The 64,351-nt window shown below is 34.8% G+C and overlaps 5 protein-coding genes across 5 annotated transcripts; 2 read left to right on the top strand and 3 right to left on the bottom strand.

The window, feature by feature from the left end:
* Positions 1-3,698: 3,698 nt before the first annotated feature.
* Positions 3,699-6,011, bottom strand: LOC128208464 (uncharacterized). Its single transcript, XM_052912028.1, has 4 exons — positions 5,924-6,011; positions 5,431-5,829; positions 5,180-5,329; positions 3,699-3,865 (listed from the first exon to the last, which is right to left on the bottom strand). Exons 1-4 carry the CDS (start codon positions 6,009-6,011, stop codon positions 3,699-3,701), a joined length of 804 nt encoding a protein of 267 aa, XP_052767988.1.
* A 4,148-nt stretch (positions 6,012-10,159) lies between these two features.
* On the top strand, positions 10,160-19,001 carry LOC128209597 (calmodulin-like). The gene is made up of 6 exons (XM_052913694.1): positions 10,160-10,503; positions 10,990-11,020; positions 16,250-16,393; positions 16,593-16,751; positions 17,792-17,881; positions 18,732-19,001. Exons 1-6 carry the CDS (start codon positions 10,501-10,503, stop codon positions 18,776-18,778), a joined length of 474 nt encoding a protein of 157 aa, XP_052769654.1. The 5' UTR covers positions 10,160-10,500; the 3' UTR covers positions 18,779-19,001.
* Positions 19,002-21,663: 2,662 nt separating this feature from the next.
* On the bottom strand, positions 21,664-23,701 carry LOC128208463 (uncharacterized). Its single transcript, XM_052912027.1, has 3 exons — positions 22,756-23,701; positions 22,235-22,358; positions 21,664-21,961 (listed from the first exon to the last, which is right to left on the bottom strand). Exons 1-3 carry the CDS (start codon positions 23,699-23,701, stop codon positions 21,814-21,816), a joined length of 1,218 nt encoding a protein of 405 aa, XP_052767987.1. The 3' UTR covers positions 21,664-21,813.
* A 6,370-nt stretch (positions 23,702-30,071) lies between these two features.
* LOC128209828 (uncharacterized) lies at positions 30,072-33,178 on the bottom strand. The gene is made up of 3 exons (XM_052914068.1): positions 32,001-33,178; positions 31,485-31,608; positions 30,072-30,775 (listed from the first exon to the last, which is right to left on the bottom strand). The coding sequence occupies exons 1-3, from the start codon at positions 32,989-32,991 to the stop codon at positions 30,550-30,552; spliced, it is 1,341 nt and encodes a 446-aa protein (XP_052770028.1). The 5' UTR covers positions 32,992-33,178; the 3' UTR covers positions 30,072-30,549.
* A 2,374-nt stretch (positions 33,179-35,552) lies between these two features.
* On the top strand, positions 35,553-41,918 carry LOC128209916 (uncharacterized). The gene is made up of 4 exons (XM_052914185.1): positions 35,553-35,589; positions 35,839-37,038; positions 39,813-39,936; positions 41,471-41,918. The coding sequence occupies exons 2-4, from the start codon at positions 36,057-36,059 to the stop codon at positions 41,595-41,597; spliced, it is 1,233 nt and encodes a 410-aa protein (XP_052770145.1). The 5' UTR covers positions 35,553-35,589; positions 35,839-36,056; the 3' UTR covers positions 41,598-41,918.
* The last annotated feature ends 22,433 nt before the right edge of the window (positions 41,919-64,351 follow it).

Genomic DNA, 64,351 nt, shown 5'->3' with positions numbered 1-64,351 from the left:
TAATTATCTTTCTATAGATCGTGTTTTTTTTCTTATTTCGGGAATGTAACGTATACCAGTGACATTTGGAATTTGGAATTATACAGCTATTTGGTTGAAATTTGGCCAGTTGACAGTGCTTAACCAAAGAATATTGATGGTTTGAGTATGAAATTGTAAATATAATAACACATAATATAAATTAAAATACATTATTTTCTTATATAGTTTTGACATTTTAACATTTACACTCGAGGCAAAAGAAATAAAAAGTGAGTCGATTTCATTAAAGGGACTGTACACAGGATTGGCACTAAAGAATTTTTTTTTCTGTAACGAATCTCCGGTCAATTATTTGGTTTGCAATAATTGATAGGACCAGCTCATTTGAATGAACTCAAAGGGTATTGCACATATTAATTGCTAGAGTCACTGATGGAATATCACTTTATTTATTTAAGGGGCTGCTGATCTTTTGGTTAATTCTCATCTTGGAGGACTCCTTTGAGAGCTTGTGGATGCAGTTATCTGCACAGCCGAGTTATCATTTTAGGAGCCTTCCTCTGATGTTTGAAACATAATTATCTTTCTATAGATCGCGTTTTTTTTTCTTATTTCGGGAATGTAACGTATACCAGTGACATTTGGAATTTGGAATTATACCGTTATCTGGTTGAAATTTGGCCAGTTGACAGTGCTTAACCAAAGAATATTGATGTTTGAGTATGAAATTGTAAATATAATAACACATAATATAAATTAAAATACATTATTTTCTTATATAGTTTTGACATTTTAACATTTACACTCGAGGCAAAAGAAATAAAAAGTGAGTCGATTTCATTAAAGGGACTGTACACAGGATTGGCACTAAAGAATTTTTTTCTGTAACGAATCTCCGGTCAATTATTTGGTTTGCAATAATTGATAGGACCAGCTCATTTGAATGAACTCAAAGGGTATTGCACATATTAATTGCTAGAGTCACTGATGGAATATCACTTTATTTATTTAAGGGGCTGCTGATCTTTTGGTTAATTCTCATCTTGGAGGACTCCTTTGAGAGCTTGTGGATGCAGTTATCTGCACAGCCGAGTTATCTTTTTAGGAGCCTTCCTCTGATGTTTGAAACATAATTATCTTTCTATAGATCGTGTTTTTTTTCTTATTTCGGGAATGTAACGTATACCAGTGACATTTGGAATTTGGAATTATACCGTTATCTGGTTGAAATTTGGCCAGTTGACAGTGCTTAACCAAAGAATATTGATGGTTTGAGTATGAAATTGTAAATATAATAACACATAATATAAATTAAAATACATTATTTTCTTATATAGTTTTGACATTTTAACATTTACACTCGAGGCAAAAGAAATAAAAAGTGAGTCGATTTCATTAAAGGGACTGTACACAGGATTGGCACTAAAGAATTTTTTTCTGTAACGAATCTCCGGTCAATTATTTGGTTTGCAATAATTGATAGGACCATCTCATTTGAATGAACTCAAAGGGTATTGCACATATTAATTGCTAGAGTCACTGATGGAATATCACTTTATTTATTTAAGGGGCTGCTGATCTTTTGGTTAATTCTCATCTTGGAGGACTCCTTTGAGAGCTTGTGGATGCAGTTATCTGCACAGCCGAGTTATCTTTTTAGGAGCCTTCCTCTGATGTTTGAAACATAATTATCTTTCTATAGATCGCGGTTTTTTTTTCTTATTTCGGGAATGTAACGTATACCAGTGACATTTGGAATTTGGAATTATACAGCTATTTGGTTGAAATTTGGCCAGTTGACAGTGCTTAACCAAAGAATATTGATGTTTGAGTATGAAATTGTAAATATAATAACACATAATATAAATTAAAATACATTATTTTCTTATATAGTTTTGACATTTTAACATTTACACACGAGGAAAAGAAATAAAAAGTGAGTCGATTTCATTAAAGGGACTGTACACAGGATTGGCACTAAAGATTTTTTTTCCGTAACGAATCTCCGGTCAATTATTTGGTTTGCAATAATTGATAGGACCATCTCATTTGAATGAACTCAAAGGGTATTGCACATATTAATTGCTAGAGTCACTGATGGAATATCACTTTATTTATTTAAGGGGCTGCTGATCTTTTGGTTAATTCTCATCTTGGAGGACTCCTTTGAGAGCTTGTGGATGCAGTTATCTGCACAGCCGAGTTATCATTTTAGGAGCCTTCCTCTGATGTTTGAAACATAATTATCTTTCTATAGATCGTGTTTTTTTTCTTATTTCGGGAATGTAACGTATACCAGTGACATTTGGAATTTGGAATTATACAGGTATCTGGTTGAAATTTGGCCAGTTGACAGTGCTTAACCAAAGAATATTGATGGTTTGAGTATGAAATTGTAAATATAATAACACATAATATAAATTAAAAGTACATTATTTTCTTATATAGTTTTGACATTTTAACATTTACACTCGAGGCAAAAGAAATAAAAGTGAGTCGATTTCATTAAAGGGACTGTACACAGGATTGACACTAAAGAATTTTTTTCTGTAACGAATCTCGGGGCAATTATTTGGTTTGCAATAATTGATAGGACCAGCTCATTTGAATGAACTCAAAGGGTATTGCACATATTAATTGCTAGAGTCACTGATGGAATATCACTTTATTTATTGAAGGGGCTGCTGATGTTTTGGTTAATTCTCATCTTGGAGGACTCCTTTGAGAGCTTGTGGATGCAGTTATCTGCACAGCCGAGTTATCTTTTTAGGAGCCTTCCTCTGATGTTTGAAACATAATTATCTTTCTATAGATCGCGTTTTTTTTCTTATTTCGGGAATGTAACGTATACCAGTGACATTTGGAATTTTGAATTATACAGGTATCTGGTTGAAATTTGGCCAGTTGACAGTGCTTAACCAAAGAATATTGATATTTGAGTATGAAATTGTAAATATAATAATACATAATATAAATTAAAATACATTATTTTCTTATATAGTTTTGACATTTTAACATTTACACTCGGCAAAAGAAATAAAAAGTGAGTCGATTTCATTAAAGGGACTGTACACAAGATTGGCACTAAAGAATTTTTCTGTAACGAATCTCGGGCAATTATTTGGTTTGGAATAATTGATAGGACCAGCTCATTTAATGAACTCAAAGGGTATTGCACATATTAATTGCTAGAGTCACTGATGGAATATCACTTTATTTATTTAAGGGGCTGCTGATGTTTTGGTTAATTCTCATCTTGGAGGACTCCTTTGAGAGCTTGTGGATGCAGTTATCTGCACAGCCGAGTTATCATTTTAGGAGCCTTCCTCTGATGTTTGAAACATAATTATCTTTCTATAGATCGCATTTTTTTTTCTTATTTCGGGAATGTAACGTATACCAGTGACATTTGGAATTTAGGATAAAAATGGCCGAGGAGTTCCGATTGCTAGCGTTACATCCGTTTCTTTATTTTTATTTATATTGAAGGTCAGTGTACCAAAATGACATAGCAGAATCCCTGACAAGTATCAAGACATAGATATATATAAATCCGTGAAATAAAATATTTATGTAAAAAAATAAATGAGCTTCTTGAACAGCCCTCGTAAAATATTGAACTGAATAATTTCAACTATGTTCGGAACACGTGACATCTGGCGTCCGCCTCTATTTAAACAATATGAAAATGTATTTAACCTAAAAATCAAATCAAATCAACTGAACACCATATCAACAACGTCCAACACTTGACCTTTGGAATCCGCATCATGCACCATTGTTTTGACCTCAGGTTCTGACGGATTTTGACAAATAGCTCGCACCGCCGTGCCCACATCAGACGCCGGGGTCTTGCAAGCATGACTGATGTCAAACATTTCTTCTGGTAAAAAAAATATGTTTCAGTTTTAGATGGAACATGATTCAACCCCATTTTAAAGAGTTAGAGAGCACCAAACTGGTCTATGTCTGCAAACACTAATTTGCATATACATGTACCACAGTTTTCGCAAGGGTCTGTAATTTTTCGAATGGCAAATCATTTGGTTTTATGCCGATGCAAAGCTATGAAATCAAAGATGGCGTCCAAGATGGCGTATAATTTAGAATTTACTAAAGGCGTTATTATCACGAGGTAACTATCAATTTACTTGTCGCGTTCACTGTTTGCTCACATTAGACGGCTCGGCAGTTTTGATTGCTGTGTTCAGGGGCGTAGCTAGCCCTCTAATCATGTGGATTCATAATTGTGCTAGGTGGGTTCGAGGGAATGCCCCCACCCATCGGACAATTTGAAAACAATAGTGCAATCTGGTCCATTCTGGGCGTTCTGATGTGTTTTATTTAGTACTGGAAAATGGACAGTTTTAGGATTATGCAGTTAAGTACGCATACCGCAACTCTTGCTGATTTATTTTAAAAAAAATGTCACAATCATACGGATTCAGCCGCGTACTCGCGTAAAGGCTGCTACGCGCCTGGTGTTTTAGGCTACCTCTCTGGTCTGTATGTGAGCATAGACCGTTACATTAATAGATACTTTCTTGGTTTAGTACTCTTAGCAAAATCATTGGCATAATTATTGTACTTAGCTAACAAGTGTGTATTGTTATCACGTTGCGTATCACGTGGTTGGTCAAGTTCAGATCAAATATAATTAAATCGATAACACATTTCCTCATTTAAGGAAGATATGCATTTAACATTATACAGAACACGAATTCTAAATAATTTTAAGAGAAACAACGACCTCGTCTTGTTAACATTGTTTGAAATCACGGTTACCCGGTTAGCGCACTTGCTTCTCACCAAGGCCACTCGGGTTCGAATCCCGGCCTGGGCGATGCCTAAGAGACTACACACTTTCTGTTAGTATCGTTACTAAATTTTACTAACCCTAACTCATAACGCATAAGGTTTCCAGGTCTGGAGGAGAAATCTAGCTGTTTCTATCCTGAAAAAGTGTGTGTACTGATAAGTGTTTATTTTACAGAAGTAGAGAAAAAAACAACTATAAAATCATATACTTTCGTTGAGTTGAATACATATTTCTGACTTATTATTTTCTGAGTATATATATTCTCCACCCCTCTGCCCAGTCTCTCTCCTCTACACCTCTCTTCTCTATCTCGTCTCTATCCCCTCTCTTCTCTTTCCCATCTCCCATCTTCCCCTTTTTTATCCCTCTCTTATCTACCCCCTCTCTTTTCCCTCTCTCCTCTGCCCATCTCTTTTCTATCTCGTCTCTTCTCCCGCTCTCTTCTACCCCTCTCTTCTCTATCTCGTCTCTTCTCCCTGTCACCTCTACCCCTCTCTTCTCTATCTCGTTTCTTCTCCCTCACACTCTACCCCTCTCTTCTCTATCTCGTCTCTTCTCCCTTTCTCCTCTATCCCTCTCTTCTCTACCCACTCCCTTCTTCCTTTATCCTCTACTCCTCTCGTATCTACCCCTCTCTTCTTTATCTCGTCTCTTCTCCCGCTCTCTTCTACCTCTCTCTTCTCTATCTCGTCTCTTCTCCCGCTCTCTTCTACCCCTCTCTTGTCTATCTCGTCTCTTCTCCCGCTCTCTTCTACCTCTCTCTTCTCTATATCGTCTCTTCTCCCTCTCACCTCTACCCCTCTCTTCTCTATCTCGCCTCTTCTCCCTTTCTCCTCTACCCCTCTCTTCTCTGCCCCATTTCTCCTCCCTCTCTCCTCTACCCCTCTCTTCTCTATCGCGTCTCTTCTCCCTCTCTCCTCCATCCTTCTCTTCTCTACCCCCTTTCTTCTCCCCCTCTCCTCTAAAACTCTCTTCACTTCCCCCCTCTCCTCTTTCCCATCTCTCCTCTACCCCTTTCTTCTCCCTCTCTTCTCTACCTCAACTTGTCTCTACCCCTTCTCTTCTTTATCCCCTCTCTTCTCCCTCTCTCCTCTACACATCTCTTCTCCAGCTCGTCTCTACCTTCTCTTTTCTTAATCCCCTGTTCTCTACCCCCTCTCTTCTCCCTCTTCACTCTACCCCCTCTCTTCCCCCTCTCTCCTCCACCCATCTCTACTCTATCTCATCTCCATCCCCTCTTCTGTACACCTCTACCTATTCACTCTTCTCTATCAGCTCTCTCTTTTCTACCCCTCTCTTTTCTCCCTCTCTTCTCTGACCTTCTTATTCCCCCCTCTCTCTGTACCGCTATATCCCTCTCTCCTCTCTACCCCTTCTCTGCCCCCTCATCTTATCTACCCCCCTCTTTCACCCTCTATTGTCTACATCTACTCTTCTCGCTCTCTTCTCTACCCCCTCTCTTTTTTCTCCGCCACTTTTCTCTACCTCCTTCCTTCACCCTCTCTTCTCCACCCTCTCACTTCTCTACCTAATTTTGCTCTCCTCCCCTCTCTTCTCTACCCCTCTTACCCAATATCTACTGTTCTACCAACTTTCTTCTCCTTCGCTACTATACCCCTCTCTCTTCTCTCTCTCCCCCCCCCCCCCCTCGTCTCTACTCTCTTTCATCTCCAGCTTCTTTGCTCTTCCCCCTCTCTTCCCCACCCCTATGCCCCTCTACGCCCTCATTCTCCTCTACCCACTCTCTACCGTATCGATGTAATAATTTAATATATAAATAAGATAAAGTTAATATAAGCTTTAATTTATCACATCGATCATTTTTCCAGTATATATTTTAAGACTTGGGTTCTATAATATATAATGGCATGCTCTGTTAATTAAGTCTTAGGTATTGCCACAGGAACAACCTTTCCAATCGAATTAAAAATATTTATGTTATGCGTACGAATTATACTGACCACGAACTATATACTGTATCAGCCTGTTTATGCACTTCTTATTTATCTCCCTATACATTTCGATACAAAAAGGCAAAACTTCAAAACTTATATGACAACAATTCATTTCCTTTAAATTCAATTCAAACCCAATTGATTTAAACAATAAAAACTCTATCTCATCTCCATCCCCTCTTCTGTACACCTCTACCTATTCACTCTTCTCTATCCGCTCTCTCTTTTCTACCCCTCTCTTTTCACCCCTCTTCTCTGACCCTCTTATTCCCCCCTCTCTCTCTGTACCGCTATATCCCTCTCTCTTCTCTACCCCTTCTCTGCCCCCTCATCTTATCTATCCCCCTCTTTCACCCTCTATTGTCTACATTTACCCTTCTCGCTCTCTTCTCTACCCCCTCTCTTTTTTCTCCCCCACTTTTCTCTACCTCCTTCCTTCACCCTCTCTTCTCCACCCTCTCACTTCTCTACCTAATTTTGCTCTCCTCCCCTCTCTTCTCTACCCATCTTACCCAATTTCTACTGTTCTACCAACTTTCTTCTCCTTCGCTACTATACCCCTCTCTCTTCTCTCCCCCCCCCCCCCCTCGTCTCTTCTCTCTTTCATCTCCAGCTTCTTTGCTCTTCCCCCTCTCTACTCTACACCCTCTCTTCTCTACCCCTCTACCCCCTTTCTCCTGTTCTACCCTTTTTCTTCTCCTTCGCTACTATACCCATCCCTCTTCTCTACCCTCTCTTCCCCACCCCTATGCCCCTCTACGCCCTCATTCTCCTCTACCCACTCTCTACCGTATCGATGTAATAATTTAATATATAAATAAGATAAAGTTAATATAAGCTTTAATTTATCACATCGATCCTTTTTCCAGTATATATTTTAAAACTTGGGTTCTATAAGATATAATGGCATGCTCTGTTAATTAAGTCTTAGGTATTGCTACAGGAACAACCTTTCCAATCGAATTAAAGATATTTATGTTATGCGTACGAATTATACTGACCACGAACTATATACTGTATCAGCCTGTTTATACACTTCTGATTAATCTCCCTATACATTTCGATGCAAAAAGGCAAAACTTAAAAACTTATATGACAACAATTCATTTCCTTTAAATTCAATTCAAACCCAATTGATTTAAACAATAAAAAAATATTTGTCGCGTTTCTTCTCAGAAAATTCAGCTCAGAGTATAGCACCGTTATTTTTCAAGGAATCCCGGAAGAAAACAAAGTCTAGTCCAGGAGAAAAAAATCTTGGAGATATTTATGATTTTTTGTTACATTATGTACTATTAAAAAAACAACATTTCATAAGTTAGAAGAAATATTTTTGGAATTTTATTAGAAAAAGGGTAATCCTATTTTTCAAACGTTTGCTAGAACATTTGTTTTCGTACATGGCATAAGACGAAAACAAATGTTTGGACATACATTCGAGGTTACATCACCCTCACTCTATATTGGAAACGACCCGTCTTACAAGCGAATCAAAATGATCGTCACAAGTAAGGATGAATTAATATCCATGTACCATGAAACAAACTCTAAAACTTTGGAAAGAGAGTTTAATCTATTGTTTATCCGAATTTATTTTTCTTACACCGTTCTAATGTTCATTCAGTGTTATTTGGCCAGTGTATTGAGTCTCTGTTAAATTTCAAAATAGTTTGTACACTTATTGTTTAGAGTTTATTAGGAACATAAATGCATTAACAGAAGTTTATTGATGAATGTTTATAAAATGTTTGCACTAAAACACGACGAAATAATGAGCGATTTAACACTGATATCAACAAATATCCTCTTTTATTTACTTAAGGTCCCCGTGACCTTGAACTTTTGACAATGCTCATCATCTGTTTGAATGTCATGACTAACCTCCTCGATGATTTTGAGGACCAAAGGATCAGTTGTATTTGAGTCCATTTTATGACCACAGAGCATAAATGGTCATCTACATGTAATGACAACCTCATCGTGAAATTTCTGGTTTCCTGTTTGTGTTACTAATTGAAAAATAACGGACAGATACAGAGTATGCATACCACGTGATAAATTACGTCACAAATGCTACGTCAGAAGGCAACATTTAACTTCAAATGATGACTTAATACAAAGATAACTTTTCTTTTTCTTCAGTATTTTAAATGAAACAAAGGACAGTCTATGCCGTTTTAAAAGCCCCTGCTTCCTTTTATTACCGGAGTTTGATTTGGTGGTTAGTTTCCTCAAACACTTTAACAAACCTGTTCCCAAAATAATGTTAAAATAATGCTCCATCAGGCGGCTGTTTTGTGAAAAGGTTTGTCAACGTGTTTTAAGAAACTAAACTCTCAATCAAACTTTAGTAAAGGACCGGAGGCAGGGCTATGTGAACGGCGTAGACTGCGCCATGTTCCATATAATATAATTAATAAATAGTAACGTGATCTTTTTCAAGTCTTATCTTCAATCGCAATATTCCGACGTAGCATTATTGACGTAATTTATCACGTGGTATACACACACATACGGACATACATCATGATCAGCACAATAACATGTGCTCCGTTCTATGAACGAGTGATAACACATTGAAAAATAGCTGCCGCATTCTATTAATTCCATATAAAGGGCATGCCCCATTGTGTAAATTTTATTTGAATATAGGACAAGCGTGACTGTTGCAGGGGCGGATCCAGGATCTGACGTTAGAGGAGGCGTAACGTAGGGGCACCCGTCCCTAAGAACCAGGCAGGGGTTTTGAATGTACCCCCCATGATTTTTTTTAACAAAAATGGTGCTCTTTGGGCGTATTTTATAACATTTTTTCTCCGCCATCAAAAGAAAAAAAACGTGAAGATTTTTATTTTATTATTTTTATATTTTGGGGTGGGGGGGGGGGGGGGTCACTAATACGTTGCATTCGAGTTCGAGTTTCAACATACACATAAAGTCGTTCAGCTGGCGGACCATCTTGATCACCGGTTCGTGTGATAGTGCCCCTGGGTACGTCAATTATTATTACTACAACATTGCCTATCTTTAAAAATTTATTATGATAAGAGAATAATTATAATTCTTATAAATAATCATATTAATGTGTAACTATATTTATTATAAATAAAGGTACAATCATACAATTTATTAAAAACTAAAAAATATGGGGGGGGGGGGTTCGAATTAAACAACGATATATGTTTACCTCCTATTGCAAACACCATTTGATTGATAGCGTAAGCCGTTACTTGCACAACTTTCACTTTAAAAATAAGATAGGTACAATGACGTGTTGCGAGACTTACTGATGACCTGTTCAAGGTAAGTAACTTTAGTTTGCGTATATCTTAAAACCCCAGGACTCTCTCCCATCTTTCCTTAAATAGACTTATTACGTTATACATCAATAAACGGGCGAGCTGTTTGTGTTAACTGAAAGCGATATTTAAAGTATTTTTTTTAGATTTTTGAGTATTGGGGGGTTATTATATTATAGGCGCATATAGACTAGTTATATTTACATACACGATTTTCAACAAGGGCGGTCACGCTAGATTTCAACTCGGATGTGCTGTCTGACCGTATCATGGTTTATTGCCTTAAAGATACGGTGTGGTGACAAGCTTGTGTGGACTGTAAATATTTTGTAAAAACGAAAGGAAGTTATATAGAGCATCACACACCGACGCATAGCTTTACGCATACCTTTATCATTTACTGTGATTTTACCTGTGTTCTGTTGATATTCTCTCTTGATAAACAATGGTGAGTGTACGACTAAATCTTATTAACATATCTTATCAATTATTGTTTAAGTATTGATTTAAGGTTGCAGCTGTTATAAATATATTATTAATGCTATTAATAAGTTGGATTTCATTCATTTTATAGTTTAGCATGATTCTGAAAATAATTTATACCAGACACGTAGCTAGGGCCAGTTCGGGATTACGCAGATCGATGCCTAACCCCTTCACCCCCATGCGCCTCTTCGGTTTTTATTTTAAATTCAGGGTTTGTGGTACGATGAATGACAAAAGAACGAACTGTCCAAATTTTATCATACAACTGTGTATTAACGTACAGTCAGCTACGCGCCTGATATTAAACATGGGTAGATTTGAAACTTTTAGTAACGTGGACTCTTCGATCATGAATGCAGATAAAATGACTCAGTTGTCTTATTTATTTGTTTAAAGTTTAACATTTGAGACGTATAATTTAACTCAAATTCCACTTTGATTCCTACAGGCCACTCCGTTGACTGAACAGCAAATCATCGGTAAGCTTTGCATTCCTGTATACCGTCTTTATCTATTTGGCTAACGAATTTTTGTTGTTTTGAAAACAACCGTATGCAATAGTTGAACAAATTAGAAATTGAGATTTCTAATGCTTAATTTAACAGTCTTATACAATGATTCCTATGCCATGTTATTGTCATTTTTTGTCTAAGGCCCCCAAAGGATATTACAAATAGGGAGGGATAACTGCTATATATTTTTTTTTTTGAGAAACGGGATTCAGTACCAAAATTATTATTTAAAATAAGAAGCGACCTATATCATGATATATCACTATTGTGGGATTTTTTCATATAAAATGGTCAAATTTTAACATGTTTATTTAAAAAATACCTTTTTAGGAAGTTGCGAAAACAAATCCACACTACGGCAAAAATGTAGGGTCGGGGGGGGGGGGGTAGGGTCGGGTTAGTGGAAACCAAAAACAACTACAACGCCTAAATGGCACAATCACTATTTCTCTGAAGAATACATTAATAATACCGTTTGATATACAGTGTCGAAACGAACTGCTATGTTCATATGTTAGTGAAGCTGCACTTTCACAGATTTACCATTTTTACCATTTTTTTTTATTTGTTGTCTTGGAAACAGCATTTTTTTTGCGTTAATATCTGCAAACCAATGATATAAGACTGCTGACAGAAGATTAGATAGCAGATTTTCATATTTCCGTTCGAAAATTAATGTTTTATGGCTTAAACCGATTCTAACGGTTTCGAACATAAATATAAAAATCTGCGACCTTAGTTTTTGTCAGCAGTCTAAAATAACTGGTTTCCACGGATTTTCACAAATATTCGCTCGTTCCAGGACAAAAAATAAAACAAAATGTCAAAACGTTCAATCTGTGAGAGTGCAGCTTTAATTAAGGCAAATATGATTGCGATATGACAATGATTCAACTGTATCCCTTCACTGTGGGGGTTGTTTTTAAATCTGCCAGATATAACAATACTAGTAATTCAATCATCACCATTGACATAAGCAGTTGCATTTAATAATTCAGTCATATCCATTAATATAGGCAGTTGAATTCGATTTTTAGTCATCCTCTTTGACATAGGCAGATGTATTTAATATTTCAGTCATCTCCCTTGGCATAGACAGCTGTAATAAAGCAATAATTCAGTCATCTTCCTTGACATAGACAGCTGTAATAAAGCAATAATTCAGTCATCTCCCTTGACATAGACAGTTATAATAAAGCAATAATTCAGTCATCTCCCTTGACATAGACAGCTATAATAAAGCAATAATTCAGTCATCTCCCTTGACATAGACAGCTATAATAAAGCAATAATTCAGTCATCTCCCTTGACATAGACAGCTATAATAAAGCAATAATTCAGTCATCTCCCTTGACATAGACAGCTATAATAAAGCAATAATTCAGTCATCTCCCTTGACATAGACAGCTATAATAAAGCAATAATTCAGTCATCTCCCTTGACATAGACAGCTATAATAAAGCAATAATTCAGTCATCTCCCTTGACATAGACAGCTATAATAAAGCAATAATTCAGTCATCTCCCTTGACATAGACAGCTATAACAAAGCAATAATTCAGTCATCTCCCTTGACATAGACAGTTATAATAAAGCAATAATTCAGTCATCTCCCTTGACATAGACAGCTGTAATAAAGCAATAATTCAGTCATCTCCCTTGACATAGACAGCTGTAATAAAGCAATAATTCAGTCATCTCCCTTGACATAGACAGCTGTAATAAAGCAATAATTCAGTCATCTCCCTTGACATAGACAGCTATAACAAAGCAATAATTCAATCATCTCCCTTGACATAGACAGCTGTAATAAAGCAATAATTCAGTCATCTCCCTTGACATAGACAGCTGTAATAAAGCAATAATTCAGTCATCTCCCTTGACATAGACAGCTGTAATAAAGCAATAATTCAGTCATCTCCCTTGACATAGACAGCTGTAATAAAGCAATAATTCAATCATCTCCCTTGACATAGACAGCTGTAATAAAGCAATAATTCAGTCATCTCCCTTGACATAGACAGTTGTAATAAAGCAATAATTCAGTCATCTCCCTTGACATAGACAGCTGTAATAAAGCAATAATTCAGTCATCTCCCTTGACATAGACAGCTGTAATAAAGCAATAATTCAGTCATCTCCCTTGACACAAACAGTTGTAATATAGCAATAATTCAGTCATCTCCCTTGACACAAACAGTTCTTAAATAGCAAGATTTTAACCATCTTCTTTGACATAGACAGATGTATATAAAATTTCAGTCATCTTCCTTTACATAGACAGCTGTAATTCAGTCATATCCCTTGACATATGTAGTTGTATTTAATAATTCAGTCAAGACCCTTGACTTGGACAGTTGTAATATAGCAATAATTCAGTGATCTCCCTTGACACAAACAGTTGTAATATAGCAATAATTCAGTCTTCTCCCTTGACATATGTAGTTGTATTTAATAATTCAGTCAAGACCCTTGACTTGGACAGTTGTAATATAGCAATAATTCAGTCATCTCCCTTGACACAAACAGTTGTAATATAGCAATATTTCAGTCATCTCCCTTGACACAAACAGTTGTAATATAACAATAATTCAGTCATCTCCCTTGACACAAACAGTTGTAATATAACAATAATTCAGTCATATCCCTTGACACAAACAGTTGTAATATAGCAATATTTCAGTCATCTCCCTTGACACAAACAGTTGTAATATAGCAATAATTCAGTCATATCCCTTGACACAAACAGTTGTAATATAGCAATATTTTAGTCATATCCCTTGACACAAACAGTTGTAATATAGCAATATTTCAGTCATCTCCCTTGACACAAACAGTTGTAATATAACAATAATTCAGTCATATCCCTTGACCTATGAAGTTGTATTTAATAATTCAGTCAAGACCCTTGACTTGGACGGTTGTAATATAGCAATAATTCAGTCATCTCCCTTGACACAAACAGTTGTAATATAGCAATAATTCAGTCATCTCCCTTGACACAAACAGTTGTAATATAGCAATAATTCAGTCATCTCCCTTGACACAAACAGTTGTAATATAGCAATAATTCAGTCATCTCCCTTGACACAAACAGTTGTAATATAGCAATAATTCAGTCATCTCCCTTGACACAAACAGTTGTAATATAGCAATAATTCAGTCTTCTCCCTTGACACAGACAGTTGTAATATAGCAATAATTCAGTCATCTCCCTTGACACAGACAGTTGTAATATAGCAATAATTCAGTCTTCTCCCTTGACACAGACAGTTGTAATATAGCAATAATTCAGTCTTCTCCCTTGACACAGACAGTTGTAATATAGCAATAATTCAGTCTTCTCCCTTGACACAGACAGTTGTAATATAGCAATAATTCAGTCTTCTCCCTTGACACAGACAGTTGTAATATAGCAATAATTCAGTCTTCTCCCTTGACACAGACAGTTGTAATATAGCAATAATTCAGTCATCTCCCTTTACACAGACAGTTGTAATATAGCAATAATTCAGTCATCTCCCTTGACATATAAAGTTGTATTTAATAATTCAGTCAAGACCCTTGACTTGGACAGTTGTAATATAGCAATAATTCAGTCATCTCCCTTGACGTAGGCAGTTGTAATATAGCAATATTTCAGTCATTTCCCGTGACATAGACAGTTGTATTTAATAATTCAGTCAAGACCCTTGACTTGGACAGTTGTAATAAAGCAATAATTCAGTCATCCCCCTTGACATAGGCAGTTGCAATATAGCAATAATTCAGTCATTTCCCTTGACATAGGCAGTTGTAATATAGCAATAAATCAGTCATCTCCCTTGACATTGGCACTTATGATTTAGCAATAATTCAGTCATCTCCCTTGACATAGACTGTTGTAATATAGCAACAATTCAGTCATTTCCCTTGACATAGGCAGTTGTATTTAACCCTTGCAGATATGACAATACTTGACTTATTACCCTTGACAAATGAAATTGTTTTTATTCCTTGCAGAGATGACTTTAATTGAGTTGCCGCCCTTGTCATATGTAGTTGTATTTAATCCTTGCGGATATTACTTTAATTGCGTTATCTCCCTTGCCATATGCAGTTGTATTTATTCCTTGTTGATATAACTTTAATTGAGTTATCACCCTTACCATATTCAGTTGTTTTAAATCTTTGCGGATATTACTTTAATTGTGTTATCACTCTGAAATCATTGCGGATATTACTTGAAATGATTATCACCCTGTCATATGCAGTTGTATTTAATCCTTGCGGATATAACTTTAATTGAGTTATCACCCTTACCATATTCAGTTGTTTTAAATCTTTGCGGATATTACTTTAATTGTGTTATCACTCTGAAATCATTGCGGATATTACTTGAAATGATTATCACCCTGTCATATGCAGTTGTATTTAATCCTTGCGGATATAACTTTAATTGAGTTATCACCCTTACCATATTCAGTTGTTTTTAATCCTTGCGGATATGACTTTAGTTGAGTTATCACCCTTACCATATTCAGTTGTATTTAATCCTTGCGGATAGAACTTTAATTGAGTTATCACCCTTACCATATTCAGTTGTTTTTAATCCATGCGGATATGACTTTAATTGAGTTATCACCCTTACCATATTCAGTTGTTTTTAATCCTTGCGGATATGACTTTAATTGAGTTATCACCCTTACCATATTCAGTTGTTTTTAATCCATGCGGATATGACTTTAATTGAGTTATCACCCTTACCATATTCAGTTGTATTTAATCCTCGCGGATATAACTTTAATTGAGTTATCACCCTTACCATATTCAGTTGTATTTAATCCTCGCGGATATAACTTTAATTGAGTTATCACCCTTACCATATTCAGTTGTTTTTAATCATTGCGGATTTGACTTTATTTGAGTTATCACCCTTGACATATGAAGTTGTATTCAATAATTCAGTTATCTCCTTGTGCAGTTACATTTAATACTGGCATATGACTCTCTCTCTTTCTCAATAATTTGGGAACTATAGTCAGTTTTTCCCTTAAAAGGGAATATTCGCCCAAGACTGTTACCCAAAGTTACTCTTCTTTAAGGGAATAAGGTAATCAATCCACATTTTCTTTTGGTCTGTTCAGAAGTCATCTGGGGCAAACCTTAAAATGTATCTCGTTTAAGATACGTTTTTGGATCTATCTCTATATTTTAGACTTGAAGGACGCATTTGCGGCCTTTGACAAGAACAATGACGGGTTACTTAACTTCCCTGAGGTCAAGGATATGCTTGTTTCAATCGGACGGGACCCGCGTAGCTGCCGCGTCAACGAAGTACTAAAGGAAGTTGACACAGATGGTGAGGAAAAACTTACAAAATTTGTTTATGAGTTATGAACAACATACCTCACTATATTTCTTGAATTTTTAAGTGCTCCAACTAGGGTCATGCAGAGTTTGACAAGAAACCACACTTGAATCAATATATTCTTTTGTGTAGACACTTTACTCACCTTCTACCTCTAGACAATGAAGTGATTTTCCTCCCGTCATTTCAGGAGACGGAGCTATCAACTTTGCAGAGTTCTTGAACTTTATTGCACGTGAACAGTTGGCAGAGGGTCCGGAGGAACAGAGCGAGCTCCAACAAATGTTTGCAATGTTTGACAGGAATCGTGACGGACGTATCACCCACGCTGAGATGAAACGGGCATTAGGTAGGCTTTCGATATGTATAGTTCATCTTCGGAAGTCAAACATACTACTCACCCGGTCATACAATTCACTTGTAACCACTCGGTCATAATACACACTTGGTCATATTATACATTTGGTGGTCATATTATATATTCGGTCATAGTACATACCATGTCATATAACATACTCGGTCATATTACACACTCGGGTCATATTACACACTCGGTCATATTACACACCCTGTCATATTACACACTCGGTCATATTACACACCCAGTCATATCTCACACCCGGTAATATCACACAACCGGTCATATAACATACTCTGTCATATTACATACTCGGTCATATTACACACCCGGTCGTTTTACACACTCTGTCATATTACAACCCGGTCCTATTACACACCCGGTCATATTACACACTCTGTCACATCACACACCCGGTCATATCACACACCCGGTTACATCACACACCCGGTCATATCACACACCCGGTTACATCACCAACCCGGTCATATTTCACACTCTGTCATATTACACACCCTGTTATATTACACACCTTGTCATCCGGTCATATTCCAGACCTGGTCATAAAACACACTTGACATATTGCACACCTGGTCATATAACATACCTATCATATTACACACCTGGTCATATTACATACCTGGACATATTGCACACCTGTCATATTACACACCTGGTCATATAACACACCTGGTCAATTTACACACCTGTCACTTAACACACTTTGTCATATCACACGCCCGTCAAATTATACCCCCGTCATATTACACTCCGTCATATTACACCCCCGTCATATTTACACACTTTAATTTACAAAGGAATGCCATTAACCCACTATGTCCAGTGATTGCTTAACCATATTTTGTGACGAGCATATTGCACCATCCCATTATACAGAGACTATTAGACAGATTTATTGCCATATTAGTGGAGAGATGCTTTCCATATTTGACAGGAACAGGGCAAATGTGCATACTCGATTTTTCTGGGTTACATATTTTTTATACATGTAACACCTGCTTGTTTTCAAGCTGAGACCGGACAGAACGTTCCCGACTCGGAAATTGAGAGCATGATTCGGGAGGCGGATGACAATTGCGATGGCAAAGTTAGCTATAAAGGTAAAGTGCCGTTAACAGAATATAAAGTCATCGACAAACATAAATAAAAGCTATGATGCACACTTTCTAGTTTTATCAATATACATATTTAAGTTTTGAAAGTTCTTAATTTACTCTAATTCTTGGATCATGGTCACGTGTTTACGGAACGTGAATGTTTGGTGTAGACAATGACTCATGACAAATATAAACTCGAGCCCCGTTGACTCGAACTCGCTTCCCTCGAATCCATCGTTGGCTCGAGCTAGATGTAAAGGACCGTTTTCTTTATACTGATGATAAACAATCCTGCTTGGCTCGAATTTTCCGAGGCTCGATGTTTTTTCGCAGATCCCTTGGAGTTCGAGCCAAAGGGGTTCGACTGTACTAGTATGACTGATAACTGCTGGTATATGAATATGTCGTTGAATATGACTTAACGATAAACGGAAGTATACTACTGCTTAAGCCGTGTGCTTTCATAACTGTATACAAACAGTTTCAGTCCATCCGAAATGGCTATGAAGCGTATGTGCTTCCGGAGCATCTCCATTGCGGAATGTGTATCCTCGAACAGGAGAAGCCTACCATAACTGTTAAAGGGACTTGCAGTCGAGTCCCGTTGGCTCGAACTCGCCGGGATCGACCACAAAACTTGAGCCATGAACAGTTCGAGCCAAAGAGAATAGTTTAGTAAAATGTTCTTATTTAATACACGGAGTAGGCAAAAATCGGTCCATTTTTCAAAAAATCTAACCAACAATACAATCGAATCGAGCGAGTTTATCCTACGGGATTCGACTGTTGGTCAAGTTGTGTTTGATATGTTTAAAAACTCCCGTTGAACTGATTTTTGTTTCTTCTTTTACAGAATTCGTAGCAACGATGAAAAAGAAATATCCAGGAGTATATGACTAGGTCAACTTTACCCTAAATCGTGGAACTTTTTCTGAAATACTTTCATGAAAGCATTACATGTATTCCGGTGATGAGCAGTGTCTCATATTGAGACTCACAGCAAACCTTCGATATCACGTAGATAGATCTCTCTAACGGGTAAAATGGTCATCGTCTTTGCCATTGCATCTTTATTTATTATCTAAGCTTTTGACTGTTCTGTACTAATAAATTGAAATTTGTTTGTTTGAGTTAAGTATTTTATAGTGAACAGGTCACCATTGTTACACAGACGTAACGCCCTGCAAGCATCTTAGTGAATATTTTCAACTTAGTGAGAATGTCGTAATTTTTGACATCGAATATTTTAAATACCTGGTACTTTTCATCAGATTTATTCATATGCATATATTGTTAAGACCATTTTCTTGCTTATTATTATAGTTTTGGTGTACAAACATTATTCGTTTTCTTAAAATTAGAAAAAAGACAACTTTTCACTATATTAAAGTTGAAAATTGTTACTAAGATGCTTATTGAATACGGCCCCAGCAAACTGATATTCAAAATAATTCTCACTGCTGTAGATTCCAAAGTTTCAAAGTTTATTCATAAACTCAATGCAAACAGAGTTTACAAACATGAGGATATTATCAGTGCTTAGTATAACGAGGCATTATGCAGGCACATAGTAAATACATAATTATGTGAAAACAAAGAGTACAATGAGGTTAAAGTTGTCTGAAAGGAATGATATATGAAAGGAATGATACATTCATTGAGTTTCAAATTGCAAATAGGATTACAATTATCAATAATCAGAATCAAAATCAGAATCAAAGGTTCCCAATGACGTCTTGTCAGCTTAGAACGGGAGAAAACACTCAGTAGCACTTTCTTGCTTAAAGCTGCCCTCTTACAGATTTACCGTTTTGACAACTTTTTTTATTTTTTGTCATACACATAAATGTTCGCAATTTTAAATTGGGAAACCTTTGGTCTTAGTACTCCTAGTAATGTTGGCAATGGTTTAGTTTTATATTGATATAAATGTCATGGTTTCTATGTCACAACTAGACAACTGCTTTAACTTAATTTCTCAAGGCGTTAGTAACGCCATGTAAACATCAATATATGTAATTATTTAAGGAATGAATTGCGGGCTTGATGTCATTATCGGGGTATGAACGCAATTGGGTTGGTCAATGTGTGTGGAGTCCGAAGGACTCCACGCGTACTTTGACCAACCCAATTGCGTTCATATCCCCGATAATGACATCAACCCCGCAATTCATTCCTTATATTTACACCAATAGTTCATTATTTCATTCAAGAATTGTTAAAAACTACTTCATTTCATTTAAGAAAACCTTTCAGTAACCCGTTCTTACCCATTCGGTAAATAGAACGACCCGACTACAACCGGAAACATTTTTTTTTCAAATGACGTCACAATAACGCGGGAAAAGATCAACCACTTGAAATCACTTTAAAACGTAAAATTGAAACACTTGTGGTACCAATATATTTAAAATATAATAAACTAACACTTTTAAAAATGTTGATCTATATTTTACGGGACCTGCAGACACAATACAACCAATAGCAAGATCAATAGCTTTCATGTATATTGTTATGCAATGAATAACGATCCGAACATATGCGAAGATGTTGCGTTCATCGATTGGTGAACGCAATTGCCGAAAAGCAGTTCATTTAAGGAATGGAAGTTGAGGTGTAAATATGTATATATAATCCATATAGCTGCGGCTATAATTCTTTGCATCAACATTTGTCGTGTACTTACAATCTTAATTTTGATGAAGATAAACAAAGCATAACCTATCCTGACATCCATCCTGGAGATGATCTCGGAACCTTTTGTTCAAATGTTAAAGCCCATGCTAAAAGTGTCATGGTCCTATACCAAACCAAACCGTACCGTTGTCATAGTCCTATACCAAACCAAACTGTACCGTTGTCATGGTCATATACCAAACCAAACCGTACAGATGTCATGGTCCTATACCAAACCAAACCGTACAGATGTCATGGTCCTATACCAAACCAAACCGTACCGTTGTCATGGTCATATACAAAACCAAGCCGTACCGTTGTCATGGTCATATACCAAACCAAACCGTACCGTTGTCATGGTCCTATACCAAACCAAACCGTACCGTTGTCATGTCCTATACCAAACCAAACCGTACCGTTGTCAAGCTCCTATACCAAACCAAGCCGTACCGTTGTCATGGTCCTATACCAAACCAAACCGTACCGTTGTCATGATCCTATACCAAACAAAACCGTACCGTTGTCATGGTCCTATATCAAACCAAACCAAACCGTACCGTTGTCACGGTCCTATACCAAACCAAACCGTACCGTTGTCATGGTCCTATACCAAACCAAACCGTACCGTCCTCATGGTTCTATACCAAACCAAACCTGATCGTTGTCATGATCCTATACCAAACCAAACCGTACCCTTGTCATGCTCCTATACCAAACCAAACCGTACCGTTGTCATGGTCCTATACCAAACCAAACCGTACCGTTGTCATGGTCCTATACCAAACCAAACCGTACCGATGTCATGATCCTATACCAAACCAAACCGTACCCTTGGCATGGTCCTATACCAAACCAAACCGTACCGTTGTCATGGTCCTATACCAAACCAAACCGTACCGATGTCATGATCCTATACCAAACCAAACCGTACCCTTGTCATGGTCCTATACCAAACCAAACCGTACCGATGTCATGATCCTATACCAAACCAAACCGTACCCTTATCATGATCCTATACCAAACCAAACCTTACTGCGTGTTTGTCTTTTATACAATTTACTGCGATTATAAAGGACTATGTTATCACATACACGATTAAACCACTTATGTCCGTCCGTCTGCTTCATGTAGATGAATTCACACGTTTGAGTTTATTTAAAAGATGAACAGCACAAAGTGTTACTTATTCAATTTGTTACATTATTTGAGCTAATTCGTTTATTGAAACATGTTCAATTTTCGTCCATATTCTATATTCACTATGGCCGTCTATAACGCCATTTATTTCTACGACAACACCAACAAAGAACGGCAACCAGAGCAATAAATCCAGTAACTGAACCAATAGCGATACCAACAATGGCTCCCGTGCCCAATCCATCAATTGCCCCAATTTCGACCTGATCTCTGAAAGAAAATGGATAATGGAATGTGAGAAAATATTTCGTGATTCGCTACTTTTGGGGAACTTTGTTTAAAATATCACAAATAAAAAAAAGTTTTATTAACATGAAAAGTGTTAAGCCTATCGAATCAAAAGAAGAAACTGAAGCTAATTTTCATGATCTGACAGAGCTGTCTAATCGTCAACTACCAAAGTTTACTCTGTAAGCTAAACTAAAGACAAAAAAAAGTTTTGTTATGTTTTAACCAGCTGTAGATTTGCATCGAACAACTTACATTATCACGATATCTGGGATCGTAGTTGGATGACATGACTTTGACGAATCAGTTTCATCATAGAAGAATGTGGTCTTTTTGGAACTTCCTTCAATTGTGGAAACATAACCCGGTACAGGGGTGTCTTAAAAGGGAAAAAGGTTGTTATAGTTGATCTACTAGCTTTTGACTCAATTTAACGCTTTGTAAATTGGCAATTAATGTGACATCGGATAAAAATGGAAATCCGTATATCAATATTGACAATTTTCGAACGGAAATCAGAATTCTTCATCTCTGCCTCTAAAGAGGGCTTGTATTTGACATTTTGAATTTTCGACTTACGGGCTTGTCTCTGAATTTTTTATTGTGTTATTCAAATACAATGTATAAGGAAAATTCTCTAGAATCAAATTTCTCATCTTTTCTTATCAACTAAACAAATAAAAACATTCTTTTGTTATTTATTCGATACATTGATTTTGATTCTACAAGGATCAATATAACAACAGTTTTGTTAAATACATTTTTGTATTTCTTACCAATATCAAGAATGAAAGCGTCAACTGAAGGCGATCGGGCGTTTGTCTTCAATAATAGGCACTTGATTGTGTTGAATCTCGTTTGTTTATCTATATACAGGGCATATTTGCGAAGACCGTTCACGCCTAAAGTCAGCATTGTTGAGGCGTTGCCGTCGATGTAGATTTCTTCGCCATCACCATTTTGTTGTAGGATGAATATATCAATAATATACCAAATATACTTCTGATGTACATTAGTTGATAGCTCTTCGGCACCATCAATTGTCTTTAAATCGCTTTCCAACAGTGAGAGGAATTTGCTTTTACATGCTTTATCTTCGTTTTCAAAACTTTTGGTCATTTGTAGAAGTTGACCATTCCACCATTCTGATTCCGTTTTGAGAGAACTGTTTTGTTTAAGCTTTTTGTAGGAAAGGTCGACTATTATAGCCGTTTCTGTAAGATTGAGATAAAAGTTTTTAAATTCGTTTATTCCAGACATGTTGCATTTCGAATTAGCAGCCATCAGTTCCAGCAGTGATTTGTCAGCGGTCGTAAGGGACTTTTCTAATCGCGATGGAAGACTTCGAATATCTGCGATTCTAAGCGCAGCTTGGCTTTCAAATTCGTCCTTTTTGGTGATCCTTTCACTGCCATTCACTAAAAGATAATCTCTCAAATCGAGCAAAACACTTTGTACTCTATAGTTGATCTCGTCGATTTTAGATAGTGACAGAGTCTCCCTAATTGTTCCGTACAGCTGTGCTTGGACAACATCAAGTTTGTCAGAAAACGATGATATTATTTCCCTTTTTGTTATCCTTAAATCTTTGGGAGAAACGACGCGGGGCTCAGGCGAAAAGATATCATAAATCGCATCCACAATTTCAACGGCAGTCGAAATAATTGGAAGCAATTTGACCGCTCTATGTTCTCTGTTCTTTCCTTGGACATGTGTTAACATTAAAGATAACAGGCAAACACATTTCAAATCCATTTTCTGAATAAATGTTCCTAATTTTGAATGCTAATACAAGCAAGATAAGCTACTTCTAGTATTGAAATGGATGATAGTATCTAATGTAATAACACAAACAAGAATGGCCTTGATTTAGTTGACTATTAAGGCAAAGCCCAAATATAGTAATTTCTAAAACTCTTGTTTCCCGTCTATTTTCGGTTTGAATGTCTCACATGAATATGCTGTTCCATGCTCAAGAAGTCGGAGATAATAAGGTTATCCGTAAAATTGATGGAACTTTAGCATATTTTCGAATAACTAACAAGCTGTTTCTAAATTTCCAGAGGAAAGCCGTTTTTGGAGCAGGTATTTTGTTAAAATACTGTTCGACATAATAATGTTTTGTGATAACAGACTTCAGTTGATTTTTAATTCGGATATTCACCACATACTTATTATTTTCAGTAATACTATATTACTGTACACTATTTCGGTCGGTGTAGATATTTTTGGCACTACCAAATCAGGTTGAGTTGGTTTTGAATTTTGATTCTAACTATTTACACACATTTGTCCTGAACTAAGTCACACTAGAGGGGTGCCAGTCGGTAGTTGTTGGGTCTTTTCGGCAGTACCAAAACATGGTATTGGCTGGAGGAACATAATGCCGCTGCCCTCGAATCAACCAGGCTAACTGTGATGCTATCGGTGTGACATGTAAACTTATTTAAACTCGTAATGATATCGCTCACCATGTGTTAAATATGTAGTTCGGTGTTTTGTTGATAGCATCCCTTCACGGGCCAAGACTTGGCATGTTAACACCGCCTTTCTTGAATTTGCCAGACAGTCCTCTTCGTCCATCGGCGGGATAACGCCGCGGAGCAAGCACGGACCTCATTTGAATAAACATAATTACAATAAACTTAGGTAAAGCTCTAAAAAGACGAGGTTAAGTTCTATAAAGCTATATATTGATACACTATTTACCATTTCATTTGCATACTTTTCGCGAAATTACGGGGAATGCAATTCGAATACTGACTGGTAAAAGTAACTGTCTGTTAGTGTTGCATTTCTCTTGATCAAAACATATACACTAGAAATACCCCAAAACTAGAATAACTGGAACCAAATAAATAGTGATAAAACTGAAATTGCAAAAGTAAAGCTAGTATTAGACAAGCACATTATTAAGGAATAAGAAGCCAATTTAATGAAGTTTTTTTTAAATGCACTAAGGGCTGACTTCTTAGCCTATTACACAAAAAGGAGTTCCATTGAAACAAGGAAAATCATTTATAGGCCCTTATATATTATAAATACAAAAACAAGGATTGACCATGACACAGAATAGGTATTAAGTAACACTTTAAGTAGAAATTCGATAATTAAATTTTTCGTATTTACTTAACATGTTTGAAAGGATTTGTTACTGTACAAAAGAAATCACCAAAAGATCTATTATCGTCTTGAAGGGTTTCTGGCACGATTGCTTTAGATGATGTGTCTAAATTGATAGGTGACGTATGTCTATTTTTGAATAAGCGGAAAAACCCACTGACTTTAATACTTCTTCAATGACATAATTATGAATCATTGCTTTATACATTTTGCTAAATTCGGCACGTTACGTCAGTTTCTGGTATTAATCTCCAGGACATATTGATCCAATGCTTTTTTACAGATGTATGAAGAATTATCTGAAATATATGGCACGTTGTATTTATCTCAAACAATTATCTAACAAATTTCTGTCATACCAAGACTCAAAATATCAAGATATTGCAGACTTGTTAGTGTACTATTGGTACTTTTCAGACTGACAAGTGAACTATTGGTACTATTTCAGACTGACCAATGAAGTATTTGTTCTACTTCAGACTGACCAGTGAACCACTGGTATTATAGTAGACTGATCAGTAAAATATTGATACTATTTCAGAATGATGAGTAAACTATTTGAACAATTGTATACTGATTTTGGTACTTGGTTAAACTTATAAGTGAATTATTGGTACTATTTTAGACTGATCAGTCAGCTATTGTTACTATTTCAGACTGATCAGTGAGCTATTGGTACAATTCTATACTGATTTTGGTTCCTGGTTACATTTATCAGCGAATTATTGGTACTATTTCAGACTTATCAGTGAGCTATTGGTACTATTTTAGAATGATCAGTGAGTTATTGGTACTATTTCAGACTTATCAGTGAGTTATTGGTACTATTTCAGACTTATCAGTGAGCTATTGTTACTATTTTAGAATGATTAGTGAGTTATTGGTACTATTTCAGACTGATCAGTGAGTTATTGGTACTATTTCAGACTTATCAGTGAGTTATTGGTACTATTTCAGACTTATCAGTGAGCTATTGTTACTATTTTAGAATGATTAGTGAGCTATTGGTACTATTTCAGTCTGATCAGTGAACTATTGATACAATTCTATACGGATTTTGGTACTTGGTTACATTTATCAGCGAATTATTGGTACTATTCCATACTGATTAGTGAGCTATTGGTACTATTTTAGAATAATCAGTAAGTTATTGGTACTATTTCAGACTGATCAGTGAGCTATTGGTACTATTTCAGACTGATCAGTGAGCGATTGGTACTATTTCAGACTGATCAGTGAGCGATTGGTACTATTTCAGACTGATCAGTGAGCTATTGGTACTATTTCAGACTGATCAGTGAGCTATTGGTACTATTTCAGACTGATCAGTGAGCTATTGGTACTATTTCAGACTGATCAGTGAGCTATTGATACAATTCTATACTGATTTTGGTTCCTGGTTACATTTATCAGCGAATTATTGGTACTATTTCAGACTTATCAGTGAGCTATTGATACAATTCTATACTGATTTTGGTTCCTGGTTACATTTATCAGCGAATTATTGGTACTATTTCAGACTTATCAGTGAGTTATTGGTACTTTTTCAGACTGATCAGTGAACTATTGATACAATTCTATACTGATTTTGGTACTTGGTTAGACTTATCAGCGTATTATTTGTGCTATTTTAAACTGATCAATGAGCTGGTACTTTTTTAGAATGATCAGGGAGCTATTGGTACTATTTCAGATTGATCAGTGAGGTATTGGTTCTATTTCAGACTGATCAGTGAACTATTGATTCAATTCTATACTGATTTTGGTACTTGGTTTGACTTATAAATGAATTATTGGTACTATTTTAGACTGACCAGTGAACTATTGGTACTATTTCAGACTGAACAGTGAGCTATTGGTACCTTTTTAAACAGATCAAAGTGCCATCGGTACTATTTCAGACTGATCAGTGAGCTATTGGTACCATTTAAGACTGACCAGTGAGCTTTTGGTTCTATTTCAGACAGATCAGTGAGCTATTGATACAATTCTATACTGATTTTGGTATTTGGTTGGACTCATCAGTGAATTATTGGTACTATTTCAGTCTGATCAGTGAGCTATTGGTACAATTTCAGACTGACCAGTACCCTATTGCTACTATTTCAGACTGATCAGGGAGCTATTGGTACAATTCTATACTGATTTTGGTACTTGGTTAGAATTATCAGTTAGGTATTGGTACTATTTCAGACTGATCAGCGAGCTATTTGTACTATTTTAAACTGATCAGTGAGCTATCGTTACCATTTCAGACTAATCAGTGAGCTATTGATACAATTATATACTGATTTTGGTACTTAGTTAGACTAATCAGTGAACTATTGGTAATATTTCAGACTGATCAGTCAGCTATTGTTACTATTTCAGACTGATCAGTGATCTATTGTTACTATTTCAGACTGATCAGTGAGCGATTGGTACTATTTCAGACTGATCAGTGAGCTATTGTTACTTTTTTAGACTGATCATTGAGCTATTATTACTATATCAGACTGATCAGTGAGCTATTGTTACTTTTTAAGACTAATCAGTGAGCTATTATTACTATTTCAGACTGATCAGTGAACTATTGATACAATTTCAGACTGATCAGTGAGCTATTGTTACTATTTTCGACTGATCAGTGAGCTATCGGTTCTATTTAAGATTGATCAGTGAACTATTGATACAATTTTATACTGAATTTAGTACTTGGTGAGACTTATAAGTGAATTATTTGTACTATTTTAGACTGACCAGTGAACTATTGGTACTATTTCAGAGTGATCAGTCAGCTTTTGGTACTCTTTTAGACTGATCAGCGAGTTATTGGTACTATTTCAGACTGATTAGTAAGCTATTGGTTCTATTTCAGACTGATCAGTGAGCCATTATTACAATTCTATTCCGATTTTGGTACTTCGTTTGACTTATCAGCGAATTATTGGTACTATTTTAGACTGATCAGTGTGCTATTGGTACTATTTGAGACTGATCAGTGAGCTATTGGTACTATTTCAGACTGATCAGTGAGCTATAGGCTCTATTTCAGATTGATCAGTGAACTATTGATACAATTATATACTGATTGTGGTACTTGATTAGACTGATCAGTGAGCTATCGTTACCATTTCAGACTAATCAGTGAGCTATTGATACAATTATATACTGATTTTGGTACTTAGTTAGACTAATCAGTGAACTATTGGTAATATTTCAGACTGATCAGTCAGCTATTGTTACTATTTCAGACTGATCAGTGATCTATTGTTACTATTTCAGACTGATCAGTGAGCGATTGGTACTATTTCAGACTGATCAGTGAGCTATTGTTACTTTTTTAGACTGATCATTGAGCTATTATTACTATATCAGACTGATCAGTGAGCTATTGTTACTTTTTAAGACTAATCAGTGAGCTATTATTACTATTTCAGACTGATCAGTGAACTATTGATACAATTTCAGACTGATCAGTGAGCTATTGTTACTATTTTCGACTGATCAGTGAGCTATCGGTTCTATTTAAGATTGATCAGTGAACTATTGATACAATTTTATACTGAATTTAGTACTTGGTGAGACTTATAAGTGAATTATTTGTACTATTTTAGACTGACCAGTGAACTATTGGTACTATTTCAGAGTGATCAGTCAGCTTTTGGTACTCTTTTAGACTGATCAGCGAGTTATTGGTACTATTTCAGACTGATTAGTAAGCTATTGGTTCTATTTCAGACTGATCAGTGAGCCATTATTACAATTCTATTCCGATTTTGGTACTTCGTTTGACTTATCAGCGAATTATTGGTACTATTTTAGACTGATCAGTGTGCTATTGGTACTATTTGAGACTGATCAGTGAGCTATTGGTACTATTTCAGACTGATCAGTGAGCTATAGGCTCTATTTCAGATTGATCAGTGAACTATTGATACAATTATATACTGATTGTGGTACTTGATTAGACTGATCAGTGTGCTATTGGTACTATTTGAGACCAATCAGTGAGCTATTTGTCCTATTTCAGACCGATCAGTGAGCTATTTGTACTATTTCAGACCGATCAGTGAACTATTGGTACTATTTTAGACTGATCAGTGAGCTATCGGTCCTATTTCAGACTGATCAGTGAACTATTGGTACTATTTTAGACCGACATTGGTACTATTTCAAACTGATCAGTTAGCTTTAAGTACTTTTTTAAACTGATTGGTGAATTTTTGGTACCTTTTGCATTTTAAACGGATTAGTGTTCCTTTAGCACACTATTAGGTTATAAGTGAACTATTGATAGTATCTAAGACCGACATTGGTACTATTTCAAACTGATCAGTAATCTATTGGTATAATTTCAGACTGTTCAGTGAATTATTGATACTATATCAAACTAATCAGTGAACTATTTGTACTATTTTAGACTGATATTGGTCCTGTTTCAGACTGATCAGTGAACAGGCATGTATACATCGGTTTGGGCACACATTTCATAAATCACAAATATGTAATCACGAATTTCACAATAGATTTGAGAAAAAACTGTCTACGGTCAAGCAGGAAAAAACGGCCCGCTTGTCAGCAAAGTGTGTCGTGTCATAACAGATAGGTCAAGTTCATACTTACGGACTTTGCGGAGTATGGTGGTGGTGGTGTAGGTGGTGGTGATGGGAGTGGTGGTGGTGGTGGTGGTGGTGGTGGTGATGATGATGATGATGATGATGATGATGGTGGTGGTGGTGGTGGTGGTGGTGGTGGTGGTGGTGATGATGATGATGATGATGATGATGATGATGATGATGATGATGATGATGATGATGATGATGATGATGATGATGATTACGATGATGATGATGATGACCTTCATAATGAAAATTAAGCTATACATATCGACGACGAGGGCTATTAAAATCACTACCATCTATCGGTGAGGACGACGTCTGCGGCGACATGGGCGACGGCGATGAAAAGAGTGTAAGAACAACAAACGACTGCATTGATTTTTATTGCAAATGTTGCCAAAATATTAAACAGATATTTTCTTTAAAAAGTTGAAATAACATTTTGAAGTCACTTTTGTTTAAGAATACATAAAAGCGTTTTTTACACAGTATTAACCTTCTTGGCCTGCAAAAGATGTACAATCTTATACATATTAGGTCTAATTCTATAATATCGTATATCATATGAATACGTATATAATATACCAAATAAATAAATAAAACAAAATAATTAAAAATCTCTAATAACCGACGATTATTCTTTTCGATGCTCAACACGAGTATACCTTATTGCAATCAACTTTAACAATATTCTATGTATTTGTAATCCAAGAATTAATTTCCTTTACACATAATAACACCATCTCTTACTAAAGCTTAACCTTTAACTTAGCCAATATTTTAACACATAACCCCTTTCTTAAACACGCTGAAACCAATCTTGTAACATAACTTTGGTAATATTTATCAATATATCTCCAGTTTCATTAACAAGTCAACATTACGAGTACAGGGGGGGACAGGAGTAGTATGTTTGTTTAAAGGCCCCTTTGTTAATTCCATTTTTTTGCGCCTGCAACACCAGCAGCAAACGGAAACAAGGATACTAACTACGAGTACTGATCCGGTGACGATGCCGGCTATTTGTCCGACAGTCAGTCCATCTTTTGACTCTTCGCTTTCCGGCGTGTCTCTAAATGATAAATGGCAAATATATCCTTTTTTCTCCAGTAAGAGGTTATTGTATTACTTATTTTATTTTTATGTCATTTTAAAGGTAAATGACGAAGCAGTTAGATGAAATTTAAAGTCACTGTTTTGAAAATTTGGCCCGTTCCACAGAACCAAATCATAAGATTAGGCCGGATATATAAAGGCATTTTATGATATATTATGTTACTAAAACAATAAACTTAACAAAAATTTAAACATATTTTCCTCGGCATGATAAGTTTATGCACCTAGTTGCTGACTAATGAGAATCAAGTTTTATTCATATTCATCAATATATACGAACAATACTTGAACGTTTCACCACATGACTTACGATGTCATTTTACTAGATTAAGAGTGTCTGACCATTCATTAAGAATCAACACCGATAACTTTTAACAACATTCAAAGAAATGAACGTTATTGTAAGTTTTGAAATATCCATTATATAGAGATGTATTAAATTTCATAGTAATATGTCTTTCTTATAATGATATCAGAAGGAAATACCTAAAGAAATATTTTTATGTAAGCATTCATAAGTTTATAGAACTGCTCAAGTCTGAAAACCCAAAATATTGAACTTAAATTATCCAAATATATAAAAGAAACTCTTAAACATGCATTGAATTATTCATTAATTGTGTGAGAATTAAAAAGAAACTTGGAATAGTGGAAATAATACATACAGTACTTCTATATCCGGGACAATATCTGGATGACATGATTCAGAGAGGCCATTTTCGCCGTAGTAGAATGAGGTTTTTTTGAATTCCCCGTCAATAGTTGATATATAACCAGGAACAGGTGTTTCTTTGTGTAGAAGAGAAAAACATAGACATATAAAACCAAACCAGCCCCCCATTCACACACAAACTAATTCTAAAAAAATCATCATAGTCATACCTGATTATTTTTTAATTTAATTTCACAAACGTCTAAAAATGTGCATAAATAGTTTTTGTGCTGAGAGGTACAAATAACTAAACACATTAACGGAATCATGTGAACCCACGGCCACAACAAGCAGGAATTTATACTAAACTGAATATCAAATGCAGATTCAAAGGTAAATTTAATATTAAAAATAACAAAGAGCCTAAATACTTTTTGTCAATGATGTAGACATTTTCATAATCATCTAAATTAGTCCTCTGCACGATAATTTAAAAATTAAAACACAGACTATAATTAAGTATTCTTACCTGCATCGAGGACGAATATGTTATCTAGCGGTGTTTGAGTATATGTCTTAAGAAGAAGGCATTTAATGTCGTTCGATCTTGTTTGTCTGTCAATATAGATCGCATATTTGCGAAGCCCGTTCACCAGTAAAGCCATCATATTTGAAGTTGTGCCATCGATAAATATTTTTTCTTCGGGTTGTTTTTGCTCCAAGATAAATATATCAATAATGTACCAAACATAGTTCTGATGGACTAAAGTTGATAACTCTGTAACGTTGTCAATTGTCACCATATTGGTTCTCAACATTTCAATAAATTTGTTCTTACATGCTGTATCTCCCTTTTCAAACGAATCGATCATTTGTCGAACTTGGCTGTCCCACCATTCAGACCCTGTTTCTATAGAGCTATCTTGCAGTTTTTTGTAGGTGAGTTCGATTATTATTCCAGTCTCTGTTAGATTTAAATACATATCCCTAAATTCATTAATTCCACTCATATTACATTTTGAGTTAGAAGCCATCAATTCTAAAAGAGAAACATCAGCGTTAGCAAACGATTTCTCTAAACGCGAAGGGAGACTTCGAATATCCGTGATAAAAAGTGCCGCTTGCCTTTCGAATTCTAATTTCTTTTGTTCATTGCCTTTTTCTAATAAATAATTTTCTAAATCGAGAAGGACACTTTGAATCTTGTAGTTAATTTCATCAATGTTTGCTAATAGCATCGTTTCCTTTATAGTCCCATATAGTTGTGCTTGGACGACAGCTAGCTTTTCAGAGAACACTTTTAATATTTCATTCTTTGCTTCTTCCAATTGTTCAGGAGTTACAGCGTCTGCTTGATCATTCGGCATAGCAATTTGATATATACTGTCAGCAACGTCAACAGCAGTTGAAACAAGTGGAAGAAATTTTACTTTTCTTTTGATGTTCCCGCCTTGTACATATTTACTCAGTAGAAGTAGAACAATACATAAAATCACTTTTGAATTCATGTTTGATTTCATTTAACAGATTTAAAAAAATGAAATAAAATAATCTTCGTACTGAAACAGAGCGAAATAAGTATTCAGATTAAGAAGCCACTACTGAAACGTTTGGAATTTCAAAACTTCTCTTGAATATTACGCATATTGGTTAACCTATTTTTAGCCCGTATATACTCAGAAGAAAATGTTACGTTAGTATTTTCGAGTAGTGAATCCTTAAAAACAAGATACCCAATATCTACCTACTTATTAGATCAGATTGTCGAACTCAAGTCATAATGTTTCATTATCATTAATAATTTTTTACTGGCACCCATTTGTGTATAAATTTGACAATTTATTTTAATTTAAGCTAAAAAATATCTCCTTTTGCTAAACATATTATGCCAGAATGTTTCCACTTTTATAAATTGGTCAACTTTTACCTAGCAATTTCATTTCTTCTTCTTCTTTTATTCTGTTATTATTTTGTTATGTTTTACATGTTGGTTGTGAACATTTTTGCATCACAGTTATATATGTATGCTATTAGATATGTACTTTTGTCTTTTATATTGGTAATAATAGTGTCATGGTAGACTTTTTGTAATTGTATGACACTTAATAAAGTTGCATTGCACTTTAGTTTTGATGTTCTATTGTTTTAATGTTATATTCACTATTGTTGAACTATTTTATAGTTGATGATATTTTTTAACCTTTTTTGAATATTTCATAAGTTCAAAGTGTTGAAGTTTGATTTGTATTACGCATATTATTTCAAACATAAAATGAGTGTTTTAATAATAGTAAGTTACTTTACGATATTTTGAATTCAAGCGGTATTACTGTTATATTCATCATAAATTTGCTTCGTTAATAATTCTTTAGAAATTTGTACTGTTATATTTACGATGTGTGTGTATACCATGCACTGATCTTTTGGTTCACATTCTGTAAACTCACATACTTAATTAGGGCCTTGTGAATAATAACACTTGAAATTTGAGTTTGTTCAGTTATTGAAACCACGTGTTGCACGTGCCTTGTGAAAAAGACAAGGAAAATATTGTAAGAAATGTTGTGATTGTACAGCAACTAGGTCACACTTAAGAAAGTCTGATAGCTGACGTCTCTGTCGTTTTGATGGCGTTAGTATAACTTCATTAGTAAGAACATTTTAGTACACACGATTCCCATAGTTTGTCCCATTCTGCACAAGTAAGGTCAAAGGGGCCAACACTGTGCTGAACATCTAAGACACAAATGACATCAGTGGTTTGGGGTATCTCCAAGCGTTCACAATACGACACAAATGTTGACATGTATAGTGTTGAGGATTATAATTTTTGAAAATATGACATTTTTTGAATTTTGATTTTGACCCTCAATATAATCGCTTAGGTTTAATGTTTAAATGTTTGGTATTAAATGAACTTCATGATGAGATATTTTCTCGTCAGTATACCTTTTGTCATATCTACTGACTAATTACAAAACAAAGAACAGCGCGATAGGTTTGAGGATTGGCTTAGATTAAACTTCATGACTTTTTTACCTCCAATGATTTCAATACATTATTGAACAATGCAAGACACAATTCAATCAGATATGACACTGAGGGGATCGCAAATATGTTACAAGGAAAAGCCTAGAATAATTAGTAAGCATATTATTTGAAAACAATACAGAACAGAACAGAACATTTTTTTAAAAACTATTCAAACAAATATAGTCAATGAAATAGGTCAAAAATGACCCTTGATCATTTGTAAACGTAATTTAATGCATAAATACATAGCGACCGGTCACAACGTATTGTTTATAAGTAGGCAGACATAATGTGAGAAATAAATTAACGTGTTTAGAAGCTTAACAATTCATTTCAATTTTACTATGATAAATATTCAATAAATTTCATTTTAATTAACATTATATATAGCTAGTAACACAATTATTTAATTGTATCTTTTACACAGCTACACTATGTTAATACAATGTATAATAAACAAGTACTACGAAACAATTACTATGACTGTGTATTTCTATTTCTTAATTCAAAAGCCTTAAACACAAACATAGCTCTGACAGAAAAAGTTCAATAACTTTGAACATAGAGGGATGATAATATCTAGGTATTTCTTTCTTTCTTATGTTAGCATACAATTGGCATTCAAACATAGAATGGAATCATTTAGTCAATGAACTCTTGAACATTTCATGAGTTCGGCATTTTTGGGTGTGCCGCAATTTGCGTGTTGTGGGTGCGTTTAATTTAGTAATTGTCTGAATTTATCGGTGATGTCATTCTTTTCTTCTTGCAAACGCAGAATAAGTGACAGAAATACAATGCTTATGCATGAATTCGCACAGACGTTTTGCAAAGATTTGAATGCAATCATGATTGAACACTGAGTTAAGGACAAAATAAATGTTATGTTTTTGTTTTAATCAGTTGCATATAAAATATAAATGAATATATGTATAGCACTGTACTGACTGGCAATAAAAAAACAATGAATTAGTTTTGTATCATGAACTTATATACATACCAAAGTCCATAGTATCCAATGAATTGGTATTTCTGGTACGTATAAAAAATTAAAACGAGCTATAATGTGGGTATAACTTCATGGGGTAAGGTATTTAAATTGTATTATTGTTTTTAAACCTAATTCTGTGTTATTCTAAGTTTAGTACTGATGAATAATTAATTAATCAAATGACTTTCATCCTCTTGTACTCCAACGTAGCGGTTTAAACACGTAACAAATACCGAATAATCGTTGTATGTTTTGTGTATTATTGTCACTTAACTATCTCAACGTTGCTCTTTGGTGTTACCACTGAATTGTCATTTATTTTTAGTATGAATACCAATTTCAGCCGTCTGAAAAGTAGATGATTTCTACGAGAGAAATACACATGTGAAGCGAACAACAGGATACATAATAGTATATTGGCCTTTTCAGACAGAGTTCTATTTCTACATGGTCACGACAATGTAAACGAATATTGGAATCTACTTTATCACTCTGTTCTACCGTGTTTAACGAACTCGATTCAGAGATATATAGTAAAAACAGAAAAATACACATTCAAGAATGGATTTAAGAGTTCTGTGCGTTTTAAGTGTTCTATGTGCTACTGCCTACACAAAGAACAACGAAAGAAGAGCAGTGGGTTTTCTGTCATTGGTTTCAACATCAGTCGATTTTGCCAATTTCATATTTGAAATTGTAAACGGGAATGACGAAAAGGAAACAGCATCTCCTGAAAATTTGGAAAATGCAAAAAATGAAATAATCACTGCCTTCTCTGAAAAGCTAGCTGTCGTTCAGGACCAGTTGTATGGGGGCATAAAGGAAACGATGTCCTTGTCAAAGATTGATGAAGTCAACTACAAGATTCAGAGTGTTCTTCTCGATTTAAGAGCATATTTATTAGCGAATGAAAGTGAAAAGATCATAGAAAAAGAACGATTTGAAACGCAAGCCTCATTGATTATCGCAGATATTCGAAGCCTCCCGTCACGTTTAGAAACGTCCCTTGCGAATGCAGATGTATCTCTGTTAGAATTAATGGCTGCTAATTCTAAATGCAATATGTCTGGTATTAAGGAATTCAAGGATTTATTTTTCAATCTAACACAAACTGGGATAATTATTGAGCTTTCATACAAGAAATTAAAGCAAAACAGTCTTGTTACAGAGTCGGAATGGTGGGACAGGCAGGTTCGACAAATGATAGATTCTTTTGAAAAAGAAGACTCAAGGTGTAAAAGTAGATTCCTTATATTTCTTAGAGGCGACATGGAGACACTCGACAATGTCAAAGAGTTATCAAATACAATGCACCAGAAGTATGTTTGGTACTTTATTGATGTATTTATCTTGCAACAAAATAATGGCGGAGAAGAAATCTACATTGAGGGCAATGAGACAAATATGATGACTATGAGTGTAAACGGTCTTCGGAAATACGTTATATATGTAGACAAACAAACCAGACGTAATGATATCAAGTGTATTTTATTAAAGACAAATATGCAGACACCGCTTAACGAAACATTTATTCTTGACAGAGGTAAGGATTTTATGTAAGCAGGGTTTTTCACTTTTAATTGTTTGCCTATGTTGGTGTGAGTGTTTCACAGGTATGTATGTGTTCCTGTATGATTGGTTGGATTGGTTGCGTTAGCGTCCTTCTCAGTATAATTAAATGTCACTGAACATATATTTAATATATGTAACAAATAGGGGTCGCACAGGACAAGTATGTGTCACACAGAACACAATGGGTCATGCATAATAAATTTGAGTCACACAAAGCAAATGGATTACACAAAAGAAAATATGTGGGACACCCAGCTTAAATTGGTCAAGCAGTACGAATTTGATGGTCACACAGACAAATGGTTTTCAGATAGTATTGATGGGTCAGACAGACCAAATGAAGACCGGGGTCTGAGAAAAAACATGGTGGTCGCAAAGCAAAAATGGAAAATGGTGGTCAAACAGCACAAATTGTGGTCAAACAGCGTAAACGGGGTCTCCCAGAACGAGTGGTGATCCGACAGTACAAATGGTGGTTAAACAGTACAAAAATAAATAGAGTTATACATACCAAATGGTGGTCACATATAACAAACAGAACAAGAAGTAGTCGAACAGAATAAATGGGGTCCCAGTACAGATTGGGGTCAAACAGAACAAATGGGGACACACAGAACAAATGGGGGTCACATAGAACGAATGGGGGTCCAACAGAACAATTGGGGTCACACGGAACAAATGGGCAATTGGCGTCGCATAGAACCAAAAGGCGAGGGGGGGGGGGGTACACAGAAAACATGGGTTCACATAACACAAGCTGGGTTAATTATAAAGTTTACTCGCTTTATTAAACTTAGTACATGATACAATTATCGCGAACATAGTTTACATCAATCATTAATATGAACAGAATGAAATACCATTTCCCCAGACTTTACATTATCATAATTCAGTCTTAGGTAGTAGGAAATAACATGACAAGAGTGTTGATTTAACACAGGGTTCACAAAACCGCAATATGGCTTATCAGTTAGGGCAATTTGTGTGGGTAGAGTAACAAAATTCCCCATTCAGCTTTTAATATATCAGGATATGAATTACTGAGTGCAAACGCTATTAAGGCAAATAAGACCAAAGTCTAGAACAGTAGAAGAGATAATTAGCCTTGAAAAGTAATATTGGGAACACAGTCAGATGTTTATCCGATACAGGCTCAGACAACTACTTCTTCAGGCATCTCATTCATTCCTTACACAAATGGATTTATATTGTCATAATAACTTTGCTTGATTTGTTTGAAATTTTGCCAGTTCTGCTGTCATAAACCAACAATACGTTTTTTCTATAGATAACCAACGGGCATTTTCCTGATAGATACAATGACTTGGGTAAATACTGCATATGTAGAATTAACTAACAAAAAGACGCCCGAGACAGCAATTGTATTTTAAAAATGCCCTTTTTAATCTTATAATTGACACGTCTGAACGAATGATGATAAATTGCCAGACAAAATAAAACATACAAATATTTTTTGTAGACAGATCACCACAAATAAAAGTACCTGCGTTTTATTATGGCTAACAGTCGCTCACGTCAGCAAACTGTTTTGTTTAGTATCCCTGGTTTTATCGTAACGCATAGTCTGCAAGCGGGGAACCAACTCGCATACGTTAGCAATTGACTGTTCGCCCTTACTAAATGCTAGGTTGGTTTGGTGTGTGATTTCAATGAACGTACGAGTAAGCTAAGTCAAAATACATGTTTGTTCAGTTCAGTTATTTGTAAACAACAACAAACCAAAACATAACAAATTCAATTTTATCTTGTGGTTTATTTCCGATCTTTAATATAGTTTTCATTTCAAGCATATAACACGAAATAATCAAATACTACTATCATTCTAAGATATCATAAAATTCAAGAAAGTAGTAATTAATTGGTCTTAATTTTTATTTTAACATTAAATTCGGCCAGTTATTTTATTAGAAAAGTTTGAATTATGATATAAAGTAGCAAAGTGATAAAAACGTATAAAAACGTCACACTCTTGCACTTGCCTCAACTGTGGACTGCACGAGGTTGGTCTTGACGAATCACAAGGGGCTTTAACAACCCCAGCAACCTAGGTAGACTAATTTTTGTCTTGTTTATTTTCCAGTCAAGTCCTTTATATAGCTATAATGATTAAAGACCATGCAATGACACTATAAAAGTTCCAATTATAAAGCAAGTAAAGTCAGTATGTTTTTTTTTCTCTGGCATTTTTGAGGACTACTTTTGAAGTAATTACAGTGCCTTTGTGGTTTATTCCTTACGTTATTTGTGATCATTGTGGAACGATATTTTCAGGATTAGCGAATCCACGAGTAAAAATCATGATCACGAGTAGTGGCAAAACCACGAGTGAATTATTTTATTTCAAAAATTACAAGTGATGTAAAATACGATATTACCCTGTAATCAACAAAACATTGATAACCCTTTGAGCTAAAGTCGGTTGGATTCATTTATTTTTTCAGAAGGTCGACTGTTGTTCTGTCCAAAAATGTTGCATCATTAGGGCTGGGCTGGTTTAATCTGACAGAAGTTTGTTTCAAATGTTTGCCGTTTAATATAAGTAAAGATGACCTTGAAGCATACATAATTAAACGTGACACTGAAAAGGTCGGTGACCAACTTGTGCAAACATAACTATCGGTGCTCACTCAATGAAATATTATTGATAGCTCATTACAAACAATTATCCTCTATATTTTATAAAACATATTGCGTTTTGTGATCACTTGTCATTTTCATTCAAAGACACCCCTGTACCTGGCTTTGTTTCGACAACTGAAGGGAACTTCAAAAAGACAACGTTCTTGTACGATGAAACAGACGAAACAAGGTCCTGTCATCCGGAGACTGTTCCAGTAGATACGGTGAAGTACGTATGAATAATAGTTGTTAGTGTTAATGAAAACAAAATGTCTATATAAGTAGATTTTCGTTGATATTCTAAGATATTTAAGAGTAATCATCTCAGTATTGAGTGCAGGTTTAAGAGGAACGGGCGTTATGTTATATTTGGTTACACATGGACTTAAAACAATGAATATAATGTTGATAGACCACTTTTACCAATGGGTTCTCGGCTAGTCGCCTTATTCAGTAACTGTTTAAAAAAATAAAAAATAATTTAGAGCAGAAAATGCCTCATTTACCGAAAACTGATACGAACAGAATTGAAAAAGGACATAATAAACCTTGATTTTACAACAAATGTCAACATAAATATGATGATCGGATAGTGCAGTTTAGTGTTATTTAAATAAATAAATAAATAAGTTGTTAGATTTGACAAAGTAAAACAAAGTGTCACCAGCATTACATTTATGAGAAGGGCCGTAAAATTCATACCTATATATATTATATAAATTGATTGATTGTTTAAATCCGAAACCATTTCATCAATACGACTGAAAAATAAGAATCAAAATCAACCTAGCAGTATAATTTTTGATTCTTGGCACATAATTATGGTGTTCTGCTTTTGCCCTAGGTACAATTATTTCTCCCACCTTAGATAAGTAGATCCATACTTAACCATGCTAGAAGTTCTTATCTTGCCCACGGGCGAAGAAAAAATGCCCGTATGGAACTTCTTTTCAATGGTCACCACATTGTAATTACCTCCCTTGTTAAAGACTGTCGTCTGTAGTATCATGGAAACATTTTCTTGTGGCAATATTTAGAACGCTTATTAATTATTTCTCGCTTCAAATGTAAACCATAAAACAGTTTTCATGCACCTTTCAAGAATTAATGCTTCACTCTCTTTAGAACTATTTAAAGACCGATTTGACTATAAACATCATCTGAATCATTGAGCGCATATCCATGACAACCATGAATTATCGCATATCCATGCGCAATTATTTTTATTAAGCACAAAAGAGTTCAAGCAAAAAAATACATTTTTACTTAACTTTGTTTAACTGAGGTGGGAGAAAAAGCATCTACCATAGCCTCTCGTGTAAGATAGGTTCATCCCGACCCTCGCGCAGGGTGTTTTGCGGAAACTCGGTAAACCTCGTTTCCGCAAAACACCCTACACTCGGATCGGGATAAACATATCTTACACTCTCGGCCATGAAAGATACTTATAATTCCCCCAATGCTTAGCAGGGGAGACACAATGTTTGAGCACGGATGTACGTCCGGCTGTCTGTCTGTCACACGTTATTGTCTGATCCGTATCTCCGAAACCCGTTAAGGGATTTTCATGAAATTCGAGTTACATCACACACCAACAATCCGCTACATATCTGCAAATGTCGAATGTCGTGTAACAGAATGAGACAAGCATGGTGTATACATCTGTTTGTGATTAAAAACATAACCCGTCGATGTTCATACTGTGTATGTACATAATGTCAACTCATCACCAATTTTAACGATATATGTCTGTTATTTTTCAGGGATCAAAACAATAAAGACGATGAATCAAAGAAAGGATTGGGTGCCGGTGAAATTGTTGGCATTGTTCTTGGCTCACTGGTATTTCTCGTAGTGGTGGTGTCTTGGTGTTGCTTTATAGCTCGTTGATAACGAGTATTTGTACAAAGTTAAGTAACGAAGAAGCCGTACATGTATAAAAAGACTCTGTGTGTTAGAATGAATAAAAAGACAACGAGTTTTATTTTCCAAACTATATATTTTTAAGTTGTATTGTATTATTTATTTCTTTCTTTTAATTGATATACATGTGTGTTTGTTTGTTTGTTTTTGTTCTAAATTGTTGTATTATTAACGGCGAGTTACAACACCGATACAAGATTGTTTAGTTGCATACTAGTCCATGTAGTTTCCCTCTTGTACTTACATTTCCCTTTTTCTGTGAAATAAAAAATACGACTTTATAACTAGTATGACGAAATCTTTTTATTGATCAAAAGAACCACTAAATCAAGCCATCATATATACCAGTTGGGGCACGTAGTAGGTTAAACGAAGGCCAGAAGAGCTTCTGCGATGGCGTGACGTACGTCGTATTTGCGTCCGTGCGTACGTGTGTCTGTAAACAATTGCTTGTGAACACGATATAGTCTTCAACTTGTACAGTAGTTAGATATCCATGAGAGATTGGTTCCTTTCGAAAACCAGCCAGAGCCGCCTATGCATGACAAGATTATGGCCTTTGAAAGTATATATTTTTTTTATTTTTAGCCAAGTATAAGATTATAGAGAAACAACTTGTTTTTGGTTGTGCAGTTGGTTTTTATGTTTTCCTCTACCTTGCCCTTGTAAAAAAGATCAACATTTCAGTTTAAAAGGGTAAGTTGATATTTAGCTTTAATGGACAAAGGCCGATTTTATCTCTATTGGCCAAAGGCCAGAAGTGTCTGTCGTCCGTGCATCCATCTGAACACAATTGCTTGTGAATGTTGTTTTTTTCAAATAATGCTGGCCATTACTGGCCACGCCCCGGGGTTCACAGGTTTGGTATACTTAAATAGGGAAATGTTTGAAAATCTTTTTGTCTGAAATCGCTAGGCACAGACCCTTGATATTTTGAATAAGGCATTATTTAGTGGTGCTCTACCAAGATTGTTCAAATTATGCCCCTAGGGTCGAAACTGGCCGAAACTAGCCCTGTCCAGGGTTCACAAGTTTCCAAGAGGCTTATATAAGAAAAACTTCTTGTTTCAAACCACAAGGCTCATACCTTTGATATTTGTTGTGGAGCATCATATGATGCCCCTTTACAAAGAGAGTTGAAATTATGCCCCCTACTACCTTATTTTTGAAGCTACAGCAATGAAATTTGGACCATGTGTACAATTTTGAAATTAATTATCAATATTGTCTTAAGATAACATTAGATAACATTGAATGTGACCTTCTGACCTTCTTTCTTATTTTTGCAGTTACAGCAATAAAATTTAGACCATGTGTACAGTTTTTCAAACAAGTATCAATGTTGCTCTCGGATGACATTGATGGTGACCTTTTGACATACTTTCTTATTTTTAGAAGCTACAACAATACAATTTGTACCATGTGTACAGTTTTGCAAACAAGTATCAATATTGTACCCGGAATTCCCGGATGACCTTGATTGTAACCTTTTGACGTACTTTCTTATTGTTGAAGCTAAAGCAATAAAATTTGGACCATGAATGCATGTTTGATAACAAATATCAATGTTGTGCTCTGATGACCATGATTGTGACCTTTTGCCTTACTTTCTTATTACTGAGCTGCAGCGATTCGTTGTAGCATGATTGGTTGATTGACATTATCACGTGGTGTTATCATGGTATACTTTAAAGGATAAAAAGGTCCATCGACTGTTGTAAATGTCCTCGTGGCCTAGTGGTTTAAGCGTCGGTTTTTAATTTTTCATTAACTTAACCGTTTGCACCCCACTAAAGCCAAAATATTGTTTTATACTTTAATTTGTTGTTGTTGTTGTCTGCAATTTCGGGATCATTGAGTAATATAATGATAAAATTAGTGTTTTGAGATGCATAGCCGGGAAAACTAATTATTGGTCCAAAAACATGAGCGAGTCCCTTTAAAACATATGGTTCTCTTCGAATCATTCGGAACTCCTCGGCCATTTTTATCGAAAACAACCTCGGATGTATTTGGACGGTTTACATACTCAAAACGTGGTACGTTTAAGTCCGCTGCAAGTAGATCGCGTAGTAATTTTATTTAGGGGTTAAACTTTATGACTTAACTCTTGATCTTAATTATGTTTGCAATAATTCACTACACTGGCAATCAATTTAAACTTAAATCAATAAATACAACTCTAAAACACTACATTTGAATAATGATACAATTCAAAAAATTACGAACTACTTCATCTGATGAACCGGCATACATCCGAGGTTGTTTTTGATAAAAATGGCCGAGAAGCTCCGAATGTCTTCGAATGTGTGTTGTAAATAGTATGTACATGATTTGGATATGAACAACTGTCACTGGCACATATTAAAATAGTCATGCAACTAATCTTCTTACAACATTTTCTGTCCTTAGATGTTGAACGTGCAACGTTTTTAGCTAACCTTAACAAACAACGTTCCAAGTGAACCATAAGTTTGTTGCCTAATACCCATACATGATCTGGACTGAAAATTACCACAAGAGCCATGCCGGTAGAGCATAGGCCCTCTTGGGTTCTTGTTTTAGAATGCAGTGATGGCGGCCAAAATGATGAATATACCATGTAAAATACATATATTTCGCCTATTTTCGCCTTGTTTAATGCGATTAGTGAATAACTCCCTAGTCATGATCCCTCTTAAAATGTGCCCCCTCGAAGAAGTGGTTGTATACTGCTTTGCCCATGTCGGTGTGGCTGAACGACGGTCGGTAGACTAAACATTGTCCTATTGTTAATCAGAGAATGCCTGGAGCTTTGACCCTCAAACGTAATAGAGAGTTTGGTCATAACCAGCAGATGACTCCAATTGATTTTGAGGTTTGTAGTTTAGATGTCCTGGTGAATATGAACACAAAGAAATGTCCGATTGATAATTATATTATGCTTAATTTTACCTGTTTCTTTGACGTTTTAATGCGTTACTTGGTCGTTTTTTACGAGCTATACTTCGCAACAAGGGCAAAGATTAAAGAGAGAAGGCAAACGACTTGTACATGTTTTTCTGATGTGAAGGCTTTCAAGCAAAAGTGAATGATAATTATACCACATCGACATGAAACCAAGGTTCTGTAGAAGAAGTGTTGAGTGACTAAGCAAAATTTAATCAGTTTAATCTATACATGTGCTACAATAGTCTTGTTTGCCCAGTCCATTTTTGTTAGGAATTTTCTTCTGAAGCCTGCTGTGCCATGTTCGAGAAGTCAAAGTTAGTCATGTTATTTGTGAAATGGAGTATACTCTGGTATATTTCGAATAACTTGCATAAACTTTCCCTAAATTTCCCGAGTGTTCTTTTAGTTCTTTGTTATATGTGATATATATATATATATATATATGTTAATTTTAATACTTTACATAATTGATCAATCCAATTTTCAATAACTGGTAGGCCATCTGGCAGATGGCAGTTTTATTACCCCTTGGAAAACAACACTGATTCTTATCAGATCTACATTTAATGGAAAAACATTCTGCAAATCTTGAAAAACAAGAAATCAATGTTAAACCACATCTTATAAATTTCATTGTATTTTAATGAACTGGATATCATTTGGAAATATAAGTCCAACATGTTAAAGAGTGGCATAGTTTTAAAGAAAATGGTCAATTAGGTTATTAGGTAATTGATAAACAACTAAAATAAGTATAAGATCATATAAGAACTCACCAGTATTGCATGTCATCTTTTACAAAACATCAAATGATTGGATTGTCATATTCCAAATCATAGTCCATGTTCATCTGATCTTATGATAGTTATATCATAGATTTATTTAATTTATCCCTATAATTATCAATGGTTGTTATTTGTGTAAATTCATTAATTCCTTCCTTTAAAAACATCCAACCCTTCCTGCTGAAATCCCAACAAAATGGCCGCCTCTATTTCAAATTTGGTTCTGACTTCTGATTGGTCGTTGTACAAATATGGTTTAACGTGGGAATGGCTTATGAACAAAGCATTAAGATCTATAATGATAACATGTATAGAAATTAAAGTAATATGAATACTGTTAATATTTAGTTACATGCAATTAATAACTGTTAATTTTGCATAATATTATAAAATTATGATTTATTGCATTGTTAAATTAAAAAATATCCTTTTTTTATATTTTATTTTGAATCATTTAATGATAATTCATTTATTCATCCATTCATTTAAAATTAATTAATTAAGTAAATTTATTGATCAATTTATCAATAAATTAATTAATTTATTTATTCCTACATTCAATTATTTATTCAAATCTTCAGTCATTCATTCATTCACTCGCTCGATCGCTCGCTCGCTCGCTCGTTCGTACGTACGTACGTTCGTTCGTTCGTTCGTTCATTCGTTTATTCATTCATTCAATTACTAATCAATAAACCAACCAATCAATCAATCCACCAGTCCATCAATCAATCAATCAATCAATCAGTAAATCAATCCAACATTTATTCATTCGTTCGTTCGTTCGTTCGTCCGTCCGTCCGTCCGTCCGTCCGTCCGTCCATCCATCCATCCATTCATTCATTCATTCATTCATTCATTCATTTATGCAATAAATCAATCAATCAATCAATCAATCAATCAATCAATCAATCAATCAATCAATCAATTCATCAATTCATCAATCATTTAATTCATTCATCCATGTATTAATTTATTTTTGGTTTCACCCCTTTTTTCCCATATTTCATTCATTCATCAAGAGATTGAATACTTCATTCGTTCACGAATAGAATGAATGAATTTGATGAATGACTGAATATTTTTTTATGTTATGTAAAAAGTTGATTGACACATGGATAAACTGAAACATTTAAATTACTGCTGATAAAAGAAATCCTTAACTTGAACATGAATAATTGAAATGAAATGCAGAATTTGTAATAAAAAAATAAATAATTTAATAACACACTTAAAACGCAAAATGTGCACATACAAAGCAATACATACAAAAAATAAGCTTTGTTTTTTCTTTAAAAGCTTCTTCTTTGGATGAAAAGCTTCGTCTTTTCCAGTAAATATTGGCCATCTTAAATTTAAAAAATTGAAGCATTTATGCAAAAGACGAAGCTTTTGTTTAAGGAAAATATGGCTTAAACAGAAAGACGAAGGTTTAGCGAAGCTTTTTTACAAAAAGTGAACCTTTTATGAAGAAAACGCATCTTTTGCAAAGGTTTTCAAAAGAGTGAAGAAAAATCGCAGCTTTTGAAAAAAACCCGCAGCTTTGGAGAAAAAGCACAGCTTAAGCGAAGAAAAAGCTTTACTATAGCTGCACGTTTATGAAGCTTCGTTTTTATTTTGGCATTTTAATATTTCAAATCGAAATAAGGTATCGTCAGATCTTTTTTTGACATGAAAGAATAAATGTGCCGGGGTTACAAAATTGGACGTATGGTGGTATGCGGTTGAAAATGTGCGAATTGAAGGACTTTATTTGCAAACGTTCAAAAGATTGCAACGTTATTATAAGTGAAATTGAAAACAAGATAACTCTTGATAAGGAACTGAGGGGATTAGTTTATTACAGATAATTACGCAGAAAAAGGAAATGTGTTAACTAAAAGACCATGCCTTACTTTACCTTCCACAAAAAGTCAAAATGTCTTTAGCCAATAACGGGTTTCATTCAATTAATTTGAAATAGTTTTTGGTTAAGGTGTTTATTGCCTGTGAACAAAATTGTAAAAAAGTAAAATCAGCGTACAACATTTCAACGTTTTCAGCTCTTTTATATTATATTGTTCATTCTTGCGCGGTTGTCTTGATGGCGAATGTAAACATTCGATAACGCAATACAATTAATTTCAAACGAGCGACCGATTGTAAAATGTATTTTTTGTATTTACATTTGCATAATTTGTGTTTTGTTATCACCATTTATCTGTATTTGATTGTTAAAGCAGGCCAGTCGAATGTGGTGACAACATGACTAAATTACTACAAATAATTGATACTGGTAACAATTAATAACTCACCGATAGGAATAAAAAAAAGTCCTTAAATGGACTATACACCAGATTTGCACCAAAAACAGTTTTTTTTTCTGTAACGAATCTCAGGTTAATTATTTAATAAAATGTTTTACTCTTTGATATCATAATTGTAAAAAATAATACCAAAATGTAAAAAATAAAACCGAGTCGGAGACCGGGTTCGAACCGCAGTCGCTATTTCGTCATACAGTGTATAGCCCTTTTAATAACCGCAACATATGAAAGCAAATATGCAAGTTCAATGGTATAAAGACATTCATTAATACATGCATTGTTTTTAAAGCAATAATATTGCCTTATTAGTGCATGTTTAATATTTACCAAAGTGGTAATTTTTCTCAAATATCATGTAAAACATGCACTAAAGGAGCGCCACTAACTCGATGGAGTTCTCTTATAAAGCTAAGGAAAATTTACGATACAACATTAATTTACGATGGTTTTAAGTTAGTGACTACTTTCGCTAAGAGGGCGTAAGGTCGTATTAAGGCCTAAGGTTGCTTCGAGTTAGTATTCTCCTTGGTATTTTAATTGTATAAAAGAGCACATATTCGGCGCATACAATTTCGGTGGAGAAAATACATATATATATTCTTAATCTTGTAAGATGTGAGCATATTTTCAGTCTTGTACGATAAGTAATCACTACTATATCCTCATTCCCCTTGTGTTTAAAACATTCAGTTCCATGGGTAAGATTGAGCACTCTTGGAAAGATCGGTGCTGGTGTAGCAGCGGGAGCCGCCGCTCCTCTAGTGCTTGGAGTTGCTAGCTTCACTTCCGCCGGCGAGGCTGCTGGATCCATAGCGGCAGGGCTACAGGTATATTCTTCATGTTTTTAACCACTGTGAGTTTATGTCCATACATTTTAGCTCCAACCAGCTTATTGGAATCATGCTACATGTTTAAAATGTTATACCTGGTTGTTATTGATATAATCATAGTTGATTTAAATTTTAATATTGCCATTATACATACATAAGCAAATCAAAGCTTTAAATAATGCTATTATTGTTTCAAGATGGAAGCGATCCTCATAACCTTGCTTAAGAGATACTGTACCATTAATGCTTTAACAGGCCAAATGCACTTTTTGAGGTATTTCGATAAGAGGAATTCATAGCACGATGAAGCGCTCCAGTCTGAAATCCAGCATTGGAATCATCATGGTTATTGTTGTTGTCACTGCTGTGCTTGTTGTTCTATCATGAAATATATCAATGCTCCTCCGTTTCTTATAGGGTGCACAATTTGCCGCCGGAAGTGATTTCGCGCTTGCGCAGAGTGCAGGAGCTGCGGGGATCGGTGCGGGGACAAATGCAGTCATTGGGTCAACGGTGGGCAGCTTGACAAGTGCCGTGGCGACTGCGGCGAGCTACTTTTGGGGAGAGGCGTGTGAGCCGGAATAGCAAGAGGGACAACTCACCATGCAATGTGTTTTTTTAGTTTGTAAGGTTGCACATGTATGACAACTTTCTTTCTATAGTTTAAAGTTGCACTCTCACAGATTGAACGAGTTGACAACTGTTTTACTTTTTGTCTTGGAACGAGCCAATTTTTGCGAAAATCCATGGGAACCAGTTATATAAGACTGCTGACAAAACATTAGATCGCAGATCTTTATATTTAAGTTAAAAAAATGATGCTTTATGCGTTTTTCTTTAACCGTTAGTAACGGTTTAAGCCATTCAACATTAATTTTCGAACGGAAATATGAAAATCTGCGATCTGATCTTTTGTCAACAATTTTGAATCATGATTTGCAGATATTTACGCAAAAATTTGCTCTTTCCAAGACAAAAAAAAAATAATAAAAGTTGTAAAAATGATATATATGTGATAGTGCAGCTATATGTTTTTCACATACATAAGTGGTTTTTGTTGCCAGTGTTGAAATAAAATTTGAATTAGACTGTAATTTGCCTTTTTGCAGCAAGAAAAAGAATGGTAGATATCGTTTTGTGTAATACGCACAATGACCCTTGGACATGTTTCTTACTTCATGCACAGTTTCACTGTGTGGGAATGGGCACCGGATATAGCTCAAAAAGTGATAAGTAAACATACCAATATGCTGTTGTTTTTCTAGATCAGAGGTAAGATCTTGCTGTGTTAACAATTATCTACCGTATCCACAAATGAAACAAGTGTTTGAACTAATAGCTAAATGCTAAATTTGGCCTATGATGTGCTTTATAATGCTTAAAAATTAGCAGACCATGAAAAATGTTACTTTAAATCTGTGATGATCACCTAAAAACTCACAAAATTTCGACAAGTATTGTAATCTTAGGAAATATATCGAATAAATAAAGAAATCTGAATCGAAGGATTTTACAAGCATAAGCTAAACTATGTTTATTGTAAAAACTGGCAATGTAACGTTTAAACTGTTAAAGATATTCCCTTACAAATGTTCACGATACTGTACCGGGGATAGCCGTTTTGTGTACTGGGGATAGTTTCAAAGTTGAGCAATGTGTACTGGGGATAGCATGCAAAAATGGACCAAGATGATCGTAACACAATAACAGTATATATACAATACACATAATATTTAATGGCTTCGATATTTCATTCGCCTTTTCTTTAGATTTTGGAGTGCTGGTCCTTGGTATGTCTCTTTGTACATTCATATGCCTTTTCAGGTTGCTTTTGTAGTCAGTTGAATAGGTACATATGCTGCACACAAACTTTTTTCCATTATCCTCAGTCACAGTTACCGCTGACAAATCCATGGATGCATCCGTCAAATCCATTTTTCAAATTATCTGCAAAAGTGAGAGTACAATGTAATGACAAACTATTGAATAAACTTAAGTTATCAATGAGTTTGGTACATGTCCTCCTAAATGAACGTATACATGTGTATGCATGCTGCTTATATTTCAAGGTTGGTCACAATACTTAGTTTCTCGGTGAAGTGAACGAGCTGAGACCATTTCCTGTTCTAAGTAATAGCAACATCGATCCAAGCTTAGAAACAGCTTCAAGTGAACAAAATTTGATCACAATATATTATTTATTATTGATGATTTAGTGTGCAAAAACGTTGCAAAAATAGCCGGGACTTTGACTTTCGGTCCAGCCAACCCCGGGTAAAATTCCCGCCCTGCGGGAACAAACTGATGGTTAAACCCCGGCCAAATGCCCCCGCACCCCAGAGACTCTACATAAGGCCCAATCACCGCTAAATTTGGCACTATGACAAAACCACCGCGGTCACCCGGCCCTGCGGGGGCACATGGAAAGTAAAAACACGGCCCTTTTCCCCGGCTATCCCCGGTATACCCCAGGACCTGGGAGGCCGTGGTTACAATTGACTGGTGCCCGAAGTGTAATGTAAATATTTTTTATATTATACCGAACCTTTTATATTACCACTAAATACGTTTAAAGCGCTGTAGGTGTGTTTTATTTAACAAAGCTAATGAAGTTTTCTTGCGACTTTTCTACGTCGTTGTGGAAATAGCAAGCCGCACTTACTAGTTGTATGACGTCACCGGTCAATATTATATTTATGATATGGACACCTGATGATATAAAACTGAATTTTCATTAGAATGCAAAGACATACGGACCGATCATCTTTATTTATATATACAAACAAGGGACACATTTATGTAAGGTATACTATACATATAACAGTAACATTATTGCTCTAATTTCTCGATATGGACAACATTGGACAGTTTTCCCTGAGCTTGCATAGAGTTAAGAAGACGTAATCATCATCACAGTCTCGTTAATATAAATACATCGCAACTATCCTCAGTACAGTTAATAGCTATCCCCTGTGCAGTTATTTATTTGCTCCAGCTATCCCCGGTACATCTTCAGGTCGTCAAAAAGGATGAATATCTCCATAACAACAAAACATATCGTATTGATATCATACACAATATTAGATGCTGTAATTATAAAGAAATCGCTCGATTCAGTTTTCATTCTTATTTTCTATTTGTTGTTTTATGTTTGAAATCGTACCACATAACTGAACATTTGTGAGCGATCATGCAACATTCGGCGAGAATTTTGCTATTATACAAAAGAGGAGACACATTTCCATTAAAGTCGTGTATTGCACAGAATTGATCTATTCGAAGCTCTTCGAATTTGATAAATATCACTATAAAATAAAATAATAATAACAAAAAACTTACCATGTGTCAGAATCAAATGCTTATTGATTGATCATTTGTCGAGCTATATCCGATGTCCATTCCCACGCCGTGAGTTTATTCAATAATAATTTGAACAGCATCGAGATATCTTCCAGTGCCGGCACGCACCTAATGAATATTATTTATCTTAAATACCGATAATTTAAACTCTTTTCCAAAATTCCGAAAGTTGGGAGTTGTCATGCATTAAATTAAAGGCTCGTTCATGAACTTTATGAATGCAATGATAGATATTAACCTCATGAATTTATTCAAAGGAACAATGTGCTCGTTTGTGACAAGTTATATAACTCTAACTTTAATATTATAAGAGTTATGGCCCTTTGTTACATTTTTAAACGTCCAGTATGTTGTTAGATCAATACATTTAGAACCCTTTGTTCAATCAGGCGAGCAATATAGGGCCATCTTATTTAAAATTCTGTTGAGACTGAGTTATTCCACATACTTTTATAAACAAACATGTATCGTTTATTAGCGTTACAATCATTTTTCCAAGAGATTATGACAGGCATAGTTGTCACAATTTTCAGCAGTTGTTAACAAACGAGCCCCAATTTGAACTTGTGATTAATTAATCATTCTACCGATCACACAATGAAAATAAATCTGCAGGTGCTTTGGTATCATAAGAAACAAGAGCTGTAAGAGACAGATCGCTCGACTTTTCCGCCGCTTTTCGTTGTATGGATTGAAAACTTTTGGCGAAACATGCATGGATCACTGTTGGATTAGATTTCAATGCATTACATGATGTGCTGAGATATTTACATAAATTGAAATGGAGAATATTTGAGGTGGTACACAAACTTTAACGTTAATATTAAGTCCAAAAAGGGGCATTATTTTGTCAAAATGCTTGATAAAGTTACCTCCTCCCGTCTACAGGTTGGGGGCATGATGGTAAACAAGCGTGCAAAGTTTCAAAGCCAGATGTCAATGGACTTTGAAAATATTTGAGGTGGTATGCAAACTTTAACGTAAATTCTAAGTCGAAAAAGGGGCATTATTTTTGTCAAAATGCTTGATAGAGTTACCTCTTCCTGTGTACAGGTTGGTGGCATGATGATGAACAAGCGTGCAAAGTTTCAAAGCCAGATGTCAATGGACTTTGAAAATATTTGAGGTGGTACGCAAACTTTAAGGTAAATTCTAAGTAGAATAAGAGGCATAATTTTGTCAAAATGCTTGATAGAATTACCTCCTCCTGTGTACAGGTTGGTGGCATAATGGTGAACAAGTGTGAAAATATTGAAAATATTTGAGGTGGTACGCAAACTTTAACACAAGTGGTTACACGCCGACACCGATTAGTCGAGCTAAAAACTAATGTCCTAACCTTCAAACCTGCCACTTTTATTTTACTTTTGTGTGAGTATTGCAAAGAATGGTATTACGGTAATAAAGAACTAAAAGAAAATTACGTGTTCAATTTCATATTATTTATTTGCAGTCAGGTATATAATAACAAGAAACATGAGCAATTCAGCTATTTTACAACTGCAAAAATAAATGTAAATCCATAATCTAACAACTCTTTTACAGCAATATACAAGATTATCAACTTATTAAGCGGTTTAAATAATAAAAAGAAACTGACAGCAAATTTAATTTGTCTTATAACTATAATCTACCGTAAGCATGTTATGCAATGTAAAACTTCTGCACTTTTTTATTAAACTGTGGCTATATTGCTAAAAATAAAATGAAAATGTCTGGGTTATGGAACCATAACTACATTTTATAACCTATTTTATGACTGCTAAAATAAATGTACTACTGAATTCTAGGCATTTTGGCATTCTTCATTTTAATAACTTTAATAATATTTAATTTCAAAATTGTTCCATGGCAAACTGGGATTAAAAACTCCAGACAATCTATTCCACCTTTAAAACCATTGAAATACTATGTTAAAAAATAAACTTCAAGATGCACTATTACTCCCAAATAAGATTTATCATATTTAATACAATTGTTATAATATACCAAAAAGCATGTACAAATGTCGTAAACAATGATGCTTATGAAGGATAGCCAGTTTAATTGAAAAGAAATGTGCAGAAAACACGGTATTGCTACCTAATGAGACGATAGTAGATCGCAGTAAATCTTTTAACATTCACCAATCATTTAATAGTTTTGCGTTTCCAGCTGTTAAATACACGGTCATGATATTGTTAATAGTAATTAATATTTTCCATAAATGCATTATTTAGTAAGTAGTTGAGGGTGTATTACTCAAAATTTATGTTTGTTTTACATGTATGTATTTATTTTGAATACGAGTGTCACTTTAAAGGACATATTTATATTTCAAATATGCAATATTTCAACACCCCATTAATATTGCCCTAAGGTTTCATGAATTTAGATAAAACAGTTTTGGATTTTAAAGTAACACAAGTCAGTTAAGTAATGCATTTTTTTCGTATCACTGAAACATGTGGAGATAACACACAACGAAATTGCCCTCCTTGTTCTGTGTTAAATCACTCCAGTTTACCACTTTATTATGAATTTGCAGAATAGATTTCAGCTATGACTCTATTTTCCAACAAATTATGAACACTGTTGATTCAACACCAGAAAACCATATCAAGATAGTTTCGTTTTTCTGATATCATCATTTCTTTACAGTCACTATCTATAACATCCATGTGCCACAGTCATGACTGCATCTCTGGAGTCATCTCTGAATCCATCCACCCAAGAAAAAGGTCCTGCAAAATATCATTCAAAACCACATTATTATCTTCAAATATGATATAAATCAAGTGTAAACTCGAAAATACATACAAGAATACAATGTACACATCATCAAATGTTACCTAAATGAGGAGAAATATTTTTTTAAGAACTACTTGAAGAGGTACAACGACCCGGAAGCATTTCATTGCGGGCCGAAACCTTTATGCAAAACTTGAATTCTTTACACCAGGTACATTAAAAATTATTACATTTCCTAACTCTATCGTGTGTATCTATGAAAGAAATACACTTCTTTTCCATTTGCTATTTAAAACTGTACCACAACAGCAATTCAAAGACAGTGATACTCATTGGTGGAATAGGCCCTCGGACAACTACATTTTCTGAGAAATGGAGATCAGACTAAATTTGATGCTTCTCCAGAGATTATTTATAGATTTACATGAAATAAAGAACATGTAACAGTGTTTGTGTCATACCTGTTCCTAATCCCTGATTTGGTCCCTTCACACCATTTGAAATGTGATTTTAAGAGCTTTAAGATAGAAAAACTTTTTACTAAAAAAGTAATGCATTTTCAAATTTGAATCATGAAAAAGTGCAAAAGTTCAGGACCTCTTATTAACCATGTGAATCCTGTTTACTTATCTGATTTTAAAGCACCCAAAAGGCTTACTACACATTATGGTTCCTTAATTTGTATCTAGTCTCCAAAGGTGTCACAGTTGTGATTTCATTGAAAAACTTGAGGTATTTTTTTTAAATGACGAAAAGAAAGCTTTAACGCAGGAAGTCTGGTGGAGTATACCAGCCTGGAAATAAATACGCAAAAGCTTACCGTGCTGCTAAGGAATCTGATATTATTCCCGGCCCCAGTTCAGCTGGGAACATCTATTCAACATGGCAGAGCGACGCCCTCGGCAGTATCTGCAAGAGGAGGGTGTAAATCTGGGATAACACATTTATAATCAAATTGAGAAAATTCTTATCCGTCATAAGAAGTGAACATGGTTGTAGCTTATAGAATATCTTAACTGAAGTGTTTTGAAGGTGACAAGGTTCGGACTGGGATCTAAACCTGGAATCTGATGCTGAAATTGTTTCGCTCAAATCAAGTATGAACTTATAGCAAGTGCATAGATATCTTGAAGCCCAGATTTATCGCTTACCTGAAGTTCATAGGGCTACAATTGAGAGCTTTGCTGTAAACTGCAGGGACCGTCCCAATGAGCCTTTTGTCTGTGAGGGGAATGCTGGCTTAGGTGACTGGTGGTACCACTCTGCATTTCTGCCAACACACAACACGTTGTATCTGAAAAAAAACAACAACAGAGAATAGCCATGCACTTATGTAAGCTATGCTGAAAATACGCCTTTCTACATCCGGTCAGGCCATACCTCCAAGTCAAGTTTGAGAGCCATTGGTGCAGACATTGTCTAGTTATCACTCAGACAACCCTTTATCATTCAAGGTCACTGTGACCTTGACCTATGGCCCGATGACCCCTACAATCAATAGGGGTCATCTATTGGCTAGGCCCAGCCTCCATGGCAAGTTTGATGACCATAGGTCTAGGCATTCTTGAGTTATCACTCGGACAAACTTTAAAATCCTTTTACCATTACAGGTCAATGTGACCTTGACCTTTGACCTGATGACCCCTATAATCAATAGGGGTCATCTACTGGTCATGCCCAACCTTCTTGTCAAGTCTGGTGACATATGTCCAAGAATTCTTAAGTTATCACTCGGACAAGCTTTGGTCTACCCACAGACGGACGGACTGACATGTGCAAAGCAATATACCCCTCTTCTTCGAGGGCGGCATAATTTAAGAGTATACATTTTAAGAGAGTTAACAAAAATGAATATCAACCGGTTTAAATGCTTTCCTGACAAAAAAACATTTAAACACACATAGACATATATATATTAAGTATAAATAAACACACTTTGTCTCACCAAAAAATATTTCAACACCGCCGCCCCGGACCCGGACGCATTTTGTTGTGGGCCCATACCATGTGAATAGCATTTTCATAAATGTGTTAATAAACACTGACCCTGGGTTACCTCCATCAAAATGATAAGTTTTGGGGGCAAAAACTCAGGACTGATTACAGAAATCACATTCCTGAAATTTTCTTATTAAAAGTTTAACAAACATGGTTGTAATAAATAAAATAGGTCGTGTATTTTCACAACCATATTTATCACGAAATATTAAAAATCCATTTCTTACATAATCATTATTGTACTCTTTTGGTATAAATTGCAACATTATAACACATGATTTGAATAAATATATGCAACTTATATCGTAGAAAATCAAATGAAAATCAAGATTGATTCTGTCTGGTGGTGACCGCCAAATGAGGCACGAGTGGGAAACATAAAATATGGCAAATTTCATAATCGACACGACACACACAATATTTTTTTTATTTTATTTTTTCTGTTTTAGCCGAACACAACCATTTTTAGAGTAGTAAATAATTATGTCAAAAGAGGACGGTCTCACTCATCCGAAATGTCCTCAGTAGCTGCTGTTGTTTCTAACAACGGTCTTCAGACTGTGTTTATCAAGTAATAATTGTGCACAACCTTGAAATTTCTGTCAATAAAACTGATTTCAACTGGCAAGTCAACATGGTTTCAACTGCGAGTAAATAGTTGAAGCGTACTGACACTTAAATCCAAAAGATGAAATAGAAACCGAAATAAATATTTCCACTTAGCACAAACTGAAGGAAATAACAAATGTTTGTGGGGCATCCAGACTTCATGTCTGAAAGATGGGACCAAATTCAGATCTTTTGGTAAATTATGATGCAGTCAATTTATGAAATGCTTATTTCAGTTTTCCTATATAAATAGCCTTAATTCCCTGATTTTGAATACAAGTATACAAATACAAATTTAGGGCATGACTTCAAACTTTGACTAATATAAGATGTGGAAATAGTCAAAGCTTACTACATTAAATTTATTTACCTGGAGTCTAGATAGTTTGCTGTCTTTGATAGATGGCGCTTGTCAAGGACAATGGCTGTGAGGGCTTTAAGGGAACTACAGTCGTTTTTTCTTGATAAGCCATGGTATATTCCTCTCCTCTGGATTCAGATGCCCATGACCACTCGTAATGTCCATCCTGAATCGGGAAAAGTCACTTGTGCTCATCCGTCACACGATGGAGGAGAGCAGCCCACTGATGTCTAAAAACTAAAGCATTTCAAACATTTCATTATTTACTTTTAACATCAATAAAATTAATGTCATATGTGAATAATTATAATATGCTTATCAATAGTTATACGAACATATACTTTCAACTAGATCACTGCACTTTCATGATACATTTCATGAAACGAATATAAGGCCTTTGTTGAAAAAAGGATATCAACCCTTTTTTTACCTGCTCATTTATGACTTTTTTAAACTGCATTCTCACCTATTGACTGTGTAGACAACTTAAAAAAAAATTGTGTTTTTGATTATATAATATATATACAGTATATATGTTAATTGGTGAGGTACATGTAGCAACTTATCCAAACAGTAAGATAATGAGATTTGAGATATATATTGCTTACAGAACCTCATCCATGTGTTCAATTGTTAAAATATTGAAAAAAATTGGGTTATAATAATTCAAAATAATTGGTCCAATGATGAACACGTCTTCCAATTCATACAACAGCTCTGTTATAAGATATTATTGAAAAATATAAGACAGAATAGGGACTTTTTGTGAGATTGTAAAACACTACCTATTTATTTCTTATTTGAAAAGTTCATGGTATTTTTTTCCCCATATATTTGGCAATAACTGTACTTACAGAACAGACATGTTGAATTCGGGTTCAAAATCTGTATCATCACCAGCCTCCTCATTAGAGTCTTGACGAATGATGTCAATAGATATGCTGAAATAGATTTAGAATAAATCTGAATAGAATTTCTAAACAAAAGAATGTATTTTTCTCATTTAAGGGCTGTATTTTTACATTTAGGGGATGGAGTTGGGTCTTAAGAGATTTGAGCTTTATTTTTGCAAGGAGAGTAATTGTGCAAGTTGACAGGAAAAACATTTTTCACAAAAGAAATTAAATGCAAATTCATGTAATAATCATATATCAAAACAAATAACACATTGAAATGCCAATTATAAGTGTAAAAATTTGTTCTTTTCATTTGACTTGAAGTTGCGATTATTTTCAGCTTGACAACTTGCAAATTATTGCCCTTTAATATTGAACTTAAAAATTCTGGTTAAGGTTTAACATTTTATCTAAGTTTACATTGATCAAAGCATGTTTCACCAAAGCTTGCCAGAGGCAGATCCAGTATTCGACATTAGAGGGGGCGAAACGTCTGGGCGTAACCTTTTGATTGCAGCCCTCCCTCACAACAAAAAAAGTTTTGGTTGAAAGTGTTAGCAGGGGGGTTTGGGACTCCCCCTAGAAAATTTCAGGTATAAGTATTTTTTAACTTTTTTCTACTATATTGAAATAAGTCCACCTAAATGCCTGTTAAGGAGTACTTTGACAGTTTTTATTCCTATAGCAGACAGGGATTCATAAGAAATGACAAAATAATAAAAAATATATCCACCCTAACTTTGTCCAAAGATAGCGCTAAATAAATAAGGTTTACAAAACCGGTGACTTAAATGGTTAAACTTACAACTGTTAAACCACAAACCTACCGAGAAGATGTTTTGCTACCTCGCCGTCCATTTCCCATTCCATTTTAAGTTTCAATGCTGTCCATTTATTTAAATGACATCTATGATATGCAGGATGCTGCAGGGATACTACAATAGAATCATATGCAAAGGGATCATTTACTCATAAACGAGGGGTGTCCCAGAAGTTCGCAGGCTAACATCATTATTCATAAACAGAAATAGCTATCATCTTGACATTTATTGAGGAACATTCGAGATATTGATCAGCAGACACCGGAAATGTGTGAACACGGATGGAGATTACGTTGAAAAAAATAACAAGGAACTTGTATTGTGGCGTCATCTGATGCCCATGACGTTGTTTGTGCTTTGAGTTGCGTGATGGGTAGTTTCTGTACATTCGATAATGGTTTTATGTTTATTGTAAGCTTTTTGATATTCATAAATTGATGTTTCGAAATATTAAATATTGTCATGCAGACTTTTTTGTTCAAAAAAACCTGAGTATAGCAAAAGTTATTATACATTCCGTGAACTTCTGTGACACCCCTCCTATATTGGTCATCATAATCATAATGTTCATCATACACATAATGATCACCAGTAACTCATCCCATTGTTTTCACAATGCTCATCTGACATTCACATCTTTTTTAAAATATGCAAAATTCACATGATCTTTTAAATTTTACATTGCTCGTTATATGCAAAATGCTCCACATAATCATATTCATATGCTCACAATATCAATTGCTACAATTGAAAACATATTGTTTGAGCTTTAACAAATTGCAATATAAAGAAAAGTTGGCGAATTCAACCTCTCTCAATTACCATTGGTAGAGTTGTCAACATCAAGCCAGTGCAAGAAGGCTGGATGTGTCAGGTAGGTAAGGTCTTTAGGTCAGGCAAGTAGATGAGGTGGTCATAATAATCAGGTGATGCTCTGGTGACGTTTAAAAGATAGCTGTGCTCATTCTGACCAGCAGCTGAATTGACCGAGACAGTTCTTACTTGTGGGGACATGAAAGTCTTCTGGTAATGGTGAAGTAATGGACATTCATCTTCGGTTAGCAATTCAAAGTCTAAAAACAAAAATATACGAGTTGATCAAACAATATCAACGACCACAATTTCCCTTAAAAGTTTAATAAACTAGAATATCCCTGAAAGCCATAAGCCCATTTTCTACAAAAAGGCAGAAATTGTAATACACTTCACAAATATCCAAATATATGGCCTTGACAAACTAACATTTTCAAAAATTGTCAGATAAGGGAAGTTAACTTAAAAAATTGCAGGGCAGGATTATTTGTCTTTAGTAATGCACTCTCTTATTTTGCCATCTATCGTAATGTTTCAAGTTTCATTTCAATAAATTAAGTAATTTCCAAGATATGGCACGTAGAGCACCAGTTATGAAAACTGGTTAAATATTCCCAAATAAGATTTACCACAATTCTTAATATTGTTTTAATATTCCAAAAGGGATGAATAAATGTCAAAAACAGTGGTTCTTATGAAGGATATCAACTTTGATTTGAAAGAAATTGACATAAAACACGGTATTTCTACATGAGACTATAGTAGATCACAGTAAATCTTTTAGCATTCACCCGCAATCATTTAATATTTTTGCGCTTTCTGCTATTAAATACACAGTTACAATCTTGTAATCAGTAATTCATATTTTCCATGAATGCATTATTTAGTAAAGGTTTATCAGTCAAAATTGGTGTTTGTTATACATGCGTACGTATTGGTTTTGAGTATAAGAGTGTCACTTTAAGGAGATATTTATTTAGGTAATAAGACCCTGAAGGTCAAAAATAGCATAATTTCAAACTATGATCAGCTTGATAATTTTTTAATGTGTATCTTTTACTGGATTCTAAAACAAAAATTAAAAGATAATTTTCTGTCAAATAACAATTTAATTTGAACTTCAAATACCCTTTTCTCCCATTTGAGATTTTTTTGTATAAAAACACCGTCACCCAAGATCCTTTATTTCATTAATTTTTCAGCATTTTGGTAATAATTTGTCATGATGGCCCTAAAACGCTGACCTGAGTTAAAGTGTTTGACCTTCGTTCTCACTATTATGATACTAAACTTGATATTTGTTCAAGCAACACTGTTAAAAATAACAATGTAAGTCAAAATATGCTACGACGGACCCCTTTACCATAATGCAACATGATCATAATTTTAAACCAGGGTTCATACAGCCATGCTAGCAAAAAAGAGGGAAGTTTTCAAGCCGATTTCAAGGACCTTTATTCGAGTTCCAAGCTAATCAATTGGTGGAACCGATTCACAGATTTATCGTATGTTTTTCTGGACTTTGTGTCAGATTTAATTAAGGGCAGATATGCAATATTTACAAAGTTTTTGATCGAGCAGCTTAAAACTAAAGTATTTCAAGTCTGTGCTTCCCTGTATACACAATTAATTACAAATTGTATGGATAATCATTTGAAACTTAATCTTTACAAAATAATGCATATAGGACTCGTGAAAGTCTCAGTCATTCTACACATAATGTCACCGTAGCTACGACTAACACATCTGTTAATCTCATTAACAGTGACATTATATGCAAAATCAGCTCAAAGTTTAAAACCATGTGTTGTTTTTACATAAGCACTAATGTGCATTGGTGAATCATTTGATTATTGTTTGGATAGTCATATCAAAGATAATAATTTACAAAATATGCGTATAGGACTCGTGAAAGTCTCAGTCATTCTACACATAATGTCACCATAGCTACGACTAACACATCTGTTAATCTCATTAACAGTGACATTATATGCAAAATCAGCTCAAAGCTTAAAACCATGTGTTGTTTTTACATAAGCACTAATGTGCATTGGTGAATCATTTGAATATTGTTTGGATAATCATATCAAAGATAATATTTACAAAATATGCGTATAGGACTCGTGAAAGTCTCAGTCATTCTACACATAATGTCACCGTAGCTACGACTAACACATCTGTTAATCTCATTAACAGTGACATTATATGCAAAATCAGCTCAAAGTTTAAAACCATGTGTTGTTTTTACATATGCACAAATGTGCATTGGTGATCGAATCATTCAATTATTGTTTGGATAATCATATCAAAGATAATATTTACAAAATATGCGTATAGGACTCGTGAAAGTCTCAGTCATTCTACACATAATGTCACCGTAGCTACGACTAACACATCTGTTAATCTCATTAACAGTGACATTATATGCAAATTCAGCTCAAAGTTTAAAACCATGTGTTGTTTTTACATAAGCACAAATGTGCATTGGTGAATCATTCAATTATTGTTTGGATAATCATATCAAAGATAATATTTAAAAAATATGCGTAAGGGCCACATGAAAGTCACAGTAATTCTACACATAATGTCACCGTAGCTACGACTAACACATCTGTTAATCTCATTAACAGTGACATTATATGCAAAATCAGCTCAAAGTTTAAAACCATGTGTTGTTTTTACATAAGCACTAATGTGCATTGGTGAATCATTTGATTATTGTTTGGATAGTCATATCAAAGATAATAATTTACAAAATATGCGTATAGGACTCGTGAAAGTCTCAGTCATTCTACACATAATGTCACCATAGCTACGACTAACACATCTGTTAATCTCATTAACAGTGACATTATATGCAAAATCAGCTCAAAGTTTAAAACCATGTGTTGTTTTTACATAAGCACTAATGTGCATTGGTGAATCATTTGAATATTGTTTGGATAATCATATCAAAGATAATATTTAAAAAATATGCGTATAGGACTCGTGAAAGTCTCAGTCATTCTACACATAATGTCACCGTAGCTACGACTAACACATCTGTTAATCTCATTAACAGTGACATTATATGCAAAATCAGCTCAAAGTTTAAAACCATGTGTTGTTTTTACATATGCACAAATGTGCATTGGTGATCGAATCATTCAATTATTGTTTGGATAATCATATCAAAGATAATATTTAAAAAATATGCGTATAGGACTCTTGAAAGTCTCAGTCATTCTACACATAATGTCACCGTAGCTACGACTAACACATCTGTTAATCTCATTAACAGTGACATTATATGCAAAATCAGCTCAAAGTTTAAAACCATGTGTTGTTTTTACATATGCACAAATGTGCATTGGTGATCGAATCATTCAATTATTGTTTGGATAATCATATCAAAGATAATATTTACAAAATATGCGTATAGGACTCTTGAAAGTCTCAGTCATTCTACACATAATGTCACCGTAGCTACGACTAACACATCTGTTAATCTCATTAACAGTGACATTATATGCAAAATCAGCTCAAAGTTTAAAACCATGTGTTGTTTTTACATAAGCACAAATGTGCATTGGTGAATCATTCAATTATTGTTTGGATAATCATATCAAAGATAATATTCAAAAAATATGCGTAAGGGCCACATGAAAGTCACAGTAATTCTACACATAATGTCACCGGAGCTACGACTAAAATATCTGTTAATCTCATTAACAGTGACATTATATGCAAAATCAGCTCAAAGTTTAAAACCATGTGTTGTTTTTACATAAGCACTAATGTGCATTGGTGAATCATTTGATTATTGTTTGGATAGTCATATCAAAGATAATATTTTACAAAATATGCGTATAGGACTCTTGAAAGTCTCAGTTATTCTACACATAATGTCACCATAGCTACGACTAACACATCTGTTAATCTCATTAACAGTCACATTATATGCAAAATCAGCTCAAAGTTTAAAACCATGTGTTGTTTTTACATAAGCACTAATGTGCATTGGTGAATCATTTGAATATTGTTTGGATAATCATATCAAAGATAATATTTACAAAATATGCGTATAGGACTCGTGAAAGTCTCAGTCATTCTACACATAATGTCACCGTAGCTACGACTAACACATCTGTTAATCTCATTAACAGTGACATTATATGCAAAATCAGCTCAAAGTTTAAAACCATGTGTTGTTTTTACATATGCACAAATGTGCATTGGTGATCGAATCATTCAATTATTGTTTGGATAATCATATCAAAGATAATATTTACAAAATATGCG

The sequence above is a fragment of the Mya arenaria genome, chromosome 11, assembly GCF_026914265.1.
Source record: "Mya arenaria isolate MELC-2E11 chromosome 11, ASM2691426v1".
Lineage (NCBI taxonomy): Eukaryota > Metazoa > Mollusca > Bivalvia > Myida > Myidae > Mya > Mya arenaria.
This window is presented reverse-complemented; position numbering and strand designations above follow the sequence as displayed.

Excerpts from the sequence above, each read along its gene's own strand:
- LOC128208464 (XM_052912028.1), bottom strand. The coding sequence starts at position 6,011 with ATGGGTGGAGGAGAGAGGGGGAAGAGAGGGGGTAGAGTGAAGAGGGAG. Across the intron at positions 5,830-5,923 it reads GGGGATTAAGAAAAGAGAAG|AGAGGGAGAAGAAAGGGGTA; the intron begins GTAGAGACGAGC and ends GAGGTAGAGAAG. Across the intron at positions 5,330-5,430 it reads ACGAGATAAAGAAGAGAGGG|AGAGTGTGAGGGAGAAGAAA; the intron begins GTAGATACGAGA and ends GAAGAGAGGGGT.
- LOC128209597 (XM_052913694.1), top strand. Across the intron at positions 11,021-16,249 it reads GACTGAACAGCAAATCATCG|ACTTGAAGGACGCATTTGCG; the intron begins GTAAGCTTTGCA and ends TCTATATTTTAG. Across the intron at positions 17,882-18,731 it reads TGGCAAAGTTAGCTATAAAG|AATTCGTAGCAACGATGAAA; the intron begins GTAAAGTGCCGT and ends CTTCTTTTACAG.
- LOC128208463 (XM_052912027.1), bottom strand. The coding sequence starts at position 23,701 with ATGTTAACACATGTCCAAGGAAAGAACAGAGAACATAGAGCGGTCAAA. Across the intron at positions 22,359-22,755 it reads CGCTTTCATTCTTGATATTG|ACACCCCTGTACCGGGTTAT; the intron begins GTAAGAAATACA and ends TTCCCTTTTAAG. Across the intron at positions 21,962-22,234 it reads ATCCCAGATATCGTGATAAT|AGATCAGGTCGAAATTGGGG; the intron begins GTAAGTTGTTCG and ends ATTTTCTTTCAG.
- LOC128209828 (XM_052914068.1), bottom strand. The coding sequence starts at position 32,991 with ATGAAATCAAACATGAATTCAAAAGTGATTTTATGTATTGTTCTACTT. Across the intron at positions 31,609-32,000 it reads CATATTCGTCCTCGATGCAG|AAACACCTGTTCCTGGTTAT; the intron begins GTAAGAATACTT and ends TTCTACACAAAG. Across the intron at positions 30,776-31,484 it reads GTCCCGGATATAGAAGTACT|AGACACGCCGGAAAGCGAAG; the intron begins GTATGTATTATT and ends TTTATCATTTAG.
- LOC128209916 (XM_052914185.1), top strand. The coding sequence starts at position 36,057 with ATGGATTTAAGAGTTCTGTGCGTTTTAAGTGTTCTATGTGCTACTGCC. Across the intron at positions 37,039-39,812 it reads AACATTTATTCTTGACAGAG|ACACCCCTGTACCTGGCTTT; the intron begins GTAAGGATTTTA and ends TTTCATTCAAAG. Across the intron at positions 39,937-41,470 it reads GTTCCAGTAGATACGGTGAA|GGATCAAAACAATAAAGACG; the intron begins GTACGTATGAAT and ends GTTATTTTTCAG.